This window comes from Eucalyptus grandis, chromosome 4 (assembly GCF_016545825.1).
Source record: "Eucalyptus grandis isolate ANBG69807.140 chromosome 4, ASM1654582v1, whole genome shotgun sequence".
Classification (NCBI taxonomy): Eukaryota; Viridiplantae; Streptophyta; class Magnoliopsida; order Myrtales; family Myrtaceae; genus Eucalyptus; species Eucalyptus grandis.
The window spans coordinates 4,114,412-4,171,361 of record NC_052615.1 but is presented as its reverse complement, the minus strand read 5'-3'; the positions used below and the strand labels follow the sequence as shown (position 1 = coordinate 4,171,361).

The following is a 56,950-nucleotide window of genomic DNA, read 5'->3' as shown; positions in this document are numbered from 1 at the left end:
AGCCGACCCTCGCCCCTGGCCAGCGGGGCATGGACAATCGGGAAGATGATGACGGTCCTTCCACCTTGCTAACGTTGTCGATTCCTGATGGCGAGTCGAGCGAGTCGGGGGCAAGGCGGGAGGACTCAAGCATAAGAGATAGAGGGACGATGGGGGCGAGGCGGGAGGACCCGAGCAGAAGAGATGGAGAGATGAAGATGACGACAGCAGAATGGCAACAACGACATGGTTCGGGCTTGAGTTCATGACGGCCGGTGGCCAGCCATTGAAAAAGGAAAGAAAAAAGCCAAAAAGAAAAGAAAAAAAAAGGAAAAAACAGAAAAATCAAAAAAATCAAAAAAATCAGAAAAATATTAAAATATTATTAAAAATTGTCCATATCAACGTCGGCAGTCCAACATGGCACCGCCGGCGTCCATGTCAGCATTTTCCAAACCAAAATTGGCCGGATGGATTGAATCGGCCAGAAGTGAAAAGATTTATAATTGAATTGGCAAAGTTAAAAGGTTTATGACTGAATTGGTAAAAGTGCAAAAGGTTTATGACTTTTTGGACAATTTTGCCATTTCCATCATTTCTTCTAAAAGAATGTAAACTTATGTCTCCTTTCTCTTGAAGCGCTTTCACTTCAATATCAATTTTCTCCTAATCTAGTATCTTTAGCTATCATTAATCATAACTATTGTAAATTTCCAATGGCCTTGGCCGAATTTCATGTTCTTCAGGGCTTAATAAAAAAAAATCAATTAAGCTCAAAGCGTCCCTACTTAAACCCAGTCAACACCAAGCTAATTAAAATGCAATTTCCGTGAGCCTATTACTATTAAAATGCTCATAATATGCAAATGCAAGTTAATAATATTTTTGTCTAGGGCCAGCTGGCTCCTAAATTTTTATGCATTGAATTATTGTCGACACCTAAAATTACCCCTATTGTTACGTGTTGGCTACGAGAGGAATAATAAGAGCGAAACGCCCCCATTTTGTTTGTGAAAGCTAAAGATAGCTAGCATTCACGAAGGTTGCTTAAGCTAAGTGTCAACAGAATTCTAAACATAAATTCCAGAGTTGACAGCAAAAGTAATTAATTGCCATGTGTTACGCTATGGGAATAATGCCTCAAACTTGAGGTTTAAGTGAAATTAGCGTTAGAGCTCAAGCAAGAATAATTACTGCGTAAAATGCGCATAAAATTAGAGAGCCATTATTTACTTGTTGTGCAAGTAGCACGAGCATTGTCGACAAGTCAAGAAACAGTTGTTTATGGATAAGGTTGCCATGAAGAAATGGGAAACGCGTAGAATGCGAAGAGTAGCATCTAAAGAAAAGTAACCAACTGATGGCTACCAGCTTCTCTATAAATACCACGGCCTGTCCATTGAGGAACCTCCCCCCCCCCCGACGACGCATAACATAACAACTATCTTTTATCTTTATTTTATCACATTTTTAGTTATAGTTCTTGAAGATTACCATTGTAAATTAAATTTTGGCATGCGTCTCTATCTAGGTCAACATCATTGATTAAATTCTAGTGTTATCCCCCAAGCTTAGCGTCGTTGATTAAATTCCGACGTTGTGTTTCTTATCTAGAAGTATTGCTATTGATTGAAATTCCAGCGATATACCTAAAGCAAGCTATGTCATAGATTATATTCCAACATAGTTTGAGTTCAAAGGATAAGGTATTTAGCTACTTGCGTCCAGGTTACATCATCGATTAGATTCTAGTATAATTTGTGCTCAAAAGTTGTTAGTTTTTTTAGTCATTTTGGTATCAATTGTCAGGATTGTCTATACAAGTTGAGAATAAAATCTACCATTGGATTTCACATTCTCTGTCCAAACTCAACACAGAACCTAAGTCCCTTATAATAAAATCAAAAAGCAGTGCTTGATGAAAGATTTTTTGCGGGAAACAAAACCGGTGAAACAATTACTAAATGGGGCCGCCAAAATTTAGTTGTCAATATTTATAACAAATGAATTGGTTAACACGCTAGCATCTGATTAGATTACAAGCACTTAATTTATGTAGAATATGTGTTGGGTTCCTTGAGTGATTGGACTATTCTATTATGAATATGTAAATAACTAAGAAATGCCTTGGATAAATGAATTATCGGTATACTTATAGTGAGTTTGATAACTATTCTATTCTCGAAAAGAATTTATGATGAAAAATGATTTTTGATCAAAAAATGATTTTTTATTATTCTGTCACAGGGAATAATTTCTTATCGAAATGATTTTTTTATTCTATTCCCTTGAACAACTTCTAAGCATTTTAAAGCATTTGATAATTGTCCAAAATTTCTATTTTCAGAATAATATTGTGTTTTCTCAAAATTTCTAATGTAAACCATTTTCTTTTAATTTTTTAATAATTTTATTATTTTTTCCTCTTTTCTTTTTTTCTTTTTTTTGTCCATTTCTCTCTTCTTCTTCAAGTTTTGGGCCGGTCACCAACCTCAAGATGACCGATGACTGGCTAGAGGAGGGCCAAAGACCTCGCTAGCCCTCGATGAGGCCGCAGCTCTTCAGTTAAGCCTCGTCAGTAGTTGGGTGAGGAGCCTCACCTAGATCTGGCTTGATTGGGCTCTCCCAGCCGCCAGCGGGGCTCGAGTCACCTAACCAAGCGAGGCTCGCTTATGGTCAAGGAGGCCCAGGCAAGGCCCACTTGGCCACAAGCGAGGCTCCGCCTTGCTAGGCTTATCAATGGTTGGGCAAGTCTCACTCGGCCAAGCAAGGCTCACTGGTGGCCAGGGGAGGCCCGAGCAAGGCTTGCCTAGCCACTGGCAAGGCTCGGCCTCCCTAGATCTAGCAAGGCCCTCCGACAAGCTCATTGGACCTCACCTAGCCAGTCGCTGATGACCGATGGTAGTGGACGGCAATGATGGTGATAGCTAATGATGGGGCGATGGTAGAAGAAGAGGGAAGGAAGAAGAACATAAAGAGAAAAGAGAAAAAAAAAAAGAGTTGGAAGGAATTGTTCCGGGAATAGATAAGTAACTTCTTTTTATTATATGATTCTGTTCCAAATCTATGCCCGAGAACAAATTTATTCTCGAAAAGAAAATATTTACTAAACGGATTTTTGTTCGAAATCTATTCCTGAGAACAAAAGAACGGAATCAAACACTATTTCGCAAATTGCCAAATACGCTCTTTGAATTATATAGATTCCATCAAATGATGTGACATTAGTTGTTGATGATTACTATCATTTTGTGCTCTCATGTCAGGTGGTGAGTAGATCTCCTGCTTTAGACGAAGAGCTTAGACTTGCCTCAAAATAACTTTTACATAGGTCAAGTTTGGTGTTAAGGGATTTTTAGATTAGTGTGTTCAAAGATCTTTTGAGGACTAGATCAGAGTGCGCAACTAAAGTAGGAATCTATATTTTGTACTTGAAGTTGTGATTATTTATATTGAAAAAGAAAATGTGTACATCATTGAGGTATAATTATTAAATCTTTTGAGATTCAAACTATATAGAAATATCATTTTGTGACAATTTGGCACATGATTTTCGTGATAGTCATAAATGTGATGTACATGTGAAAAATGACACATTGGATCTTTAACACCATCAAATGACAAAAAACCCAAATTTGGGTGACAGCTGAAAGTTGGTGCTTCATCATTAAAAAAAAAAGGGCCAAAATTGGAACTCCGGCTAAAGTTGATGCATTTTAAGGGTATTAGGCCCACTCTGGTAGACTAATAGGGTGTGCATGCAAACGTTTCTGTTTCTCATGGTTTCTGTTCTTTTGTTCCCCGGAACAAAAAAAGAACAGAAACTTGTTAGCTAACGCCACATTATTTTTTTGTTCCCGAGAATAAAAACTTAGCCCGGGAATGGTTTGGGTACAGAAACAAGAAGCAAAAAAAAGTTGCTTCTTGTTCCCGGGAACAATTTCTAGAAATAAGCTAATTTTCTTTTTTAATTTTCTTTTATTTCCTTTTCTTGCCGCGACCACCGTCAACCGCCCGGAGCCACCGCCCACCGCCGCCGCCGCCGGTCGCCGGCCGCCTCCGCCACCGATCGCCGGTCGCCGCCGCCGCCGCCGGTCGCCGATCGCCGCCGCCGCCCGCCACTATTCGCCGCCCGTCGGCAGCCGTCTCCGGCCTCCGGTCGCCGCTGCCACCCGGCGTCGCCGCCGCCTCCGTCCGCCGGTCGTGCGGGTAGGCGGCGGGCGGGCTGACCGACCGGCGACGGGAGGCGGCAATCAATCCGTCGGCAAGATTAAAATGAATAAATACAAAAAGAAATTGTTGCGTTATCAAACGCATTTCTATTCTTTTTCTATTCCAAGAGTAGAAATTTTGTGTCGTTATCAAACGGGTTCTTTTACTCATAAATTGTTCCCCGGAGCAGAAATAGAAAAGAACCATTTCTGAAAAAAAAAACTCTTCCCCGGAACAAAAGCGTTTGCATGCGCTACCTATAATTACGATTAAAATTTGCATTAATCATAGCTAATTTTATTTACATAATGACAACATCAATTGTCATTGTTCTGACTTAATCACATATTATAAGATTAATGAATAGAATATTAGGTTATGGTAAATAATTGATGTAATAATAATTATGTTCTATTGATAATGCATAATTACTTATTACAATACAAATCATTCACAATATATTAATTGACATATTATTAGTGGCTCACTATTAGATACGATTATTTACAACGTTAAGTTTAATATCATACTATTCATAATAAAATGATTATCTTAATTATATTTATATTAATAAATACTGAGATTGTTATATTTTTATTAATCCTGTCATACTATTAACTATGCAGTAAATATTATGTATTTTAACATAATTACATACTCCGAGTCTCTTTAAATGAGAAGGAATTTGGAGGGATTCGCGTACTAATAAACACGTTTATTCGTTCTCTCATTCATACTATTATTTTACATGTATTCAAAAATATATAAACAAACATTAACGTCATTATACACTATTTTTATTTCTTTTTTTCCTCGCTAGCATCCAAAGAACAGTATAATTAAATCTATTCAGACCATTCTACTTTTCTCTTATATAATTTTTTTTTCTTTCTTAATCACTTCTTCCAAACTAAAAGAAAAATGATATAGTCTCCGATCGAAGATATGGGTATGGGAGTGTATGACTGAGCTGGCTTTTGGACGGGGGCGAAGCAGGAAAAGTGTTCCCAATTGTTTTCTCAAGCTACTAACTATAAACGGTTTCAGTTAGTTATTTGCTAATGAAAATCATAGAATAAAATCAAATGCAATTTGTTCAGTATTTGATATAATGGACTAATCGAGCTGTTATGTGATATATTAATACAAATCACAGTTATCTTTTTTCTAATAATCTAAAGACACGAGCAAATTGTAATTATTTTATTTATAAATCGTAACCAAAAACTAAACAATTATCACACCTTGCATAGCTTTGATAAATGAAATTATCGAAAAAATTATTCTCTATTTTCCATTGTTTCTCCCCGTTGTTGAGAGAGGCATGGATTAGCAAAAAGAGAATCGGCATAAACCTTATGTTTATACTCACCGTTGTTCGGGAAATATAAACTTAAAACCCGATGTTTAATTTGATTACTTTTTTCATCTCCTTTTTCTTTGTTTCTTGCTAGATCTTTTTATCGTACTATATAAACTTAAACCTTCTTCAGTTGCTTTAGGGCTTTAGCAAAGTCCCTCTGATTTCCTCCCCCCCTCCTCCTTTTCTCTCTCGATCATAACATCTTTGCAACCTTCTCTCTTTCTTCTTCTTTTTGGGTTTGGTTCTTTATCGGATTAAAGAAGCGAGAGAAAGGGAGAAAGAAAAGCCACGAAAATGACGGGGAATGGTGCAACGATGGTCTGGTCTGGAGATGATCAAAAGAACATCGTTCCGCCATGGTTGAGGCTGATCGCGAGCATCAAGCTCTATGACTCGTGCATGACTCATTCCTCCAAAGAGTGCAATTTCTACTGCAGAGTCTGCATGGTCGCCCTGTGCAAAGAGTGCAAGAAGCAACACGATCTTTCCGAGCACGAGATCATAAAGGTATTAGCTTCCATTTTTTAACTGTCTTCGCATCTGTAATCGTAACAGTATTTGTTTTACCAGAGTAATGCTAAAATTGCACGGTGTACTACTACTCTTTATCTTTTCATGATCAAGGAAACGGGAATTTGGGGTTCCTCTTCCTCATTTTGAATTCTTTGCCCCTTTTCAGTGTTTCTTTCTGGGTGTGAATCTTTTCAGGCATATAAAGTCTCCAAAGTGGCGTCGTTTAGAATAGAGGACTTGGAGCCGCTGTGGGATGCTTCCGATATCTACCCATACAGTCAAAACGGGTGGCTCGTTGCGTTCATATACAAAAGGGGAGATGGGGCCGCTCGCTCCCGCGGTCAGAGCAACCTTGCGGAGTGCGAATCTTGCCCGTACCGGCTCAAGTCGCCAACCGCCAAGTACTGCTCCGTGGAATGCAAGGTGACAATTGAGCACACCTCTCGAAAGAACCGGGCCATGCATCGTTTCGAATGTTCCACGGTTTCGAAGGACAGTCTGCTCACGCGCGGGTCGTTCTTTCTTGCTTTTCCTTTGTAGGTTGAAGCCATGATGAAGATGAACGGAAGGGGAAGTACCAAGAACGAAGCGGCGAAGAGGAAGGTAGGGACCATATCAGAGGGGAGCTCTGGCAATGTGCAGTCGTTCAGGAAACGATCAAGAAAGCAGAAAACCCCGCAGAGAGCTCCATTTTATTAGCCAAAGATTTGGTAATTGGCGAACTTGGTGAATTCGGGGTAGGGCTATTTGGTTTTGGTACGTATTGGTTGATTTTTCTTTCTTGTTTTTTGGTACATCTCTCGATAGGGTTCGTTGCAACTACTATGGAATTCGTTATTTTTCTGTTTTTGGCATAGGATCCACCGCGCATGTGGGGAAATAAGCTCTGTTTTTCTTTACTCTGATGGGAAGTATATTCATGCAATACTGATCTTCTTTTATAGTTCTACCTGTGAATATGGCCGAAAAGTGTTAGTTTCTTTCTATTGCCATCATCATCATCATCATCATCACCACCGCTAGTAGCAGCAGCATTTTTGGGATCATATAAACTTATAATAATACTTCCAATGCTAATTGAGTACTTACGTTGGGAAGGACGAGAATATGAGGTGGAAAAACTTTTTCCCTTACAGCACGATCCATCGGTAACGCATCCTTCTCTGCGCCCGCCTCATTAGTTGGGTCACTAAATAATTGGTTCATTTTCGCCAGAGGAATGTGCTTTCAGTTAATTTTCCGCTGACGTGCATCTCTATCTAGAACGATTTGCTAGTCCATCAATCATCGCAATGTACGTGGAACTTTTGTCAGTCGATGAACAAACAACAGTGATGTTCTCCCTCACGTTTTGAACTATTGGACGATTTATGACAGTGCATAATGTATTGCGCATGAATTAGGGTTACAAAAGTTTAGCCAGGAAGAGGTCACAGGAATACCATGAAGCATTGGCTTACAGCAAAGCATGATGATTTTGCATATGCGATTGATGTAGCAAAACAAATGCAGTGGATTATGTCTTGACGCACGTACCTTAACGAAGCAGCCATGGAAATGCAACCTCACATGCTTTTAGCTGGTAATACAGGGCTAGCCGCAAGCTTTGCTCCATGCGATGTTTCATCGTGATCGTCTCAGCCCGTGGGCAATTGCTTCTGATGAAACATCTTCTTGGGCTCGCCTCCATCGCAAATCCTATGACGAAGGGCGTGAAATGCAAGAACTAAAAAGAGAGGGAGAGAGACCGCTAGTCCTCATATTCTCTCTCTCTATTTCCAAGACAAATAGAGAAAGGCTTCACTAATGCAACAGTATTTGAGCTACTACGAGAATAAAACTTATTATAAGTTACAAATTGTTTTTAAATTTTTTCTGATTCAAAAGAAATTATTATTCTCACAACACATTAAAAACTACCACTCAATTATTTTCTTACAAAGAAATATCCAAGATATAGTGTGAGACTGTGAGCTTTCTACTTGGAGTTTTGAAGCAAGTACATCCATGAGGCCCCTTTTCATAGATCGATTAGAGCTTATGGCCTTACTGCGACCATCTCAAGTCTTGGAAGGTTTATCTGGTTGTCATGTCATGTACACCCTCCCTAGGAGTATGCAACGGTACTGCTCAAACTGGTAACCGCATAGACCATCCGGTTTTGGGCACTTCCAACGAGCAGCGATCCTTTTCCCGATTCCTATTCTTGAAACTAATGGCCAATCGGTACGGTTCCTAATTCCAAAGTGGGAATAGGACTGCCTAATCGATCGAACCAGACCAATTGTTTAATTTTATTTTTTTTAAATTTCTTAGTAAACCCTAGTTTTGCTTAGAGGCGGAAGGTTATTTAGTCACTGGAGAAGTATGTAGTCCTCCATTCGTGGGATGAGAGGATGGGTATCCTGTTCTTTTGTAGTATCTTCCCTCATTTAAAATTGGGTTTTTTCCCCAGATGAGAGCTGCATAATTTATGTACAAGTTCGGATGAAAACGCAACATGAATTCAACACGACATGCTATAACTCTCTTGCTGATGCAAGCATGCTTGTGTAAGAAACAGTGAGGAAAGTGATTGGGGATCGAGAAACAAACAATTTCTATTTGCTTTTTTGGAAGTGGACCGGACCAGTCAATTGGTCCGGTTCCCTATTCCAAGACTAGCTAATTCAATCCCTAATCCTTAAAAATTAGGAGCTGGTCCTCCTAATTCGGTTCCCACTTCCACCTTGGAGCCAAACCGAACTGGGAACCAATCACTCCTAACTCTTACTTAGAGGTGTCAATAAGTAAGGTTGGGTAATCTAGATACCTGACCCAAAACAAATGCAATTATGCTCTACCCAACCTGACCCAATTCTCGAAACACATATATCCCAAATCATCAGGTTGGATTTCTTTCTTTCTTTCTTCTTCTTCTTGCTATCAAGTAAAATAGTGACTTCATTCACTTCTCATGCATGCTTCAATTTTTTAGTTGACTTGATTTCCAAAGTCAATAATTTGGTTAAGTTTTTTCTTTTTTTTAAAAATAGCTTTATCTAAAAAAGAAAATGTCTCTATGTTTTATATTTTTTCAAGAGATTTCTCTCATCAATCGGTGCATATGGAAGAAGTCTTCTGATAACTCTATAATAATAGAGTTATTTTACCTATTTTAGGCAACATATATGTCGTGGCCTTCCTGAATTTTTTGAAGGTGAATTATTCGAAAGAGCTAATGGATTACTAAGTCCAAAGACTCGGCGCGGACCCTCCCAAGTCCTACCAATCGCGACTTGATACTAATGAATTAACACATTTAATCATGCAATTATACTCAATTTGGAGCCGCCACTAATCAATTAGGGTTGATTAGAAACCCAAATAAAGTATGGGAGAATACTTTATTTTCGTGAACCAGAGATTCAATAAGTTCGGGGACATGATTACGCTAGATTAGTCTAACGCCCTTTCGGTACTTTTTATTTTAATTTCAAAAATATTTTGCAGGCAATGTTGATTAATTTTAACCTAAGCTACTAACATGCAAATGGTGGTCATGCAGGTGCACAATCAATGAAATAACATTCAATAAAAAATAAAAATGCATGCCCTAAACATGATTTCTAAATGACACCTAATTTTCTTTTTTCTTTTTTGAAAATGTTAATTATATGCAATCTTAATTTAAATTTGATATGCATGAGTTTTACTTTAATGACATATGAGATGCAATTCATGTGGCATAATTCAAATCATTACAATATGTGTGCAATCTAATTTACATAACCCTAAATATGCATATGTTGTATGATATGAGATGTATAACGTAATAATTCTATATGCATGTTCTTTTTATGAATTTTTTTATTGAATTTTTTTTATTACACATATGCAACCTACACTAACAATGATGACATGAAATGGGATTAATTATAAACTAATTTATTAACTAGCCAAGTAAATGACCTTTTTGTGTTTTCTTTTTTAAATGACTTAATAATTCTTATTAAAAGATAATGAATTTTTGATAAGCTTATCGGTCGATGAAATCGTAGGATGCAATACTAATCTTCGGCTTTTTTTATTAAAAAATTACACGTCGATAATATTTAAAATTAACCTATGACCCACTAACTAAAGCGCAACATGTGGTGTGCACACTATGAAATCTACATAACCTAAATAACATTTTTTTTTGTTTTTTTATATTTTTTTTATGTTTTGGTTTTATTAAAGGAAAATCATCCTAATTCTACATGAATCTTAAAAACTAAAATGCGTTGCTTCAAATGTGAAATGTGTATAGACCTAAATACCTAATATGATGCATGATATGTGATGAGCAAATAATAATAACACGCCAAAATAAAAATCCATCCATGTAAATCAATGGCATATTATTTTAATATGAATCAATGATGCAAAGTAATTCATGAATTTTTCCATAAAAAGTCGAAATAATCAAAAATCTAACCCGACGTCTCGCGGGTCAATATTTTTTATTATCATAACTTAATATGACAAATTTCCTAATGATAAAAATAAATCAAAACAAATCAAGTTAGAAAATAAAAAAAAAACTATGAGTTTGAATATTCGAACTAAATTTAGCCCAAGAATTTTACCTATTCCTGATACGGCTTTCTCGAGGGGTGGCGCCGGCACAAGTGGTAGCCTGCGATGGTGGTTCACCGAGGGGTCGCCGTTCGGAACAGGGCTGTCCGTCGGAGTTTCGGCGAGATTTGGGCAGTAACCGGACCTCCAGCAAAACAGGGGAGGCAGCAGGGAGCTTTGTTCGGGCGTGCAGCAGCGAGCAGAAGAGCAGCAACGTCGGGTGCAGGAGCGTCGGGCTACAGCGGTGGTGGGCAGGTGTCGCGTCGTCGGAGCTCTGGTGAGAGGTAACAAACCCAAACCAGCAACGGCCAGATGTTAGAACTGGTTCGGCTGAGGACGCTGGTGCAGGCGCGGCAGAGGTGGCGCGGGGGCTCAAACAGCGGTGACCAGCGCGGGAGTTGATCAGCAGCGGCGGCGAAGCGGTGGTAGCGCGGCGAGCAGGTGTCGCGTGCGTCGCTTGTGGCCTCGAGCTGCAGGACAGTGGGCTGCTGTGGGTTTCGGGCGCTAGTCGTCGTAGGACAGCAGCGTCGAGCGCCGGTGGCTGCAACGAGGAGACGGAGACGGAGATGCTGGTGAGGGTCGCGGGTTGTCAGGTGGAGGGCCGCAGATGTGTGGTGGCGTCGGACTCCGACGAAGGGTGCGATTGCTGGACACCGGGACGACGTTGCTCGTGGAGATGCAGGGACGTTGGATCAAAGGAGTTGGCGACGGGTGGAGAGCAGGGGCAACATCGCGACTTCGGGGACTGTTCTTCAATCGTTGTTGCCGGCGCTGGTGTGGGTCTCGCGGACGGACGAGCGGTTTTAGAGATGCAGGGTCGGGTTGTCGCGGGCGGATCAGCAGGGGGGCGGTGCTCACAGAGATAAGGTTAAGATGCAGGGGCGGCTGAGTCGGATGTGCAGCAACTCGGCTTTTCCGGTGGCGTCGCTGGTGATGGTGCGATTTGCTGCGGTGGTGTGGAATAGGGGCGTCGAGCCGGCGAAGAAAGTCCGGCTGCTGGTGTGCCGACGAGGAGCAGCAAAGGGACGTAACAAAGCAAGTAGGATGAACAGTAAACATCCCATCACTTAGACTTCCTTTTTTTCTTTCAACCCTCGTGAAGCCCGCCCACTTTTTTTTTTCTTTCTCTTCATATTTCTATTTTTTCCTTTGATGAAAGACGAAGAGAAGCACCCTCCATTTTCACGTCTCGCCCCCTCTGTCTATAAGGTGAAAACTCGAATTTGTTTCCACGGGTGGAGATTTTCGCTCAACTTCACCACAACAAAGTGGCTCCAATATCATACGGTTGAATTTTTTAATTCAAAATTATTTTTATAAAAAATTTCCCTCTAATCAAAGATTATCTTCTATTTCTATTTTCTAAATTTAAATTAGGTGTCAACAATATATGAGCCTTTATAATACGATATTCATTGGAAAATATTTTGGTTTCCTTCTATTTACCCAAATCTTCCTTATTTATGCAAAATAATGAGATATACAAAAAATAAGGAAAAATGGCAAAAAGAAGGAAAGGAAAAATTGTGATTCAAGAATTCAAATCATAAAATGTTGGAAGATGGATACCAAATCAAAGACTGTGCAATTATTCCTTGATTTTATGCCGAGGAAAAAAACAATTGCATTGTGTCAGGATTCTTGAATATATCCTATAAATAAGATAATATAGATGGCTTTTTTTTTTTTTTTTTTTGGTTTTTTAGATCGTTTTTCTATTTTGAGAGTTTTTCGAGCATTTTGGAGAGAAAACAAAGGGGTGAAAGAATTCTTGTTCTTTGATTCAAGATGTTAAGTTTAATTTATATTTAAGTTTCTTCTTCAACTTTATTCTAATTTTCTTTTGTTAGGATAACAATGTAGCCTAATCATAATGATATATATTTGATTATTTTTATGCATGCAAGTGACTTCATTTATGTGAGTTATATATTATTGTGCTTAATACTTTTAAGTGACTGGCCATCACTTAAATGATCTTATGCGTATATTTAAGATTGAGAAGTGATAATGTGCAATTACTCCTTATAATATATGACCAAGAATTAAATGTGGATGGAGACATACTATGTTATTTATATAGCATTTCCTGATAAGGTGATCCATAAGATATATTGTAAGCCAAGAATATTTATAGATTTTAATGCACTTATGTTTATTTAAATTCATATAGATATATAATAGATTAATAAACGAAGTATGTAATAGAATATTTATAGATTTTAATGCACTTATGTTTATTTAAATTCACATAGATATATAATAGATTAATAAACTAAGTATGTAATAGATTAGGAAATTCCAATATCACATGTTTGATATTTTTCTTTTTTTGTGACCTAGGAACCCCGTACAACCAGCAGCCGGCGAGTAAACTTGGGAGGACAAGTAAGCGAGAGGACCCACCACCCCCGACGTCCCACTTAAGACCCCAAGCGACTGTGAGGGGATTCAAACTCATTTCTTTCGTGAAGGGGAAAGAGCCCAAACCATCACGGCCACCAAGGCGGTGGTCACATGTTTGATATTATTCATGTAATGGTTATAGTGAAATCGGATATTCTAACATATTTATCTCATTAATCTACTACAGTTATGGGCTGTTTGTTAACCATCCAAATAGTACATGATCTTGATTTTTTGTTCTAGGGAATAGTTTAGGAACACAATCGCGTTTGATAAAATTTTTGTTCCTAGGAACAAATTTCTATTTTTTGTTCCTAGAAGTAGATTTGGAACAAAATTAAGAATAAAAGAAAAAAAAAAAGGTTGATTCTTTGCATTTTTCTTCTTCTTCTTCTTCATCCTTTTTCTTCTTCTTCTTCTTCTTCTTCCTTTTTCTTCTTCTTCTTCATCTACCGCCACCACCGCGGTTGTCGTTCGCCACCATCTGCCGTCTGTCGCCGCCGATCCCCGGCAACTGATCCAGCAAGCTCATCGGAGACAAGCCCAGCCACCAGTGGCCAGGCAGGCCTCGCCTAGCCTCGCCAGTGGCCAGGCAAGCCTCGCCTAGCCTCAGTGAAGCCTGCCTGGCCACTGGCGAGGCTCAGCCGATGAGGGCCGGCCTCGCCGGGTCGGTGATGCTCCAGTGAGGTCACCGGCCACTTGAAGAAGAAGAATAGAAGAGAAAGGAAAAAAGGTAAACAAGTAAAAAGTAAAAAAATTATTTAAGAATTAAAAGAAATTTATTTGGAACAGAATCAATAAGTACGGTACCAAACGCAATTCCATTCAAGAATCATAAATTTTAGATAGTTACCAAGGGTATGTGTTGTTTATTTTTGTTTATGTTCCCAGAACAAAAATTTATATTCTTTTGTTCCGAGGAACAAAAAAATAATAGAAACGTGTTTGGTAAAACTTTTGTTCCCGATAACAGATTTAGAATAGAAACAAGAAGTAAAAAAAAAAAGAAGTTGTTTCTTATTCCTGAGAACAATTCCGAGAAATACTTCTTTTTTTTCTCCTTTTTCTTCTCATTTTTCTTTTTCTTTTTCTTCTTCTTTTTACTAGCTAAAAGGAAGAAAGAAGAAAAATAGGAAAAATATAATAAAAATATTGAAAAATTAAAAGAAACAAAAAATTATACAAGTTTACCAAATGCATTTCTATTCCTAGAGTATAAATTTTTTGTAATTACCAAGCGCGTTCTTATACTCAGAAATTTTTTCCTGAAATATAAATAAAAAAAACTATATCTGTTTAAAAATTGTTCCCCGGAATAGAAATGCTAATAAACGTGCCCCAAACGGCTTAAAATGCTTAGAAATTGTTCCCGGGAACAGAATAAAAAAAAAAAAATCATTTCTTATCGAATTTGTTCCCGAGAATAGAATCGTTATCAAACGCGCTCTTAGTCTCCAAATTTTGCTTTTAAGATTTTTAATTTTAATTTATTCTCAATTCTATTTTGATATGTTAGATAAATTTTAGAATTAATCTAATCTCAGTATTTAATTAGTTTATTAGTAATCAATCTCTTTGGAAACGATACTCTTTCTTATTATTATATTACTTGTTCAACACATTCACTTGCATTTAGAATTTTACAGACATCTTCTAGGATAAGTCTTCCTTGTTTCATACACTTCTAAGTTCCGATTTCTCATCCACGCTTGCAAATTGGGCTTTCAATCAAATAGGCACTGCATCCTCTTTTCTTTTCTAGATCACCCGTCTAGAGTTAAAAATATTATATTAATCGAGTCTTCTTTTATCTATCATTATAATACAGGTACTGCATCCATTTTGTAATGTTTTGTTTTGAAATGAAAAGTTTATTTCAGTCGAAAAAAAAAAAAAAAAAAAAGGAGTTCCAATTAAACTAATTAGAGGTACAGAGCAAGAAGTTAGATGCTTGCAACCTATGTTGCACGGGCACATTACACATGCTTCCGTGTCATGTTCAACATGTGTTGGAGCATATCGGACACTCGTTGATCGCATGTTGGATTTGTCGACACGTGGTCAACTTTTGTCGACATGTTTGGACACGCGTGTCCGAGGGTAGAGGCGAGGGAGAGGGAGCAGAGATGAGGCCATGAGTGAAGGTGAGCCCGTGACGGCAAGAGACGGCCAAAGAAAGAGTAGATTGAGGCGAGGGCCATGAGGAGGAACTTCACCAGGGAGGCGCGCGTGGGGGAGGGTGGCGTCGTCGAGCAGGGCGGCGGCGGTAGCAGCAAGGGGGAGAAGGAGGAGGAGGAGGAGGAGTTCGCAGTGGTGTGCAACCTCTCGGCACACTGGGACCGTGCGTTTCATCTTCTTTTCCAATCCCTTTTTACTAAAAAATTTTCTGGGTTACTCCCTTTTTCGCTCCTTCGGCGAATGTTGGTGCTTTTCTTGATCGAGTCTTCGATTCTTTTGGAGATAGGCATCGTGCGGCGAGGAGGAGGAGGAGAAGGCGCTGCTAGTGCTAGGGTTTTGAGAAGCAAAATAAAAGAACAAAAAAAGGACTCGGAGTTGGCATGTTGGAGGGAGGGGGAAGTGACAAGGAGGGAGGGGGAAATGACGGGCTCTCAGGTGGTGGGGAGGCAGAAAAAGTGAAAAAAATTAGAGGGTGGGGGAAGAGACGAGAGAAAACAGAGAGTTTGGTCGGGGGAGGGGGCTTTGGGGATGGATTTCAAAAAAATAAAAGTAAATTTGGGACAATGAAATTAGAAAAAAAAAAAAAAAACCTAGAATCTTACTGAAAGTGTTGAGTGATTAGTGTAAATTCATAGTAGTGTTTTTTAATTAATTATTTATTTATAAATTAGATTCAAATTAATTAAAAATAAAAATATTTATTTAATATACATCGTGTCCCAATATATCGGAATTTTTTATTTTTTAGAAATGACGTATCGACGTGTCATATCGTGTCATGTCGCGTGTCCGTATCACGTGTTAGTGCAATTTAGCTTGTAACCCGACCTGAAAGCTAAAGTTTTTAGTCGATTCAATGCACATGAGACGATAATGATTCCGCAACCATTACAGATTCCTATCCATCGCAGCTTGCAGGTTCGAATTATCCATCTTCTGGGGGCTTTTCTTTTTGACCAATTACAGAATAAATGATGGTGAAATGATTTTTAAATAAATTAAGGAACCGTAGAGATTAGTTGCTTGAGAATCCATACCCCTCGATTTTGAATGTTGAGCTCAATTTGATGAGCATAAAATGCAAGACTCGGACAATTCTCTTGAACTAACTTGATTTAGTTTGCCATCATCAAGAATTTCAAAATAACTGTGTTATTTAAGTTATTTACATAACGAAATATTTCTAATTTTACTTTGAAATAAAATCAATTGGACATCGTCATCTTACGATCAACATCAAAATAATATATTGAAATATTAAAGCGCAGACACCTAGAATGCCAAAACTTGACACAATGAGGCACTTAAATGTCAAAAAATCAGAGTAAAATGAATCAATTAAGTGCCAACAATTAGAAAATCTAGCCAAAATATTGACGTGGTGTTTTTCTAGCTAGACGAGTGCAAAATAACATTTTGCAAACTATTGTGGTTAGATAAGCCGAAAACGATGTCATTTTGCATACTAACATGACTAGATAAGCTGAAAATGGCATCTTTTTGCACACTAAGGTGCCTAGATAAGCCAAAAACACCATTGTCTTGTGACAAATTTGAAGTTTAATACAAATATTAATTAAATTAAATTTAATACGTCGTTTTGCCACATATTTGAATTTTAATACAACTATTAATTAAATTAAATTATTTAAAAAAAAAGGAAGAAGAAGAAGTTGCAATTTAACGAGGGCTTGTTGCGTCCCAACGATTGCCAAGAAGGGCCAGCAATGGTGGGAGGAGGGTTGACTGAGGTCGTCGGGTCCTGGCTAGGGGTCAACAACCTTGGTCAAATCGCGACAAGGGCCTACAAGCCCATACTCAAATCTGGGGCAAGGGTTGCGACCCTCCCCTAAATTCGGCGAGGGTCGTTGGCCCTTGCCAAAGGCCGCCGCTCACTTAACACTTTAAACCCTTATTTGAGAAAATGAAGGTATTTTAGATTTTTATTTAAAATGATATTCACTTCCTATTATTATTTTAAAAAATGAAGGCATTTTAGGCCTTTATTTGAAATTTTTCTAGAATTTTTCAATTTCCCCAAAATTTTTCAAAGTAAATTCCACGTATATGTAGAAAGTCAATAAAAATATAGATAATATGTGCACTACATTAATTTTCAGCATCATCCAAATTTTGGAGTTTTGAACACAATTTACCATTTACTAGAGATTTTTCATGTACTCTTACAAATATAAAGACGCATTTTCCTTAAATTTTGAACACTTTTGGTTAATAAATGATTCTATGTTATCTGTTTTTTCGTAAAAAAGTCCAAGAAAAAATATGAAGGGCAAAGAATACCATATGCACATGCTCAAGCCCTTAGGGTTGTGCAAAAGAATTGAGAATTGCTCAAAACCAGACTAGATTGAATTGGAACCGCAATTCTCATGTAAGTCAGTCCGGTTCCTAGTTCCAATTAGTTGAATCAATAAGTATTAATCTAAATTCTTGATCCAAATCATGGAATCACCTGCCCGCCTACCCACCCACCCACCCACCCAAATTGAATTGGTATATTACATCATAATTACTTAATTATTTTGTAGTATTTCAACCAAATATATATGTACATATATGTATATTTGTAGTTATTAAACACTATTAACTAATTTTGTCTCTTGTGTGTATAATAGGACTAATCCCTTACTTATTTTTTTTATTCTAATAATTCATTTACTTGCTTTCTCAATCAAAACAAAATAAACAAATGAAAAGGAAGAAGATAACTGATTGGAGATGTCCATAAATGTTGTGGTGTTTTGTCGTCATGATACAAAATTAAGAGCCAAATACAAGACTTAATAAGTTTTAGTGCTCTAAAAAAGAAACCATGTTCAATTTGATATTAATTGATAAATGCAATTTCGTAGCAATTGAAAACTGGTTCTATGGACTCACTCGGGAATTGGAGCGGACCAACGGTCCATTTCCCAAATGGATCCATGGAACTAATAGGCGATTCTCGATTCCACTTTTTTTGGAACTAGTCCTTAGTGGATGGTTCTTGATTATAAGGTGGAAACCGCCCACCCAATCATACTCACCCCTACTACCTATGTAAAAATTGTATTTAGATGACAATTAATGTACTTTGTACCATCTACTTATAACATAATTTGAGTTCATATAGATACTAAATTTAAGTATTCTTGGCTCAGTTAATTGTAGCGTACCATAATTTTTCTTATCAAATATTAAAACATATGTAACTTCAACTTTATGAAACTTTTAAATATGTTTGAAACGTCTCTCTATATATGATAGGAAGTAGTATTTAGACGGGTAAGTACACATATCGAAATTTGGTAAAATTATCGAGCCACACGAGAAAAATAATGCCAGGAATCATGCCACAAGACAAGCACATAATAATAAAGAGAAGTGCCGGGTGATAAGCACAAAAGCAATTAGTCTCTAAATTCCAACTTCACCTACATATATATATATATATATGTATATATATATATATGTAGTATTGAGTCATTTTTTTCTTAGGGAAAAACATTAATTTTAATTTTAAATATATATTCTTTTTTTTTTTGGGTGAAATATTCTTTTTTATTTTTCTGAATCAAGAGGGATTGTAATATTGTAATAGTTCGCGTCCATCTCAAAACCTGGACACTTGCCGCCTAACCTCCTGTCTCCGCCGCTTTCCCGGAAACGCCTCGCCGTTCCTGTCCGTAGAACCCTAAAACCCTAACCCCCTCACCATTTCTCTCTCTGCAACTCTCTCTCTCTAGAAAAACCACATTGGCTTTGGCTTCAACATGCCGACCCTGAAGGGCAAAGGCTCCAAGAAGAAGGGCGGCGCCATGGCGCCCAAGAGGGGCAACAAGAAGCACTCCCTAAACGAGGACCCCTTCTTCAGCCGCCAGAAGCGGCGGCGGGTCGACGACGACGACGGCGCCGACGACGACGACGGCGGCGGCGATATAATACCCAGCGACGCCTCCGACGAGGAGGAGGGCGGCGGCGGCGTCGCGGGAGAGGCGGAGGAGTCCGAGTTCGACCGTGAGACCGCGGACGAGAAGCGGCAGCGGGTGGCTAAGGAGTACCTGGAAAGGATTCGGGCGATCGCGAGGAGGGAGAAGGAGGATGAGGATGAGGGCGAAGAGGAGGAGGACGAGGAGGAGGAGGATGATGTGTTTGGGGGGAGAGAGAGCGACGGAGTCCGGGATTCGCTCGTCTCGAAGATCCTGCAGCAGGAGCAGCTCGAAGACAGCGGTAGAGTACAGCGGCGAATGGCTTCCAGGTGCCTATTTTGGTTATTTTTGTTGTTCATTTAGCAATTCTGACGATCATGTGATCGGTTAAAGCTTGCACTTTTTTGCTGAATGTGCTCTGTTTTTTGTGTTTAGTTGGAACTTGCTGATCGAATTAAACTCTTGTGCACTATCATATGATGTGTTGATCACTTTCTCTCTGCTAACTATACCGATTGAGTGGCTGATTATGTGCTCTTGAGATAGCCAGAGATGCTGATTTTGAACTCAAAGGATGGGTTGACAACGTTCCTTTTGGGCTATTCCACTACTTAGACAAAAAGGAAGAGCAGTTTTTCGATGGCCCCATCCAGTGTGGAGATTGGGCATAGATAGTTTGCTCTAGGTTATGCCACTTCTCTAAAAGCAGGAATTGATGAAATGAATTGCAGAAAGACGGAAACGGCTTTAAGGGAACAGTGAAGGAAATTCATATGATATTATGTTGTCTGATTGGGGATAGTCTATACAAGTACAAAGCCTACATTTGCATGTGCAATCAACTACTCGCACTTTCAAAATAAGAGATAAATCATCAATAACTACTTGCTAAAAAAATAGTTACTAAGAACTACTCCTGCTCCCCTCAAGATGGAAGAATTGATAACCATCCTTTTCTTGCACTTTGGGTTCACCAGTAACTTCCACTCTTCTACTAGCTGCCTCTAACGAAATACCTTGTAGAAAGTGGACATCAATAGGAGGTTAACATATCACGTTTCTACCACTTTCTGGTGACTTATGATACTCATCTGGTGCGAAGCTCTTCAGAGTCTATTTCTTTTTGCAAAAGTGTATCATTGATGATATAATGATCTTAATGTAATCATTATTGGTACGTGGAAGCATGTCTGGTTAAACCCATGGTTGTATTTTGTTATTGTGCTCTTTGGAATTTGCAACTAATTGTATTCGGAATGTTGTTAGTGTGCATTTTATTTTCATCATCTAGCATCCGGCATTCTAATTGGCTCTCTCAGAGATTTTCTCCCAATGACTGGTTATTTTCAATCCTTGACTTGCTTTGCAACTAATTGTACTCACATAATCTAGCATGCTTTATAATTTCATTATCTAACATGCAACGTTCTAATCCATGCTGCTGGATATTTTCTCTATGTGAGTGGTTAATTTAAAATTTTCAATCCTTGACTATTAATTGATTTTCTTCATGAGGAGGCTAAATCATTGATTCATGCACTTTCTCATGCTGAAGTATGAAACTCATCTGATGCAACATTTGGGTAATGAAGATGTTGAACTGTCATGTGGCAGGGTTAAAAAGCCTGAGGCCATTGATAATTTTTGCACCTTAGTAAAGCACCGGCATTCTGTCACGGCTGTAACATTGTCTGAGGATGACTTGAGGGGCTTTTCAGCATCAAAAGATGGTACCATATTGCATTGGGACGTAAGCAGTGGAAAAAGTGAAAAGTACGTTTGGCCTAGAGAGGAAACACTGAGGTCTCATGGAACCAAGGATCCGCAAGGTCGGGCTAAAAAGCATAGTAAACATGTTTTAGCTTTGGCTGTTAGCTCAGATGGGAGATATTTGGCCAGTGGAGGCCAAGACCGCCATGTTCATTTGTGGGATACTAGGACACGTGAGCACATTCAGGTAATTATCTCCTTCTCTGGTTTGTCATGTAGAAACTCATGGTTTTATTTTGGAGCACAATGAACTTCTTCTAGAGGAGATCTGGTCCTCTAACCATGGGACCAAATTTCTCACGAGAGCAGTTCACTGTTGCACACAAATTGTGTTTATATTTCATTTATACAATTTGCTTACTTGATTCCTGCGTTGGCACTCCAGGAATTGGCTTCTTAGAAGCATTCCTTTCACCCTGATTATCTGTTAGGGAAGAATTAGATGACTGATTAGGTGGTGAGAAGTGCTGCAGCTTGGTCATGTATTTTGTTCACTAGAATGCACTTATGTTGAACGGATGGGTCTTACTTTTAATCTAATTGCTACAACTGGCAGGCTTTTCCAGGTCATAGAGGACCAGTGTCCTGTTTAACTTATAGGCAAGGCACTTCGGAACTTTTCTCTGGTTCTTTTGATCGAACAATCAAGATGTGGAACACGGATGACAGAGCTTACATTAGCACCTCGTTTGGCCATCAAAGTGAAGTTCTAACTATAGATTGCTTAAGAAAGGAACGTGTTTTGACTGTGGGGCGTGATCGGACAATGCAATTGTTTAAGGTAAAATTTGACCTTTAATTTCTTGTTTATTTGGTTTGTCTAGTTCTACTCAAATGATCTGCAAGTCAACTGAGCAATTGGTCATGTTCTAGTGCTTATTTATACTGGTTCCTTTGGCTGGTTCATTATTCTCTAGAGTTGGCAATTGGATTAGTTGATTTGGTTTTGCAGGGGCTGATTGGTTTTAGGTGATCTTGGTTTGCACTTCCTCAAAACAGTTTAGTTTTGGATTCTAATTTCTTGGTGGTGTTTTTTTTTGCTATATTCCGTATTATCTTTTTTGAAGAGTTGGGCTAAGATTATGATTGTGATGGGTAGGTGTGATGTGGGAAGATAATGATCTGATTCAATCAGATCTGAAGGCACTGCTTCTGGGATATGAACAGTACATTGAAAGGGTAACTTGGGGCTTAAGGTGGTCTTTTTGGAGAATTATGAGGAGTATATAACACATAATGACTTTATCTTACCCTTTGCTTTTAGAATCTACAACTTCTTTCTTATAAAAAATAAAAAAAAATAAATAATAAACGGAACTTTATCTCTTCATGTAATGAAATATGATATCGATTAGTCTTATAACTGCTTTAAATTTCTTAAGATCTTTCGAGAAGTCTAAATAGCAACTTAACAGCAGTGATGCAAATGGTTACTTTCAAGAGGTGGTCATGGAATACTTTTTCTTGTGGAGAATGGTTATGAGTGCCTTTACTTGATTATTTGTCAATCATATAGTCAATTCGGAATTAGCATTTGAATACTACAATTCTCATATGCTAAATCTGCATGTTGGGATTGTCATTGAGATTTCTTGGTGCTTCTTTATACTCCTTGAAGAAATACTAAATGCTATTGTTTACAAAATATTGGGTTTCATGGCTTTCCACCTCTTTAAGCAGATTCCAGAGGAGACAAGAATAGTTTTCAGAGCTCCGGCATCATCTTTGGAATGCTGTTGTTTTATTAGCAATGATGAATACTTGACTGGCTCGGATGATGGAAGTGTCCAGCTCTGGAGTATGCTACGAAAGAAACCTGTTTACATTGTTAAGAATGCTCATCCTTTCTTGCCTGAGGACAATAAGTTTGATAACAGAGACAGCGAAAAAATCCCTAATGGTCATGCAGGTAGAGCTGAGATTAACATTCTTTCAGTTTTACTGTTCCAGCTTGGAGTGACCGAATTTCCATTTTTTCATGTGTTCAATATTCCCAATCAACCTTCATTAGTTGGTGCTGATTTTTTTCTGTATGGGACAAAGAAAAACTTTTAACTCTTCTTTACGTATAAAATATATATGCAATTTCCTCTTCCAAAAACTCATCCTTCCCCTTTTCAATGATTGGCTTATGTATTTTCCGGTCTTTTGTTGTTTGAAAAGTGTCTTATAAATGTCGACTTTCTGGAGGTTGAAGTTATTCCTTTATATTCTTTCAGTAACTTGAGAGTTAACTTTACTATTATGATTTCTACTTGCAGAGAATTTCAAATCTAATCTTGAAAACAATCATCACTCAACAGCATATTCATGGGTCAGTTCAGCCACTGTGTGCAGAGGTAGTGATCTTGCCGCCTCAGGTGCTGGAAATGGTTATGTTCGTCTGTGGGCTATCGGGAGTGAGAAAAAAGATATTCAGCCCTTATATGATCTTCCACTGGTATGCTGTAGCATCATATTACCTTTGGTTTTGTTACTTTTTGAGATTTTTAACAAGTAAAAAATTTCTCCAATATGCTTCTTGAGCGATGATTTGCATCTGGTGATTATAGTGATTTCCTCTTGGCCATCATACACTTAGCTGTTTGTTGACTTTAGCTTACTATTTGAGAGTCTTGTTTTTAGTCTCCTAAAGATAAAGGCTCATCATGGCCAAGACATGGTTGTCCTTAGGGAACCATGACAGCTTATAAGATGTTTGTTTGGTAGATGTGAAGATCTTTTCGGCAACCATGGTTTGAAGATTTAATGTTTGTTGAATTTTGTGTCATTTAACCAGTAGGGAAGTCAGTAATTTCTTCGTATAGTGTCCCAATGAGCAACCCACTGCTTATGTGCAGGAGCTTGAATGAGTTTTAACATCCTGGCTTGGTTCTTTGGAGCTCTTAATGCAGGATTTTTTCCCCTCATAAATGATGTCAGTAGGATAATCATGTGGGTCAGTACTTCGCTCTATAAGTGAAATGTTATCATTAGCGCCTAATTTGTGTGATCCTTGCACCAGTAAGATATCTCCCCATTTGAAACTGAGAGAAGCCCAAAGGAAGTGTGCTTGAAGAGACACCATAAATTATCTTTCCTTTGTTTTCATAATGCATCGTGCTAGTCTTGTTAGTCGATTTGTTGTTGAATAGAAGGGGAACTTCTACATAGGCAAACATCTTGAACACAATGAAAACTAACAATATCTCGGTCAAATAATTTTCTCTGGTAGGACCTGGTCACATAAATTAAACCCAAACTTTGTGGCTCAACTATGAAAAACTCAACCACCCCTTGTTCCTTCCTATTGTTGTATCTAGCCTCCCTTTTATTGTATGGTCTGGAATTGAATGAAATCAGCCCTTTATTTTGGTCGCTGCATCCATTTGACGGAAATTTTGGTAACAGGTTGGATTTGTCAATTCAATGGCATTTGCAAAATCTGGGGAGTTCCTTGTGGCGGCAGTCGGACAGGTGGTGCTTTCCCTTTACTTAGTTCATAACAAAATATTCTTTCTCCATGCTTAAATTACCTTTCTTGACTGAAAGAAAAATTGGTGACTCAAACATAGCTACCACTGAGGAAAGAGTTTATAGAAAGTAATTGGATACTGGAAAATCTTCAATGGTGCAAGGAGTCATTGTTTTGGTGCTTTTCAAGCACCATGTCTCTTTTTCAACATGCTTTCAGTTCAGTGATGGCACAGTGGTCAGCTAGAAAATATGAATTTCCCTGTATGATGAGCAAAGTAATTAAGAACTGATTGATCAGTTAATCTGTCAACTAAAATTATAAAAATAGCCCCTAAATCCAAGCTCCCTAATCCCTATTGCACTTATTGATCTACTTTATTCTTGAAACTTAATTACAACCTGATGAAAAGGTACTAGAGAGCAAAATGCCCACATAATATCCTGCTACCCTGTCTGTCCACAAGAACTGAGATGATCAGGACATCCTCTTGATAAAAATGTTGCCCCCAAAGCATTCATTCTATTTGAATATTGAGAGTTAATGACAAGAAGGATGTCAGTCAAATTGTCATGGTAAACTATTATTAGACTATCGTTGCATCTGTTGTCTTTTGTTGGATTGTTTCATTTTGGGAGTTGATCTTGAGTTGGAATCAGCTGATTAAAATCTAAAATAGAAGTGTAGGAACTAACATGAAATCTTGGGGAATGGGAATCACTATATGATTGTCTTTCATTTTTCATCTCAGGAATGAAAACCGACATTGTTATACTTCTCCCATTGCAGTAATTGCATTGGAAACTTCATATTGAACCATTATATGTTGCGCATGTTGGTTGTTTGGTCCCATAATAGGAATTGGTACATTGAAGATGCAATTAAACGTTTCTTACACTACTCAAGTATCGGTGGACACGCAAAAAAGAGAACCTACATGCATTGGGAGAGGGGGCGAGAGAGAGATATTTCAAATTTACATTTTGCAGAGAGGTGATAAAACATGTTGAATTTTTGCCTAGAAGTTCGATGATAAATGTTGATACTTTGGGGATAAACTGCAGACTTCAAGTCTTTTACTTGTTCTCGAATGTCTCATTGATAGTATGTACTTCTAATGTGATTGCAAATGCACCAAGTTTCTGTTTTTATCCCTTGGTACTTCATGCTTTATTTCCTGGGGGGTGTCATATGTTTGTCCAGTGTGTTTGTGTCAGTTCTTGTAGTACATAGCGGTGTTACTCTCAGCCCATTAAATGCATTGCCTATCATGTGGGGAACGTTTTTAAAGAAGTTTCTGGATATGAGGGTCTATGTGGAAGTATCTCTTGAAGAGCTATTGCATTGTCAATGATAGAAGCCAGTGTCCATTGGTGTACTAATTACATGGAGACCGATTGAAAACAATCTTCCTTTTTGAGGACTGTAAATGATGCTGTCGATTATTGCCACCACTTCATTTCAAGGAACTTAAGAATAGTTGTGCAAGTTGTTGTAGGATGGACAACTTGAACATACTAAATCAGATTTGTGGTGTTTGTTGCTTCCTCAAAATGCAACCTTCGAACTGATCATCACTTGCCAAAATCAGTTAAAAATAGCTCTCTTTTTGGCACTATAGAGTCCACATGGCCTAAAGTTGTATGATCCTGATCTAATACCGTGCTACTAACAATTCTCTGTTTCTTTGGAGCAGGAACCGCGTCTAGGACGGTGGGGACATGTACAAGCTGCCAGTAATGGCGTTGCCATCCAGTCTCTCAAGCTTTCTTAAGGGCAAACATTGGCTCTTCAATTTTGACTGATAAAGGTTGTCCTGATCTCTGTAATGATTATTCGGCTTCTTTTGTGACTTTTTACTCTATACGAGCCTTCTGTATCCATAGGTGTTTGATTACATTTTTAGAAAGAAAGAATCATCCAGAAATCAAATTTGGTGGTCTACTAGGAAAAACTAATGAGGATCAACTAGTTTTCGGAATGTTTGGTTTAATTTATGTAACCAAACAGGTGGGACCAAACTGCTTCAAGTCCATTGTTCCACATCAAACAGAAATGAGAAGATTCATTCTCCTTGATACTGCTTATCTTTGTTAACACTTAAAATGGACATTACAAGAATGGCAATCTATTTGTCATGGTCCTTGTCTCGCGTCTACCTCCGTGTTAAATAAAAGCCAAAGCATGATATCTGCGAGATATATAGTAAATAAAACAAGAATTTCCACCCTAAACAGGCCTGTGAATAGATGCGACCTTTGGCTGTAGCGGATGACTCTGTGTACTCTGTTCCACCAGATATGGCTGATATGATTCGTATCAGCCTGTAATGCAGCAGGAACATGTTAGGTAATAAGCTGTAAATGTTCACCTGAGCCTGCTAATATGTTCAATGACATTAATCAAAGCTTGAACTATTATATAATATAGATATAATAAGTTGAATATGTTCGATTTGGCTTGGATGACGAGGTGATTTGCTCTTCTCCTTGTGGTATTAGCCTATTAGATTTCAGCCTCAATACTAGAAGCACCCTAGTAGTGAAATTTGAATATATTGCGTCACTATGGAGGTTAGCGCCCTTAAGATTGACCGAGGAGCAGGATTAGTCGAGGTGCATGAAATCAGACCTGTACATGACTTGAAAATATCCAACTCCTCGGATGGACCGGCATGATTGTTTTAAATGGAAGTCAATATGATCCATCACTCTCCTCCACCAAATCATGAGAGGATGCCAAGGGAATGAATCAAGCCAAGCTCCAATCATGCCACTCTCTCTCTCTCTCTCTCTCTATAAAAACTTGGTCCTAAAGTAAGTTGACTCCACGTCTAAACACTTGACCCAAAAGCAAGCACATATTCTCAAAACCACTTCATTCGCATTATTTCGGTAAATGGATGATTTGAAAAAAGGTGTCGCCCCTTAAGAAGTTCCTTTGACTCGTTGGTTATCCAATTTTTTATTACGAGGCAACCTTTTAAGCGCCATGTCGTGGGCAAAATAGGAAGGGTCGCAACTGAGAGAATTATTATGCAGCATCTCTTACGAAAATTATAAGCTTATACACAAATTAAGTATTAGATTGTGTTTTGTATAAAAGGTTTAGAACTTTCAGTATGGCTTTCGCCATGTTTTATGCATATAAATTTCGCACGTCCCTAGTTAGTAAAAAAATTATATCGTTTCTTGGCTCATTATCTCATGAGCAGGACGCAAGCTGCTCCAGGCTGGCTACGGACACAGTGCCACCCGGCGAGGAGGGTACAACTGATAAATTGCTCTGATGATATCAAATATGAGATGGTGATGATTGATGATAATAATAATTATAAAAATGTTTATAATATGCCACGTTGTTATGTTATAAGGTCTCGTATTGGTCATTTATTAATGGCCTCCCTTTAGACTAATTATCGGTCATGTATATGCCCATGGTATTGAAAAAATTGACAATACGTTAGCATCATAATTTGTGTGATCTATGTGAATTTGTCCTCCTCAAATAGTAGATCGGTGATCACATCATATCTAATATCATGGGCTATGGACGGAAAAATTTACTTGACATCTATGAATATGATTGGATACTATTAGTCGAATGAGTGATTCACCAAGATCAGAAAGACATATGGCGTGATATCAACATTACAATAAGTGATTTAGGTCATGCCGTCATCTTGCGTTACCAATCTACACGCCTGATGAATATACAATGGTGTTATCTATTCACCATGAGACATGAATAGAATGGTCAAATACGCTTAGACTTGTCTCTGAAGTACCTTTTTATGACATATTTCATTAATTGTCATGGACCCATTAACTCATGAATAAAAACAACGCAACCTCACACTGATGTCATAATTACCATAACCATACACATCACCTATTAGTGATATCACCTAATAATGTATGCACTCTCATTTAATTAGAATCAGGAAGATACATTATGGACTAAATTTAATCAGCCCTCTTCTAAATCGCCATCAAATACATCTTTTTTCTTTCTCATTGATTAACGTTTAGATTCATGCATAATGAGAGTGAGTGTGATATATATAATAAAATAAGCAGATCCGACATCCACCTTTCATTAAGCTAAAACTAATCCTCTTGACAAATCGCACCATATAAGTTATTCTGTTTTCCTAATCTTTCTTCGAGTTTGCAACAATTGATAGCATCAGTTATGTCCATACCATTAAATTAATGGAGTGGCGTTTTCACGCTGCTGTCCTTTTCTTTTCCATTGGAAAGTTGCATGACCTTTCGCCAAGACGAAAGCATCATCCTCATTTATTAATTGTTGGAAAGCTTGTAAGAGTCACTGTGGGAAAGTTACTTAACACGGAATTTATTTACTTCGATAAGAAATTACCAAGCTTACTTTAATTAATGTACTAGCTAATAATCTACCGATATTTGCCACATCAAGGCTCCGTTGGGTAACATTTTTGTTTTTCACTTTTTTTGTTTTTTTTCTTGAAATGGAAAATGAATAGAAATCCCTTTGGTACTTAAATAGAAAAATAGTTAGGAAATAGATTTGGAACATAAACAAGAAGTAGAAGAAACCTACATCTTTATTCTTAGGAATAATTTTTGAAAGGGTTAATATCCTAAAAAACCCCAAATTGATACATCTGTGACAAATTTACCCCAAACTATTTTTTTGACCACAAAAAACCCTTAACTAGTATACCTTTGACAAATTTACCAAAAACTGGTATACTTGTGACAAATTTACCCTCTGTTAGTTTTTGTCAAATTTTACCGTCAAATTATTAAAATAAATAACACGTGACAGTTAACTGATATACCAATTTGGGATTTTACGCTCCATTTGTCACAGTTTACAATTTTTGTGATTTTTTTGTGGTATTAATTCAATTTAGCAAATGGTATATTTGTCACAAATTTATCAGTTTGGGGTTTTTTTGAGGTCGAATAAATTAGTTTGGGGTAAATTTGTACCAGTTTAAGATTTTTTATAATCGGTCGGAGTAAATTTGTCACGGTGTACCGGTTTGGAGTTTTTATGGTAAAAAAAATAGTTTAGGATAAAATTGTCACAGGTGTACCAGTTTGGGGGGTTTTTTTTAGGGTATTAACCATTTTTGAAACATATAATTTTTTTTTTTTTCTTCTTCTTTCTCCTCTAGCCGATTGTTGGGCCTTGGCAATGGCTAGCATCCTCGTTAGCCCTGGGCAAGACTTGACCTCACCTAGCCATTGTAAGTTTGGCTTCACTTGGCCATGGTGAGGCTCCCCCAAGGCCGTAAGGTTGCCAGCTCTCGTCTTTAGCCAGTCACCGAGACTTTGATGATTGGCTAGAGGAGGAAGAAGAAATGATGAAAAACAGAAAAGAAAAAAAAATTAAAAAAATCTCAAAAAATTATTAAAAAACTTCAAAAAATTTTATGCTAAAATAATACTGAGCATTGTACCAAATGCATTCTTATTACTTTTCTATTTTAGAAATAGAAATTTTATACCGTTACCAAATGCGTTTGAATGCTCATAAACTTGTTTAAGGAATATAAATGAAAAACAAATATTTATGAAGAAAAATTGTTTCTGAGAGTAAAAAATGTTAACTAACACATCCTAAGGTGCTGACTAATTTTAGTCACTTCCAACCTTTCATTTTTTGTTATCTTGGAAAGTGCCGACATTTTATGGGCATATAATAATATGAATAAGTTTGCTAAGCTACTGCAGTGCTAAGTGTGCACTAAATTTAATAAAATAAAATGAGCTAAAAAAACAGACCATTCCCATTGAAATATTGCTTATATATTCTGAGCAACTAGGAGAAGGTCGTGACTTCGTCACTTCAACAATTATCATGCGCCATCTGAAAATCTTATAATATCTAGAGAAAAAGTGCCTCAAGCAGACCATTTTTTCCTTATTTCATTTTTAATCAACAAAACGACAATAAATGAGATGCAAAAATAAAATAAAATAAAATAAAACAAAATAAAATAATGACGGCCGCTCCCGTCGCACGTTAAAGACGGCAGCTCCCATCGCACGTCCTTATCTTGCAGAACAGCATTTCCCATCTCCAGACAAATCAGATTCCTGTTCAAAAAAGACAAATCAGATTCGATCTCCATCTATCCCTCACTTTGACCGAAAAAATTTCAGAGCTTCGATCAAGGCCAAGTACTTCGTCTGGATCGCCGTTGAAGCTGGAATCGTCTTTGCGAAACCATCGAGAAGGGTTCCCGACGCGTCTCGAAGAACTCCCGAGATGATGGCCCCTACCGTTGCTCCTTCCATAAACGCTCCGTCGATGTTGATTTTTAAAGGTAATAGGCTTCGGTGGGATCCAATTTCGAGTCAATTGAGTCGTTCCCATGTAAAGTTTCGAACTTTGCTTGTTCTGCTTGCTGAAATTGCTGAGCAATTCTTCTGCCGAATCAATTAGGGTTTCTCGAATTTGGGGGTTAACCTTCGAAATACAAAGTCATTCTTTGCTTTCGAAATGAATCACAAAAGGGCTGCAATTTCCTCGAAAGTCAGTGAATTTCCTGGCTGTTCAATTATGTCTTGGAGCCAAGCCTCAATTCGCAAAAGGTTTTGACACGAAATTTGGATTTTCACTTCAGGATTCGACCAAATTGAGCTCGTCCATGGACAAAGCGAGAATGGATGTCCCACTGATTCTGCTTCTTGATCACAGATTGGACATGCTGGCCGAGGTAAGATTTTCCGCCGATATAGATTTTGTGTTGTGGGAAGAGCATGGGAATAGCATTTTGACATATACTCCAGAGAAAAATCCTAATTTTAGGGGTCTTCATGTTCCAAATATGGTACCATAGTTTGCGGGATGGCTGAAATGACGATGTCGCTCTCATGTCTTTATCGTGGGTTTTCTGACTCTAATAAGATTATAGGCAATTTTCACTTTGTGTAGGCACCTGATTTAGTAGCCATCCACATCAATCTATCTTGTGTAGCTCAAGAATTAAGCGGCACTGCTAGGACTTCTCTTATTATTTGTTCATCAAAATGTCTTCTGAGTGTGAACATCCCACCTTTTCTCCTCTTCTATGATTAAATCAGCAACTTTGGTTGGGCCACTGAAGTTTGCCGGACCCCCTATGGTTCCTCTTTTTAATCATCTGTCTTCCTGGATGTCGATGTCTTTTCCTGTACCCACTGACCATATGACTGATTCTGAAATATCATCTCTTCCCATCAACAAGCTCTGCTAGCCTCAAGAGGGACGAAAGCCCCTCCCTGCATGCCAAATGGATCTTGTAGGAAAGTAAATTCCTTTGAGGATTTGACCGCATAAAGATGACTGATTCTGAGAAAGCCTCCATGCTTGCTTCCGGAGTAAATCCTTGAAGCCCAATACCCCTATCTTTCCCAGTTTTGTGCACTTGCCATCTCGTCCAATGAAGACAACTTCTAGATTCACTATTTTTCCACCAAAATGCAGCAATTCTTTTCTCTGTAGACTGACATATCGATACTGGGAGTTTGAAAATTGACATTGCACATTGAGGAATAGCTTGTATCACAGCTTTGATCAACGTTTCCTTCCCTGCCTTCGAGATTAGATTTTCTTTCCATCCCTCTAATTTCATGTTTTACGCACTGGTGAATTAAAGAATATCAATGTTCTTTAAATAATTTCTTTTAAAGTACGTGTTGATGTTGACACAACCACATTCTCCTTTGAAAACATTGGGTTGGTCTCGGTAACACCAAAGGGCCAACGAAGGATCACATTCCTTCTTTAGGCGCAACCTAGCCCACACACGCGGCGAGAGAAAGATGCACTAAGCAGAGCAAACTAATGCTATGGCGAGCTCAGACGAACGAACGTCGTTAGGAAGCAACTACCAAGTGTTTCTAAGCTTTAGAGGACCTGATACTCGTGTTGGATTCACCGACGTCTTATTTCATAGCTTGAACGACACTGGAATATGTGTCTTCCGAGACGATGAAGAGGTTCGTGTTGGTGAAAGGATCGATGGATCGCTTCAGCGAGCGATCGACAACTCCAGGATCTACATACCCGTCTTCTCTCGGACCTACGCTTCGAGCCAATGGTGCCTCCGCGAGCTCGTGCAGATCCTGGCAAACACTTCCAAATCGGAAGGTAAAAAGGAGATCCTACCTATTTTCTACGATGTGCAACCCGACGATGTTAAGTTGAAAACTCCGTTGTATCATGATGCCATACTGAATTTGGAGCGCGAGAAGAAGTTGAGCACTGAGCAAGTAGATGTGTGGAGAAAGGCTCTCATGGAGGTTGATGCGATAAAGGGGTGGGAAGTGAAGAAGTACAAAGGGTAAGCTGGCTGCTTCAAGATGTTTGTTTTCCCAATTTTCCTTAACACTGGATCATAGCTGTGAAGGATTTGAGTACGATTGAGGTGGGACTTCTACTATAGTATTACTAAATGAACAAACCATATGCTACATCAGTCACAACAAGTGAAACTGCTTAGCAAGGTCACGTTGTATAGTGGGCGAACTATTATGTAATAGCTAGGTAGCTAAAATAATAATTGATTGTTGGCAGTGGGAAGAAAAAGAATGGGATAATGAAATGCCGTGCACAATCCTTTTTGATTGTTTAATCTTTCAATACATTAAACATTTCTCCTCTTGGATACACCTGGTCCAATTTCTATAGTTTTCGCTCAAACATAAATCATGAAATATCAATTTTAACAGCCTAAATATTTGTATATCTATTTTCACAAATGTTACCTATATAATTCCAAGATTGCTAATCTCATGTTGGAATCAAGTTATGTTTCGAGTTATGGAAAGACACATGCATTGCCAAATGCATTAAAAGGATGCTTTGGCGGGACGTTAATGTCCAATATGGACTCTTTAGAAGGTTACTTCTAGATTAAAGGTCCCATTTGTTGTCCGGCTAATTTGTAGCTTATCTGGTGCTTGAATAACATAATTTCTAGTCGGGTAATCGTGATTTTGCATTTTTCCCTCACTAATTTTCCCCCCATTGTGGCAGCTATGTCGATGTGATTAAATTGGTAGTTGAGGAGGTCTTGAAAAAGCTGAAGATAAAACATAGATCCGTGACTGAAAATTTAGTTGGAATTGGTGATCGAGTGGTTGCGGTAAATGAATTGTTAGACATTGATTCTGGCGGTGTGCGGCTCATTGGAATTTATGGCATGGGAGGTATCGGTAAAAACGACTCTTGCCAAGGTGGTTTTCAATCAACTCTCTTTTCATTTTGGGAAGTGTTGTTGTTTCCTTGAAAATATTCAAGCGAAGTCGTCAAGTACTAATGGCTTAATTGAGTTGCAAAAAAAATTATTATCCGAAATCAGCTATCCTGCAGGAGCAAGGAGCATTGATGAAATTGATTATGGAACACAGAGGACTGAAGAAGCACTTGACAATAAGAAAGTCCTCATTGTACTTGATGATGTTGCCAACAGCAAACAAGTGGAGGAATTAGTTGGAAGGAGTAGTTTGTACCAAGGATCTCGAATATTGATTACAACTAGAAATAAAGATGTTTTTCGAATCAGTAGACCAAAATATCAGATCTTAGAATATGAAATGGAGGTGATGAGTAGTGATCATGCGCTTGAGCTTTTTAGTAGGCATGCATTTAACAAAGACTTTCCATCATATGATTACAAGGAACTTTCAAGGGAAATCGTATCTGCCACTGGGAGACTTCCGTTGGCAATTGAAGTAATTGGTTCATTCCTCTTTGACAGAAGTCAACAAATATGGAAAGAAACGTTGGATAAGTTAAGCAAAGCACCTCACGAAGATGTTTTTGGAAAGTTGAAGATTAGTTATGATGCCTTAACTTTCGAGCAAAAACAAATTTTCCTTGATATTGCATGCTTTTTCATTGGTGAGCCTATGATGTGTGCAATTTACATGTGGAAAGATTGTGATTTTTTCCCGGATACAGGACTTGATGTCCTCGTTAGCATGTCATTGGTAAAGATTGTGAAAAATGCATTTTGGATGCACGATCAACTTAGAGATCTTGGAAGGGAAATAGTTCGTCAAGAAAATCCAATAAATCCTGGAGAGCGGAGTAGGATATGGATTGACAAGGAGGTCCTCGATGCAATAAGAACAAAGGAGGTAATATACCTTAGGAAAAAACTTTTAGTTTCTCTACTAAAATTTCTCTATATTGCTCTAGGATTTTCTTTTCTCCTTCCGCGTTTTCCCATTATAATCATTTTCCTTTGAAACGAAATACTAACTATCCCTCATTTCTTGCTCGTAACTGTAGATGAAGAAGAACGTTCAAGCATTGGATCTTTATCTAGGCGATAAACCTATGGTCGCTATTAAAAGTGAAGAGATTGGAAGATTTGAACGTCTGAGGTACCTCAAATTAAATTCGGGAACCTTCAGCGGTAACTTAGCAAATAGTCTTACCAATCTAAGCTGGATGGTTTGGAAAAATCCTCCTCACTTGTTTTTTAAGCCAGCCAATATTTGCTTAAAGAATGTGGTCATTCTTGAATATTCAAATGGTGCCTGCATAGGTAATTCGAAGCTACAGAGCTTAGTCAAGGTATGTAATGTGCTTATTTATATTTTATTTTCTTTGGAAGTAATATTTGAATGTTCATCAATTGAATATTGCATTTATTTTGACAGATGGCAGGAAAATTGAAAGTTCTTTCTCTTAAAGGGTGTCGCAACATAAACAGAATGCCGGACTTCTCCGGATGCCCAAATTTAGAGAGGCTTATAATCGAATCATGTAATAATTTGAGGAAAATTGGTGGCTCTATTGGAAAGTTGGAGTCTCTGATTGATCTGATGATTAGGTCTTGCCGTTCTCTTGAAGATTTGCCTAAAGAGATCGAGAACCTTGTGAATTTGAAACACTTCTCTATTGAAAAATGTCCACTACTGACTCAACTCCCAGATTCCGTATGGAAGTTGAAATCATTACGGGAGTTGCACTTTGACATTGGACTAAATTCATGGGCGTTACCTAGTCATATAATGCCTCCGAATCTAGAAGTGCTTCGAATTAGTAGTTGGGGTTTAAAAGGTCGACTTCCTTCGGCAATAGGAAGTTTGCCTAATTTAAGAATCCTATGCTTGACGGGCACTTGCATCAGTGAAGTTCCGGAGACAATAAATCTGCTTCCTTGCCTACAAACTCTTGAGTTGATGGGATGTGATGAGATTCAAGAACTACCGACGCTTCCTACAAGTTTGAAGAATCTAAAAGTGTCATCCAATTCGTTATGGGTGGTCCCAGACCTTTCAAATTTGACTAATTTGGTTGAGTTGTACTTATCTGATGACTCTGGTAAGAGACAAGGAGGTAAAATTTATACCAGTGACTTAGGGTGGATTAGGAAGTTATCCAAACTGAATCAGTTGACCTTGAGACTTCTCAATGTCCCTGCTCCTTCTGAGTTGACTTCCCTTTCTCAATTATTGGAATTGGATTTGTCTAATATGGACTTTCGACCACTCACACGACTTCCACCGTCTCTGCTAAATTTAGGCCTTCGTGACTTAAATTCAACCATATCACTCTCATCCAAATTAGAAAATTTGTCAAGATTAAATCTCTTTCAGTGTCGAGTGCAAGAAATTCAACTCAACGGGCTTATACTTCAAAATTTATCAAGGTTGTGTCTGTTCCGTGGTGAATCCCTCGAGAGATTCGGGCTATCAAACATGAGGAAACTCAAAAGTGTAAGTATACAGTCTTTCCCAAAGCTAGTTGAGATCCAATTTGCTGGGCTGTTTGAATCATTGGAAGAAATTTTCATCGTTTCGTGCGAGTCCTTGGGAAGGCTAGCGTACGCGGGTGAAGTAGAGTCTGCTAATGAGTTGATTATTGAGGAAGGGACCCTAATTCTTCTGTCAAGAGTAATATATAAGTTGAGACTTTTCTTGCTTGTGGGGTGCCCAAAGATACTCCAAGTACAAGTACTTGGTGTATCGGAATTGTGGCATTCATTTGACGTCATTGATTGTGATTATTTGCAAAGTGTTCGTGGTTTATCACACTTAAAGAAGCTCAAGAGTCTAGAAATCAAGCACTGCAATGAGCTACAGGTTGTTGAGGGCCTTGACGAGTTGGAGTTTTTGCGGCGGTTAGAAATTCATCACTGCCCACAATTGAAAGGGTCGATTAATGTGTCAAACACCAAATTGCCAGATGATTGCCGCATATACATCAGACACTACCAGAAAGGTTGCGGGGCTAATGAAAATTTCGTTGGGTCTGTCCACTCTTACAAGAATTATAAGGTGGGTTTGAACCTTCTCCTTTCTCTGTTTCTTCTTTTCTCCTCCCCTTATTTCTCGATGGATGGCAACGCCGGCCTGATTCTCCTCCTGTTTGCTTACTCCCATCTCTATGTCGCTTAATACGTAGTAAACATTTGGTGTGTCGATTCTACGAATATGCTATATATATACTGAAAAGATTTGAAAGGCCATCAACAAAAATGAACTCAATTTCTGAATAGATCATATACCGAAAATTGCGAAAAGTGAAAAGCAAACATGCGTTGGTCTCTATTGTTGGTGAGAAAGAGACTTGATGACTTTTTATTTTTTAGTGACTTGTTGGTATCTTATCAATACTTCTATGAATTACTGATTTATTTATAGAATGTAAATTTACAATTTTTATCTAACTTACCAATTTTTATTTTTATAATTCATTAATTTTTCAAATATATTAACGTTTATAATAAATTGTCAACCTAAATTAAAGTGAAGGGAAATGGGGTTTTTTTTTTTTCTGGGAAAATCGAGGTTCTTGACACAAAGGTCTACCTTTCTATGATATTTGTGATTTTTAAGTGAATATACAGTAAATAAATCGATGAGTTACTACAGATGTCATAAACATTAGGCGTTTCTGTAACAAAATTTATTTACATTGGCAAGTGAATTCGAATATTTTGCGGACAATATTTTGATGATAACTTTCGCTCAAGTGAAGTTATGAAATATGTGACTTATGCAAAGTGACATCAAATAATATTCATCAGTTTTAGGAGATGTACACATTAAAATTCCATGAAACTCCTTAAGAGACTTCTTGGCTTGTAGCTTTTTCTGGAAATTTATCTATTCTAACTACATCTTGGCAACAGCTTTTATTATCGTTCTCGTGGAAAATTTGCACTTTGATTTTGTATTTTCCTACAAAAAATGTGTCTTGATGGGATCAAAGATCTTTGATCTTCTTTATTTCTTAGAGAATGGATCTGACGGGTGCTAAACCATATTAATATGTGTTGCACTGCCTTCAACTTGTCTGTATATGGCGATATGATAATGTATTCTAGGTCTCGCATTTTTCTGCTAATATAATATTGTTTGCCTTATTGTATGTGGCAAGAATTTCCTATCTTAGGTACTTAATGCTGGGCATTAACATCACGGATCAAGTAGGATTTGAATCGTAATCCAATTGGTTGCTGGACACAAATTGTCTGCACTTAGAAGCACAAGAAATTAAACTTGTGTTACGCATAATCTGCATATACAAATTTGTTCCTTAATCTTAAAGTAGGCTCTGTGGAATTCAAACACCATATAATATGATATTGTTTCTCTTCTTTGAGATAGATTCTTTTTCGTACTTCAACCGCAACTTATATAATGAATCAATCTTAACTTTCATTAGTGTATCCTTTCAAGGAATCGAATATCATACTATCGTCTTTCTGATTAATTAGACTGCCTAATTTTAATGTGTTATTCCTTTGTCAAACTTTTTCTCTTGATATTTCTTTGTAATTTTTTCAGGATTCCTGCTTTGGTTGGATTTATGCGTGTTGTAGACGCCTCTTAGGTTTTGAAGACAACTAGTGTCACATGTTAGCACCCAAGAGAGTTTAGCAACTTTTGAAAGCACATGGATTGGGTTGCATCAGTGACAGATTTCTCTCTCTCTCTCTCTCTCTCTCTCTCTCTCTCTGGCGATTAAAATAGAGCAAAGTAAAATATCCTCTCTCAATCCACTACCCTTTCCCCTGCCCCAAAAAGAAAAAAGAAAAAAAGAGGCGTGAGAAAGGAGCCGCAAGCTTCTCTACTACTGCTCGACACTGGAATCCACCATCTCTGATCACAAGCATTTACCGGCACCTGCTTCTCATCGCTGACCCCTGGAGTTACGGATTCGTAGAACCGACAACAAGCAGCAGAGAGCACACATTGGAAGCTGGAAATAGCCTCTCTCTCGGATTCCTCTGGTCAATTCATTTCTTCCTCCAACGCCGGTCACCAAACAAGTACGGTCGCCATTGCCAGTTCACCGTTTTGAAGTCGGGCCGCCAATACTCCATTTCACTCTGTTTTTTTGCTGAGAAGTCTGAAGCACTCAGGGTCTATCGGAAGCTCCTTCACTGGCATTGTCACTGGCGATGATCCGTTTCTTGGCTCATCATCTCATGAGCAGGACGCAGGCTGCTCCAGGCTGGCTACGGACACAGTGCCACCGGGCGAGGACGGTACAACTGATAAATTGCTCTGATGATATCAAATATGAGATGGTGATAATTGATGATAATAATAATGATAAAAATGTTTATAATATGCCACGTTGTTATGTTATAAGGTCTCGTATTGGTCATTTATTAATGGCCTCCCTTTAGACTAATTATCGGTCATGTATTTGCCCATGGTATTGAAAAAATTGACAATACGTTAGCATCATAATTTGTGTGATCTATATGAATTTGTCCTCCTCAAATAGTAGATCGGTGATCACATCATATCGTATATCATGGGCTATGGATGGAAAAATTTACTTGACATGTATGGATATGGTTGAAAACTCTTGGTCAAACAAGTGATTCAACGAGATCAAAAAGGCATATCGCATGACATCAACATTACAATAAGCGATTTAGGTCATGCCGTCATCTTGCGTTACCAATCTACACACCCGATGAATATACAATGGTGTTATCTATTCACCACGAGACATGGATAGAATGGTCAAACATGCCTAGACTTGTCTCTAAGGTGCCTTTTTATGACATATTTCATTAATTGCCATGGACCCATCAACTCATGAATAAAAACAACGTAACCTCACACTGACGTCATAATTACCATAACCATACACTCTCACTTAATTAGAATCAGGAAGATACATGTTGGACTAAATTTGATCAGCCTCTTCTAAATCGCTATCAAATACATATTTTTTCTTTCTCATTGCACAAGAGCTCGCAAGTCACAACCAAAACCCATATCCAATGTCACACGACAACAACTGATTAACGTTTAGATTCATGCATAATGAGAGTGAGAGTGATATATGTACTAAAATAAGCAGATCCATCCTTACCAAAAAAAAAAAAAAAAAAAAAGCAGATCCGACATCGACCTTTCATTAAGCTAAAACTAATCCTCTTGACAAATCGCACCATCTAAGTCATTCTGTTTTCCTAATCTCTCTTTGAGTTTGCAACAAATGATAGCATCAGTTATGTCCATACCATTAAATTAATGGGGTGGCGTTTTCACGCTGCTGTCCTTTTCTTTTCCATTGGAAAGTTGCATGACCTTTCACCAAGATGAAAGCATCATCCTCATTTATTATTTGTTGGAAAGCTTGTAAGAGTCACTGTGGCAAAGTTACTTAACTCGGCATTTATTTACTTCAATAAGAAATTACCAAGCTTACTTTAATTAATGAACCAGCTAATAATCTACCTATATTCGCTGGTAACATTTCTGTTTTTCATTTTTTTTTTGTTCCTCAAAATAGAAAAGGAATAGAAATCCCTTTGGTACTTAAATAGAAAAATAGTTAGGGAATAGATTTGGAACATAAACAATAAATAGAAGAAACCTACATCTTTATTCTCAGGAATAATTTTGAAACGTGTAATTTTCTTTTCTTTTCTTTTTCTTTTCTTCTTCTTCCTCCTCTAGCCGGTTGTTGGGCCTTGGCAATGGCTGGCATCCTCATCAGCCCTGGGCAAGACTCGACCTCGCCTAGCCACTGTAAGTTTGGCTTCGCTTGGCCATGGTGAGGCTCCTCTAAGACCGCGAGGTTGCCAACTCTCATCTCTAGCTAGTCACCGAGACTTTGACGATTGGATAGAGAAGAAAGAAGAAAGGATGAAAAATAGAAAAGAAAAAATTTAAAAACCTCAAAATATTATTAAAAAGCTTTAAAAAATTTTATGCTAAAATAATATTGAGGACTGTACCAAATGCATTGTTATTACTTCTCTATTTTAGGAATAGAAATTTGTATAGTTACGAAATGCGTTTGAATGCTCATAAACTTGTTTAAGGAATATAAATGGAAAAAAAAATTATTTATGAAGAAAAATTGTTCCCAAGAGTAAAAATGTTAACTAACACAGCCTAAGGTGCCGACGAATTTCAGTCACTTCCAACCTTTCAGTTTTTGTTATCTTGGAGAGTGTCAACATTTTATGGGCAGTTGATATAAAAATAAAAATTTAAGATTTCAACTGACGATTACTTTAAGAGCAACATCCGTCGCAAGATAAAATACGAGGACCAAATCGATAGTGACTACACGGACAATTTTACTAATTTCACATGTAGACTTATATGTGTTTATTTGTCTTTTTTCTTTTTTGTTTCTTTTCAGGCGCATTTTTTCTAGGGCGAACCTAGCCGACCCATGATTTTCTTCCAGGCCGGGCCATACAAAGTATGGGAGCACGTGAGCCCGACCGTTAATATTCTAGGAAAATCATGAAAAAGTTTTAGTTGACTTTAAATGCTATACTTGTCTTTGGTGTTTGAAAGATTTGACTTAATAATTTTTACATTTCCTTTTCAAATCTTGCCTTGCACGCACTTGAAATTAATTTTAACGAAAAACATATGACTCCTATTAAAATATATAAGTATTGACATTTAAATTGCATATTGTTTTTGCAAATTTAACATCTATATATATATATATATATATTAAAATCTTCTAGTTAAGCAAAAGTAACGTGCTGGAAGATTGATTTAACTCCAGTAGTAAAAGAAAACAGTCAAGAGTTAAAAACTATATTAAATATGTATACTGTGATTTCTAGATGAACATTAGGGCCAATGCGTGTTCACAGGATATCCTCAGAAAAGACTTAGATCGTAAATTAGAGATTATTTGATCTTGACCACCGCTTATGAACGTAAGAGATGGCCAAGTATCAATGATCACAAATCAATCAATTAGCAATCTCATGATGGCTCGATGTGCATGGATTTTGAACGTCAACTCTAAGGCTCGTGCTTTACGTTTACAATTTGTCTTGAGTTGCTTGCACCTGTTTGAACTTGTGTGATTGCATTGTTGCATCATATGAATGCCTAGTTTAGCATTAGCTTGTTAAGATGATCCGTAGAGAACGTGGCCAAGAAGATTTGAAGACAATGGCATAACCGATGTCCAATCCGGCTTTCTATTGTACCATTTGATGCCAACATATGTCTCGGATTTTCCTTATTCTTGTTGTAAAAAACATCTGATGAGTTGCGAGTTTACTTTTCTTGCATTTAGAATAGTTTTCTATTTTCATTTTTTATTACTTGTTGAGTGTTTACTTTTCCCATAAAGTACTTTCAATTACTTGCTTGCTTATTTCATATCATGTTCTAGTTAGCTTAGAATTGCGTGAAAAAACCATTTATGCATGATTGCCTCTTTTTACTTTTATAAACTTGCATGAAAATGTAAAAAGATTGCATGACCACCTTAGGTAAGAAATCATACTCATTGTTACTAAATGGCATTAATAGAAATCTTGAGCTTCACCCAAGTCCTAGATAACATTTTTAGGTTGCCTAAAAACCTTAAAATGAATCCTATCAAGCAAGGTATAGGTTTGGGAAAACTTGCGTCCGTAATTAATAGACTAGGTATGACCGACCAACTAGACATTGCTTTGAAAGCCGTCTCTTTTGAGGAAGCGAAGTTGGACTGTTTTACGAACAAATACCCCTAAATCTACTCATTAGAGGCCCTTTCCCACCTCAAGGGGTAGGTCACGACAATGCATAACTAACAAAAGCAAAGGTTATTAAAATTATATAAATGTAGATTCGCATTTGTAAGGGAGACAATCAAAAGTTGATAAATGAGAAGAAAATTTTCATAAATTAAAATAAATTAAATAATATTGGTAACTAACTCGAATGAAAGTGGAAACCAAAACCTAGATGATAAATCAACGGAACAAGATTTATAAGTCAGTAAATTGAATATATCTTTTTATAGAAATTTATTTACCATTCTTACCATAGCCTTAGATTTACCAACTATTATATGAAATTACAACCTTCAATTTAGTGACTGATTTTTTCCGAACAAGTTACCAATTAATTTTGAGTTACCTATTTTCATTTGAGTTGCTTATTATCAATGTTTATTTTCAGTTATCATACTCGCCCACTTTTTAAATTTACATGTTCATATGCTTTCCCATTGACTTTTAGTTTTTGCTTTTTACCATTTATTTTAAATCTTTGGCTCAAGTGCTTTGACAGTTTTCGAGTTTCACATATTCACATATGGTTTTAATAGTTTGTTGATTAATATTTTAACTTCGACAAGAATTAAAAGAGTTATTTACTTTTGCTTAAAAATGTATACCAAAAACAATTTTTGGCATAATGGGGATGGCGACGGGGGCAAAGTTTGAGTTTAATGTAGGTTGCAATATTGGGAATGTGCATTTTTATTTCCAAATTCTTATAATTAGTTAAGCAAAATATATAGCAAGAGAATAAATACAAGTCTTTCAAATGTGGCAACCAAACATAGAAAAGTATCCACACCCTTTTAATTTACTTGGCGCTAAACTTAGCCTTAGAACAATCCTTGAACTGATATCCAAAGCTTTGAGGGAGTGCGTCTGACAAAGTTCAGTGGTGTCTTGCCATTAAGTTTCAGCATACAAAGCTAGGCATCAAGGGAGTAAAGAAGGACATCAAAGTTAGTGGGTCTTTCGACCGACTTTGCTTTATCTGGCCTATTGTCGGCCATTTGGCCTGAGTTTTTCTAATTGCCTTTTGATCTTAGAGGAACAAAGTATTGGGTGAGTGTTACACGTACCAAGCTTGCATCAGGACGGCCATTTAGGCGTAGTTTTTTTTTTTTTTGGTGTTTTTATATCATAATATGAATAAGTTTAACGGGTGAGTGTTACACGTACCAAGCTTGCATCAGGACGGCCATTTAGGCATAGGTCTTTTTTTTTTTTTTTTCCTTAAAGGAACAAAGTATTGGGTGAGTGTTACACGTACCAAGCTTGCATCAGGACGGCCATTTAGGCGTAGTTTATATATATATATATATATCTTAGAGGAACAAGGTATTGGGTGAGTGTTACACGTACCAAGCTTGCATCAGGACGGCCATTTAGGCATAAATTTTTTTTTTTTTTTTTTTGGTGCTTTTATATCATAATATGAATAAATTTAACGGGTGAGTGTTACACGTACCAAGCTTGCATCAGGACGGCCATTTAGGCGTTTTTTTTTTTTTTTTTTTGGTACTTTTATATCTTAATATGAATAAGTTTAACGGGTGAGTGTTACACGTACCAAGCTTGCATCAGGACGGCCATTTAGGCGTAGTTTTTTTTTTTTTTTGGGTGCTTTTATATCATAATATGAATAAGTTTAACGGGTGAGTGTTACATGTACCAAGCTTGCATCTGGACGGCCATTTAGGAGTATTTTTTTTTTTTAATTTCTTAGAGGAACAAAGTATTGGGTGAGTGTTACACGTACCAAGCTTATATCAGGACGGCCATTTAGGCGTAGTTTTTTTTTTTTTCGATGCTTTTATATCATAATATGAATAAGTTTAACGGGTGAGTGTTACACGTACCAAGCTTGCATCAGACGGCCATTTAGGCGTAGTTTTTTTTTTTTGGTGTTTTTATATCATAATATGAATAAGTTTAACGGGCGAGTGTTACACGTATCAAGCTTGCATCAGGACGGCCATTTAGGCATAGGTTTTTTTTTTTTTTTTTTTTTCTGGGTGCTTTTATCTCCAGACAAATCAGATTCAATCTCCATCTCTCTCTTTGACCGAAAATTTTTTAGAGCTTCGATCAAGGCCAAGTACTCCGTTTGGATCGCCGATGAAGCTGGAATCGTCTTTGCAAAACCGTCAAGAAGGGTTCCTGAGATGACGGCCCCTATCGTTGCTCCTTCCATAAGCGCTCTGTCGATGTTGATTTTTGAAGGTAAGAGGCTTCGGTGGGATCCAATTTGAGTCAATTGAGTCGTTCCCATGTAAAGTTTTGAACTTTGCTTGTTCCACTTGCTAAAATTGCTAAGTAATGCTTCTACCGAGTCAATTATGGTGCGTTTGGTAACATTTCTGTTCAAAAATTGTTTCGAGAACATAAATAGAAAAACTATTTCTGTTCCGGGGAATAATTTTGAACAAGAACGCGTTTGGTAATTGTACAAAATTTTGTTCCTGAAATATAAAAAAAAAATAGAAACACGTTTAGTAAACTTGTATAATTTTTTTTGTTTATTTTAATTTTTAATTTTTTTATTAATTTTTTTTTTTTTTTTCTTTTTCCTTTTTCCTTTTTCCTTTTTTCTTTTTCTCTTTGGCCAATCGTCGGCCACGGCGGTGGCCGGTGACTAGCCGGGTGACGTCGGGCGAGCTCACCGGAGGCCAGCCTGGCCCCAGCAAGCCTCGCCAGGCCATCAGCAAGGCTCGGCCTCGTTGGGCCTCGCCTAGGCCTGGCGAGATTGCCACTAGCCAGGCAAGCCTCGCCAAGCCACCGGTGAGGCTCAGCCTCGCCTAGGCAATGTGAGGCCGGCCTCACGCCCGATGGGGAGGCCGAGCCTGCCCAAGCACGGCGAGCCACGGCGAGGCTCCGGCTAACGAGCCTCGTCGTGGCTCGTCCTCTCCGGGGGCCGGCAACGCTCCGGCGAGGTCGCTGGCGCTGGTCATGGCCAAGGCCGGTGACCGGCAAAAGGAAGAAGAAGAAGAAGAAAAGAAAGAGAAAAAGAAGAAGAAAAATGAGAAAAAAAAAGTGTTTTTTGGAAGTGTTCCCGAGAACAATAAATATGTTTTTTCTACTTCTTATTTCTATTACAAATCTGTTCCTGGGAACAAAAAAATAAATTTTTTGTTCATGAGAATAAAAGTGTAAACAAACGCGTTTTTGTTCCGGGGAACAGAAACAATTTTAAACAACGCGCCCTTAGGGTTTCTCGAATTTGGGGTTAACCTTCGAAATGCAAAGTCATTCCTTGCTTTCGAAATGAACCTCAAAAGGGTTGCAATTTCTTCGAAAGTCAGTGAATTTCCTGGCTGTTTAACTAAGTCTTGGAGCCAAACCTCAATTTGCGAAAGGTTTTGATGCGAAATTTGGATTTTTACTTTAGGATCCAACCAAATTGAGTTCGTCCATGGACTAAGCAAGAATAGATGTTCCACCGATTCTACTTCTTGATCACAGATTGGGCATGCTGGCCGAGGTAAGATTTTTTGCCTATAGAGATTTTTTTTTTTTTTTTTTTTTTTGGGAAGAGCATTTTGACATATACTTCGAGAAAAATCCTAATTTAAAGGGCGGTCTTCATGTTCCAAATATGGTACCATAGTTTGTGGATGGCTGAAATGGCGATGTGCTTGCATGCTGTGTTGTGGGTTTTCTAACTCTCTAATAAGATTATAGGTGCTTTCACTGTGTAAGCACCTGATTTAGTAGCCATCCACATCAATCTATCTCGTGTAGCACAAGAATTAAGCGGCACTGCTAGGACTTCACTTATTATTTGTTCATCAAAATGTCTTGAGTGTGAACATCCTACCTTTTCTCCTCTTCTATGATTAAATCAGCAACTTTAGTTGGGTCATTGAAGTTTGCTGGACCCACTATGGTTCCTCTTTTTAACCGTTTATCTTCCCGGATGTCGATGCTTTTTCCTGTACCCACTGACCATATGACTGATTCTGAAATATTATCTCTTCCCATCAACAAGCTTTGCTAGCCTCAAGAGGGGTGAAAGCCCTTCCCTACATGCCAAATGGATCTTGTAGGAAAGTAAATTCCTTTGAGGATTTGACTGCATAGAGATGACTGATTTTGAGAAAGCCTTCATGCTTGCTTCCTGAGCATTGCTTTATTAAAAGTTGGTAAATCCTTGAAGCTCATTCCCCCTGTGTCTTTCCTAGTTTTGAGCACTTGCCATCTCATCCAATGAAGACCACTTCTAGATTCACTATTTTTCCACCAAAATGCAGCAATTCTCCTCTGTAGACTGACATATTGAGGAATAGCTTGTATCATAGCTTTGATCAACGTTTCCTTCCCCGCCTTTGAGATTAGATTTTCTTTCCATCCCTCTAATTTCATGTTCAATTCTTTACACACTGGTGAATTAAAGAATATCAATGTTCTTTAGATAATTTCTTCTAAAGTACGTGTTGATGTTGACACAACCACATTCTCCATTGAAAACATCAGGTCAGTCTCAGTACCTCCAAAGGGCCAACGAAGGATCACATTCCTTCTTCAGGCGCACCCTAGCCCACACAAACAGCGAGAGAGAGACACTAAGCAGAGCGAACTAATGCTATGGCAAGCTTAGATGAAGGAATGTCGTTAGGAAGCAAGTACCAAGTGTTTCTAAACTTTAGAGGACTTGATACTCGTGTTGGATTCACTGACGTCTTATTTCATAGCTTGACCGACACTGGAATATGCGTCTTCCGAGATGATGAAGAGGTTCGTGCCGGTGAAAGGATCGATGGATCGCTTCAACGAGCGATCGACAACTCTAGGATCTACATACCTGTCTTCTCTCGGACCTATGCTTCGAGCCAATGGTGCCTTCGCGAGCTCGTGCAGATCGTAGCAAACACTTCCAAATCGGAAGGTGAAAAAGAGATCCTACCTATTTTCTTCGATGTGGAACCCGACGATGTTAAGTTGAAAACTCCGTTGTATCATGATGCCATACTAAATTTGGAGCATGAGAAGAAGTTAAGCACTGAGCAAGTAGATGCCGGGAGAAAGGCTCTCATGGAGGTTGATGCGATAAAGGGGTGGGAAGTGAAGAAGTACAAAGGGTAAGCTGGCTGTTTCAAGATGTTTGTTTTCCCAAATTAACACTGGATCATAGATGTGAAGGATTCAAGTACGATTGAGGTGGGACTTCTACTATAGTTTTACTAAATGAACAAACCTATGCTACATTAGTCTCAAAAGGTGAAACTGCCTAGCAAGGTCACCTTATATGGTGGGCAAACTATTATGTAATAGCTAGGTAGCTAAACTAATAATTGATTGTTGGCAATGGGAAGAAAAAGAATGGGATAATGAAATGCCGTGCACAATCCTATCTGGTTGTTTAATCTTTCAATACATTAAACATTTCTCCTCTTGGATACACCCGGTCCAATTTCTATAGTTTTCGCCCGAACATAAATCACAAAATATCAATTTTAACAGCCTAAATATTTATATATTTATTTTCACAAATGTTACCTATATAATTCCAAGATTGCTAATCTCATGTTGGAATCAAGTTATGTTTCGGGTTATGGAAAGACACGTGCATTGCCAAATGCATTAAAAGTATGTTTTGGTGGGATGTTAATGTCCAATATGGATTCTTTAGAAGGTCACTTCTAGATTAAAAGTCCCATTTGTTGTCCGAATAATTTGTAGCTTATCTGGTGCTTGAATAACATAATTTCTAATCGGGTACTCGTGATTTTGCATTTTTCCCTCACTAATATTTTTCCCCCATTGTGGCAGCTATGTCGATGTGATTAAATTGGTAGTTGAGGAGGTCATGAAAAAGCTAAAGATAAAACATAGATCGGTGACTGAAAATTTAGTTGGAATTGATGATCGAGTGATGGCGGTAAATGAATTGTTGGATGTTGATTCTGGCGGTGTGCGGCTCATTGGAATTTATGGCATGGGAGGCATCGGTAAAACGACTCTTGCCAAGGTGGTTTTCAACCAACTCTTTTCATTTTGGAAAGTTTTGTTGTTTCCTTGAAAATATTCAATTGAAGTCGTCAAGTACTAATGGCTTAATTGAGTTGCAAAAAAAATTATTATCCGAAATCGGCCATCCTGAAAGAGAAAGGAGCATTGACGAAATTGATTATGGAACAAAGAGGATTGAAGAAGCACTTAACAAGAAGAAAGTTCTCATTGTACTTGATGATGTTGCCAACAACAAACAAGTGAAGACATTAGTTGGAAGGAGTACTTTGTATCCAGGATCTCGAATATTGATTACAACTAGAAATAAAGATGTTTTTCGAATCAGTAGACCAAACTATCATATCTTAGAATATGAAATGGAGGTGATGAGTAGTGATTATGCGCTTGAGCTTTTTAGTAGGCATGCATTTAACAAAGACTCTCCATCAGATGATTTCAAGGAACTTTCAAGGGAAGTTGTATCTGCCACTGGGAGACTTCCGTTGGCAATTGAAGTAATTGGTTCATTCCTCTTTGAGAGAAGGCAACAAATATGGAACGAAATATTGGATAAGTTAAGCAAAGCACCTCACGAAGATGTTTTTGGAAAGTTGAAGATCAGTTATGATGCCTTAACTTTCGAGCAACAACAAATTTTCCTCGATATTGCATGCTTTTTCATTGGTGAGCATATGATGTATGCAATTTACATGTGGAAAGATTGTGATTTTTTCCCGGATATAGGACTTGATGTCCTTGTTAGCATGTCGTTGGTAAAGATTGTGAAAAATGCATTTTGGATGCACAATCAACTCAGAGATCTTGGAAGGGAAATAGTTCGTCAAGAAAATCCAGTAAATCCTGTAGAGCGGAGTAGGATATGGATTGACAAGGAGGTCCTCGATGCAATAAGAACAAAGGAGGTAATATACCTTAGGAAAAAACTTTCAGTTTCTCTACTAAAATTCCTCTATACAGCACTAGGATTTTATTTTATTTTTCCTTCCTCGTTTTCCCATTGTAATCATTTTTCCTTTGAAATGAAATACTAACTATCCCTCATTTCTTGCTCTTAACTGCAGATGAAGAAGAACGTTCAAGCACTGGATCTTTATCTAGGCGATAAACCTAAGGTCGCTATTAAAAGTGAAGAGATTGGAAAATTTGAACATCTAAGGTACCTCAAATTAGTTTCGGGAACCTTCAGCGGTAACTTAGCGAATAGTCTTACAAATTTAAGCTGGATTGTTTGGAGAAATCCTCCACGCATGTTTTTTAAGCCAGCCAACCTTTGCTTAAAGAATGTTGTCGTTCTTGAATATTCAAACGATGCCTGCATAGGTAATTCGAAGCTACAGAGCTTAATCAAGGTATGTAATGTGCTTATTTGTATTTTATTTTCTTTGAAAGTAATTTATGAATGTTCATCAATTGAATATTGCATTTATTTTGACAGATGGCAGGAAAATTGAAAGTTCTTTCTCTTACAAGGTGTCGCAACATAAACAAAATGCCAGACTTCTCCGGATGTCCAAATTTAGAGAGGCTTATAATCGAATCATGTCATAATTTGAGGAAAATTGGTGGCTCTATTGGGAAGTTGGAGTCTCTGATTGATCTGAAGATTAGGCATTGCCATTCTCTTGAAGATTTGCCAAAAGAGATCGAGAACCTTCTGAATTTGAAACACTTCTCTGTTGAAGATTGTCCACGGACTCGATTCCCAGATTTCGTATGGAAGTTGAAATCATTACGGGAGTTGCACTTTGACGATAGACTAGATTCATGGGGTTTACCTAGTTCTGAGTTACCTAGTCCTGACATTAGACTGAATTCATGGGAGTTACCTAGTTCGATAATTCTTCAGAATCTAGAAGTGCTTCGAATCAGTCGTTTGGGTTTAATAGGTCAACTTCCTTCGGCAATAGGAAGTTTGCCTATTTTAAGAATCCTATGCTTGACGGGCACTTGCATCAGTGAAGTTCCTGAGACAATAAATCTACTTCCTTGCCTGCAAACTCTCGAGTTGATGAGATGTGATGAGATTGAAGAACTACCGACACTCCCTACAAGTTTGAACATTCTAAAAGTGTCATCCAATTCGTTACGGGTGGTCCCAGACCTTTCAAATTTGACTAATTTGGTTATGTTGTACCTATCTGATAACTCTGGTGGGAGACAAGGAGGTAAAATTTATACCAGTGACTTAGGGTGGATTGGGAGGTTATCCAAATTGAATCAGTTGAACTTGAGACTTCTCAATGTCCTTGCTCCTTGTGAGTTGGCTTCCCTTTCTCAATTAAAGGAACTGGATTTGTCTAATATGGACTTTCGACCACTCACACGACTTCCACCGTCTCTGCTAAATTTAGGCCTTCATGACATAAATTCAACCATATCACTCTCATCCAAATTAGAAAATTTGTCACAATTAATTCTCTCTCGGTGTGGAGTGCAAGAAATTCAACTCAACGGGCTTCTACTTCAAAATTTATCGGAGTTGTTTCTGAACGGTGGTGAATCTCTCAAGAGATTCGGGCTATCAAACATGAGGAAACTCAAAAGCGTAAGTATAGATTCTTGCCCAAAGCTAGTTGAGATCCAATTTGCTGGGGTGTTTGAATCATTGGAAAATATTTTTTTCGGATGGTGCGAGTCCTTGGGAAGGCTAGCGTACGCGGGTGAAGTAGAGTCTGCTAATGAGTTGACTATTGAGGAAGGGACTCTAATTCTTCTGTCAAGAGTATTATATAAGTTGAGATATTTCATCCTTCTTAGGTGCCCAAAGATACTCCAAGTACAAGTACTTGGTGCATCGGAATCGTGGCTTTCATTTGACATCGGTTTTTGTCATTATTTGCGAAGTGTTCGTGGTATATCACACTTAAAGAAGCTCAAGCGTCTATACATCGGGTACTGCGATGAGCTACAGGTTGTCGAGGGCCTTGACGAGTTGGAGCTTTTGCGGGAGTTAGTAATTCAAGACTGCCCACAATTGAAAAGGTCGATTAATGTGTCAAACACCAAATTGCCAGATAAGTGCCGCATACGCATCAGACACGGCCAGAGATATTCCGGGGCTCATAACAATTTCCGTTGCTGTGTTTTCTCTTACAAGAATTATAAGGTGGGTTTGAACCTTCTCCTTTCTCTGTTTCTTCTTTTTTCCTCCCCTTATTTCTCGATGGATGGCAGCGCCGGCCTGATTTTCCTCCTGTTTTCTTACTCCCATCTCTATATCGCTTAATACGTAGTAAACATATGGTGTGTTGATATAATTCTATATCGCTTGTCTACGAATGTGCTATATATATATATATATATATATACTGAAAATATTTGAAACTATCAACAAAAATGAACTCAATTTCTGAATAGATCATATATCGAAAATTGCGAAAAGTGAAAGCAACAATGCGTTGGTCTCTATTGTTGGTAAGAAAGAGACTTGACAACTTTTTATTTTTAAGTAACTTGTTGGTATCTTATCAATACTTCTATGAATTAATGATTTATTTATAGAATGTAAATTAACAAATTTTATCTAACTTACCAATTTTAATTTTTATAATACATTAATTTTTCAAATATATTAACGTTTACAATAAATTGTCAACCTAAATTAAAGTGAAGGGAAATGGGTTTGTTTTCGGGAAAATCGAGGTTCTTGACACAAAGGTCTACCTTTCTATGATATTTGTGATTTTTAAGTGAATATACAATAAATAAATCGATGAGTTACTACAGATGTCATAAACATTAGGTGTTTCTGTAACAAAATTTATTTGCATTGGCAAGTGAATTTGAATATTTTGCTAACAATATTTTGATGATAACTTTCGCTCAAGTGAAGTTATGAAATATGTGACTTATGCAAAGAGACATCAAATAATATTCATTAGTTTTAGGAGATGTACACATTAAAATTCCATGAAACTCCTTAAGACACTTCTTGGCTTGTAGCTTTTTTCTGGAAAATTATCTATTCTAACTACATCTTGGCGACAGCTTTTATTATCCTTCTTGTGGAAAATTTGCACTTTGATTTTGTATTTTCCTAAAAAAAAATGTGTCTTGATGGGATCAAAGATCGATCTTTGATCTTCTTTATTTCTTAGAGAGTGGGTCTGACGGGTGCTAAACCATATTAATATGTGTTGCACTGCCTTCAACTTGTCTATATATGGCGATATGATAACGTATTCTAGGTCTGGCATTTTTCTGCTAATATGATATTGTTTGCCTTATTGTATGTGGCAAGAATTTCATATCTTAGGTACTTAATGCTGGGAATTAACATCGTGGATCAAGTAGGATTTGAATCGAAACCCAATTGGTTGCTGGACACGAATTGTCTGCACTTAGAAGCATGAGAAATTAAACTTGCGTTACGCAAAATCTGCATTTACAAATTTGTTCCTTAATCTTAAAGTACGCTATGTGGAATTCAAACACCATATAATATGATATTGTTTCTCTTCTTTGAGATAGATTCTTTTTTGTACTTCAACCGCAACTTATACAATGAATCAATCTTAACTTTCATTAGTGTATCCTTTCAGGGAATCGAATATCTTTCTATTGTCTCATTGACTAACTTGACTGCCTAATTTTAATGTGTTATTCCTATGTCAAATCTTCCCTCGATGTTTCATTGTAATTTTTTCAGGGTTCCTGCTATCGTTGGGCTGATGCGTATTGTAGATGCCTGAGAGTTTTTGAGGACTACTCATGTCACACGTTAGCATGCAAGAGAGTTTAGCAACTTTTGAAGGCACATGGATTGGGTTGCATCAGTGACAGATCTCTCTCTGTCTCTCTGGTGATTCAAATAGAGTAAAGTAAACTATCCTCTCTCGATCCACAAATTCCAGGAGCTTCTCTACTTCTGGTTAACGCCAGATCCACCATCTCTGATCACAAGCATTTACCGGCACTTGCTTCTCGTCACTACCCCTGGAGTTACAGATTCACAGAACTGAGAACCAGCAGGAGAGAGCACACATTGGAAGCCGGAAAAATCCTCTCTCGGATTCCTCGGGTCGATTCATTTCTCCCTTCGACGCTGGTCACGAACAAGCATGGTCGCCATTGCCAGTTCACCGTTTTGAAGTCGCGCCGCCAATACTCTATTTCACTCCGTTTTTTGGCTGAGAAGTCTGAAGCACTCAGGGTCCGTTTGAAGCTCCTTCGATGGCGTTGTCACCGGTGACACTTCCAGGACTTCCTACTTCTAGTCCAATCACAGTTCGTGACCGGTAATCGCACAATGCCTTCATCTGCTCTGCTCTCAGCTATTCTTGGAGAGAACAAAAAAAGGCGGAGAAGTCTAATTGAGATTTGGGTGAAATCTCCTCTGATTAATGATTTATTAATGATCTGAACTCATTTTGATGCTGTTGTGATATCTTGGATTGGATTAGATGCTTCGATATTGCAGTTAAATCTCTCGTCTGAACTGATCACCATGTGTTTGATGAAATGACTGAATTGCATCACTATGAATTTAGCTTCGAATCTGACTTGAGTTCATGTTGTCTGCTTGAATGATTCGCTGTACTAATTGTGTAGGTTGCATAAATCTAATTGATATTAACCTTGGAGTCATTTCCAATGACCTCGGCCTTGATCCGTTTTCAATGCTTTATGTAATAATCTCGATTCATCTAAATTGGCTGATAATGTTGATGTATTAAATTAAAAGTACAGGTAAATTGTTGCTGATACGTTTGTTAGGAGTAGATTGAGGTGAGGAATTATGTCTTTTTTGTGAAAGAATGAATTCTTGTGATGGCCGAGAATGATGGTGCACGCCAATTTACTGCATTCTGTACTTTGTGTGTATTCTTGTGTGTAATTCATACGATAAGAAAAGAGCTCTTGGGATTTAAGATTCTTAACTCTTACTTTGTAGCTTATTCTTATTTTTTGCTTCCTTTTTTATTTTATTTTTCATTTTACTGGTTAGGTCATGTAATTAATAATAGTTTATTTTGCTGGGGCGGATGGTCAGCTTTGCATAGGTCAGCAATTGTGAGTGTACGAATTCAAACAATTGCCGCAACAATTGGAAGAAATGCTACTTTTGTGCTCTTAATTAATCAATTTCCTCAGCTCTATGCTGTTTGTGTTAAAATAATGCTGCATTTTTTTTTAAAGCCGCAGCTCGTGCTAATCCATTCTATCAGACTAATGTTCTTTTAGTTTCCTTAACATTAGTAAATATGATAAAGCAAGTGAGCCCAACTATTGATATTCTTGGGAAAATATGAAAAATGTTTAATTGACTTTAGATGCTATACTTATCTTTTGTTTTGTTTGGAATAGCGTAACTTTATAATTTTTACATTTCCCTTTCAATTTTTGTGGTCCACGCATCTAAATCTTATTTTAGCGCAAAAACAGTGAAACATACAGACATTGGCATATGATATTATTAAAATTTTAATAATATTTGAAAATTTAACATGGAAAAGGTAAGGAAAAATAATGTTCTCGAAGATTGATCTAACTCGAACAATTAAAGTAAAAAGTCGAGAGTTAAGAGCCATATTTCATACCAAACATCCACTCTACAAGTTTCAATATGACGGTTAATCGTAGTTTGACTAAAATTACTTAATTTATGTCCAGATGAGAGTAAAAAAAATTCTTTTTCTTCCAAATATTTGGTTGGTAAAATCATCTAGTTGGAAAATGTTCATCTTCAACAATGTGTCGGCATCGTAACTCTGCCGATGCGGTTCATAAAATGAAATGAAATGGATTGCAATTATTTTAGTGGATATTTTATAAATCCGAAGCCAATAATTCAATACGCAAAGGAAAGGTGCTCTCCAGATGTAAGCTTCTCATCTCTTAAGTTGAAGCTTTTCTATTTGTTACTCTCTGTTTTTTCATTTTGCTTGTGAGGCGATGTAATAAATAACAGTTTATGTTATTTGTTATTTAAAGTCAGCAATTGCAACTGTACAATAATGGGAAGGGACGCTACTTTTGTGCTCTTAACTAATCAATCCCCTAAGCTCTACGTAATCTAATTGAATTTAAAATAATGCTAAATGCAATATAGTTTCTAAAGTTGTAGCACATGGTAATCCATTATGTCAAATTAAGGTCGTATTTTGATCACGAGCAATAATATTACAATAATATACAACAAGAAAAGAACGGTGCTATTAGTCATATCACGCCTTTTATTAATAAACGTTTGATGTGACAACGATAATGGCCATAACAATAGATGGAGGTTGGGGTGTGGTAGTTGCTAACTAGTGGCATTAATTGTTTTCGTAAGGATAAATGACATAAATGATACTCAAGCATTAATTCAATGTGTAATGTCATCCCTAAACTTTAAATTTATTCAATATGGTTCATAAATTTTGATCTAATGTATAATATCATCCATAAACTTTTAATTTATTTAATGTTGTTATCAAACTTTTGATACATTTGATCCATGGATTGTATAAAAATGAATAAATTTAAAGTTTATCGCATTGCATATTTAGTCAATAATCAGAAATCATTTATGTCATTATCCATTTTTGTAATTGTTTCTTTATCTACTTTGATCGTGTGGAGAGTATATTCTATTTTCTAATCATTTTTTTGTATCTGGGACAAAATTGCCCTTCTCCTAAAGCCGATGAGTCATTTAAGCTGCGTTTGTTAGTCGGGATAAAATTCGGGATAGGATATGATTTATCATATTCTATGTTTGGTGCTTGCTTAGAATAGGATAAAATCGGATATAAATGAGATATAGGCTGGATAAAATTATCCCACGAGGAGGTGGGATAAATGTGGATAAAATTTATAATATTCATAATAGGAAAGTTATTTTTCTCGAATAACAAACTTATTAAATTAACAAAAAATAAAATTATATTTCAATATAAATAATATTTGAATTATAATTTAAGAAATTAAAAATAAAAATTTATTTGTTAATTTAATATTATTTTAATTTATATATTCAACTTTAATTCTATTTTATAATAAAAATTCAATCTATAAATTATATATTTATATTTATTATATTTTTATGTATTTTTGTATTTTAGGTTTGTTAGTACAATTTACTATTTGATAAAATTTTATTACATAATGATGAAAGGGGAAAAAAGAAATAATAAAGAAAATAATTTTAAAAAGAGGAAAAATAAAATTAAAAAATTAAGGAATAGTGATATTTTTACAATCTCCGTTTATGAACTTTTAGATTCATTTACAATGATATGTCGTTTATATTTAAAAAAAATGTATATAATATTATGTAAATATATCCGACTTTAATATTGCGATTCACCAAACAACGCATAGGATATAAAAAATCTTATGATTTCATATCTCATCCTATCCAGTCCATCATGATTATAAATATATGTTGAATGACCAAATGCCCTTAAGCTTTATTTGACAGTCAAGATAAAATTTAGGATAGATAAAATTTATCTTATCTTGTGTTTCACAGTTAACAAACGTCGAGGTTTTCACGTCACAAAACAAAGTTTGAGGTAAATTTGTCACTTCGGGCAAAGTTAGGAGTTTTTGGTGGCTTTTACCCTATCCAAAATAAGAAAGTTATT

The 56,950-nt window shown here is 37.3% G+C and overlaps 3 protein-coding genes across 3 annotated transcripts; all 3 read left to right on the top strand.

Moving 5' to 3' along the window:
- Nucleotides 1-18,850: 18,850 nt before the first annotated feature.
- LOC104440715 (U3 snoRNP-associated protein-like EMB2271) lies at nucleotides 18,851-26,481 on the top strand. The gene is made up of 7 exons (XM_010053664.3): nucleotides 18,851-19,508; nucleotides 20,794-21,136; nucleotides 21,506-21,730; nucleotides 22,630-22,858; nucleotides 23,211-23,389; nucleotides 24,340-24,405; nucleotides 26,100-26,481. Exons 1-7 carry the CDS (start codon nucleotides 19,024-19,026, stop codon nucleotides 26,175-26,177), a joined length of 1,605 nt encoding a protein of 534 aa, XP_010051966.2. The 5' UTR covers nucleotides 18,851-19,023; the 3' UTR covers nucleotides 26,178-26,481.
- Nucleotides 26,482-30,477: 3,996 nt separating this feature from the next.
- Nucleotides 30,478-36,975, top strand: LOC104440714 (disease resistance protein RPV1-like). Its single transcript, XM_039311265.1, has 7 exons — nucleotides 30,478-30,725; nucleotides 31,026-31,118; nucleotides 32,142-32,726; nucleotides 33,422-33,621; nucleotides 33,758-34,527; nucleotides 34,682-34,969; nucleotides 35,056-36,975. The coding sequence occupies exons 3-7, from the start codon at nucleotides 32,233-32,235 to the stop codon at nucleotides 36,796-36,798; spliced, it is 3,495 nt and encodes a 1,164-aa protein (XP_039167199.1). The 5' UTR covers nucleotides 30,478-30,725; nucleotides 31,026-31,118; nucleotides 32,142-32,232; the 3' UTR covers nucleotides 36,799-36,975.
- Nucleotides 36,976-47,438: 10,463 nt separating this feature from the next.
- On the top strand, nucleotides 47,439-53,338 carry LOC120292951 (disease resistance protein RPV1-like). The gene is made up of 6 exons (XM_039311537.1): nucleotides 47,439-47,485; nucleotides 48,177-48,375; nucleotides 48,443-49,279; nucleotides 49,439-49,726; nucleotides 49,813-51,483; nucleotides 53,231-53,338. Exons 1-6 carry the CDS (start codon nucleotides 47,439-47,441, stop codon nucleotides 53,336-53,338), a joined length of 3,150 nt encoding a protein of 1,049 aa, XP_039167471.1.
- The last annotated feature ends 3,612 nt before the right edge of the window (nucleotides 53,339-56,950 follow it).

Bases quoted from the DNA above. Each gene is read 5' to 3' on its own strand.
- LOC120292951 (XM_039311537.1), top strand. From the start codon at position 47,439: ATGGAGGTTGATGCGATAAAGGGGTGGGAAGTGAAGAAGTACAAAGG. The intron at 49,280-49,438 runs GTAATATACCTT...TCTTAACTGCAG, and splicing joins ATGCAATAAGAACAAAGGAG to ATGAAGAAGAACGTTCAAGC. The intron at 51,484-53,230 runs GTGGGTTTGAAC...CACAAATTCCAG, and splicing joins TCTCTTACAAGAATTATAAG to GAGCTTCTCTACTTCTGGTT.
- LOC104440715 (XM_010053664.3), top strand. From the start codon at position 19,024: ATGCCGACCCTGAAGGGCAAAGGCTCCAAGAAGAAGGGCGGCGCCATG. The intron at 19,509-20,793 runs GTGCCTATTTTG...GTCATGTGGCAG, and splicing joins CAGCGGCGAATGGCTTCCAG to GGTTAAAAAGCCTGAGGCCA. The intron at 23,390-24,339 runs GTATGCTGTAGC...TTTTGGTAACAG, and splicing joins CCTTATATGATCTTCCACTG to GTTGGATTTGTCAATTCAAT.
- LOC104440714 (XM_039311265.1), top strand. From the start codon at position 32,233: ATGGCGAGCTCAGACGAACGAACGTCGTTAGGAAGCAACTACCAAGTG. The intron at 33,622-33,757 runs GTGGTTTTCAAT...GCTATCCTGCAG, and splicing joins TAAAAACGACTCTTGCCAAG to GAGCAAGGAGCATTGATGAA. The intron at 34,970-35,055 runs GTATGTAATGTG...TTATTTTGACAG, and splicing joins AGCTACAGAGCTTAGTCAAG to ATGGCAGGAAAATTGAAAGT.